Source organism: Pseudonaja textilis, chromosome 2, assembly GCF_049901715.1.
Source record: "Pseudonaja textilis isolate UNSWEBS1 chromosome 2, rPseTex1.2, whole genome shotgun sequence".
Classification (NCBI taxonomy): domain Eukaryota; kingdom Metazoa; phylum Chordata; class Lepidosauria; order Squamata; family Elapidae; genus Pseudonaja; species Pseudonaja textilis.
Window position 1 is genome coordinate 151,603,936 of NC_141991.1, and position 60,948 is coordinate 151,664,883.

At 40.3% G+C, this 60,948-nt stretch overlaps 1 protein-coding gene and 1 long non-coding RNA gene across 2 annotated transcripts; both read left to right on the forward strand.

Moving 5' to 3' along the window:
- Positions 1-28,661: 28,661 nt before the first annotated feature.
- Positions 28,662-40,027, forward strand: ACP5 (acid phosphatase 5, tartrate resistant). The gene is made up of 5 exons (XM_026716800.2): positions 28,662-28,901; positions 31,889-32,143; positions 35,185-35,312; positions 36,861-37,206; positions 38,255-40,027. The coding sequence occupies exons 2-5, from the start codon at positions 31,892-31,894 to the stop codon at positions 38,495-38,497; spliced, it is 969 nt and encodes a 322-aa protein (XP_026572585.1). The 5' UTR covers positions 28,662-28,901; positions 31,889-31,891; the 3' UTR covers positions 38,498-40,027.
- Positions 40,028-54,092: 14,065 nt separating this feature from the next.
- LOC148127176 (uncharacterized) lies at positions 54,093-60,670 on the forward strand. The gene is made up of 3 exons (XR_015742022.1): positions 54,093-54,259; positions 54,665-54,942; positions 59,044-60,670. It is a non-coding gene; the product is annotated as an uncharacterized LOC148127176 (long non-coding RNA).
- Positions 60,671-60,948: the final 278 nt, after the last annotated feature.

A 60,948-nucleotide genomic window follows, 5' to 3' on the forward strand; every position in this document is an offset into this window, starting at 1 on the left:
CCCATGCAGCTCATTTGGATGCTAGGTAAGTGCATGGAGTGGAGGCTCGGGGAGGGCAAAAAGGAACATGGAGGCTCGGGGAGGGCAAAAAGCAAGCCTCCTGGAAGCTCCGGAAGGCTGGAAACGGGCCCGTTTCCAACCTCCAGAGGGCCTCCGGGGCCTGGGGGAGGCAGTTTTTGCCCTCCCAGAGGCTCAAGAAAAGCCTCCATAGCCTGGGGAGGGCAAAATACGGGCCTCCCAGAACATCTGGAGGGCCTCTGGAGCCCAGGGAGGCCATTTTTTGGGGGGTGGGCGGGAAGAAACTAAGCAAAGCTTCTGGTGTCTTCTGGTACTAATATGGCTTCCAAAGCTGACATCCGGAGCCTGGGGAGCGCGAAAACACCCCCTCTGCTATGGTGCAGGAGGTCGACTAGGCCACGACCATGCCCACCCAGCAGCCAGGCAGAGAACTGGTTGCTGATATTGTTGAAGCCCACCCCTGCCTCAGCTGCCATGTCACAGCATCAGTCGGTTTAGGAGTGGCTGGCGGCCATTACTTTGCTCAGACCTGTGCCGCCAGTTGCCAGTAGAGGATGATGGGTTTTATTTCCTCCTGGGTGCTCTTATATTGGGGCATTCAGGAGAGCACATCGGCAAGAAAATTCTTCCCCCTGGCAAGTACCGAAGAGTGAAATTGAACCAATTAAAGTACTGAGCCCATTGTATTTGTTTGGTGGAAGTTTCCTCGGGGCTTTCTGGGCCTCCAAGTTCTTGTGGTTTGTCCACACTTTGAAGGGGATTTTGCTGCCTTCCAGACATTGCCTCCAGGTCATCAGTGCCCATCTAATGGCATAAGTCTCTTTTTCCCCATACCACCCAATATCTTTTCGTGTCAACCAGCTTTTGGGAAGTGTAGGCGCAGGGCTTAGCATTTCTTTGGAGCAGGAGAGCCTCCACCACATTTTGGAAAGCTGATCCTCTTAAATCCTTCCTCAACTGTCCTCTGACAAATTCTTGACAATAAGAACAAAGAAGCAAGAGTTATCCATTAGAGCAGAAAGACCTAGAAAAATACACCTGTCAGATAACATGAACAGACCAGAAATCATCTAGAACCAATGTGTCCAACCAGCAGCCCCCAGGCTAAATGCAGCCTGGCACAGGTAGTAATGCAGCCCACAAGATTGTAAACTTTAACATTATGAGATTTATACACATTAACTGTTTTATATATTATATGCAGCCCAAGACAATTTCTCTTCATTAAGTGCAGCCCAGGCAAGCCAAAAGGTTGGGCCGCCATGATCTAGATTCTAGAAGAATATGAAATAAGTCACAGCTACCTGTAATCACAGTGAGGCTAGCTGGCTTAAATATTGTATGTTTAATCCATATTAAATATAAATATATTTAACATTCTAAAATGCATCTAATGTTTGTCAGGTTAGTTAGTCTGCATGATATCAAGATGAGATAGACACAAAATCAACATTCACAAGAAGAAAGAACCTGGATGTTTAAAACAGTTAAAACAGAAGGAAACTGTAAGAAACTATAAGAAACTGTTCTTATAGTCCTACGGTTCCTTCTTTGTAACAGAGTTGCCCTGCCTTCGTTTCCCAAACAGGCACTTGATTCTCATGACATAACTAGATTAATGCACTCAGGAGATAATTTGTCAGTCTGGATCATTATGATAAAAACTGAAACCAATTCATGAAAAGGAGCACAGCTCAGTGGTTAGTCTTGCCCTTCATGTTCAATCCTGATAGAATTGGAAAAAAATGCTTATTTAAGATCCCATTTGGCCAAGATTCACACAATACAATAAAGCATGTTCTGCCTAATTTTGGATGTAAAAGAAACCACAATTGTCTAGATTCAATTACTACAAATCATGCTTTGCAGAGCCAAAGATTTAATTCATGCAATATGCCAAGTCAAAAATTAAAACAAACTATATAATGGCTTAACATGGTACACAAATCCAGCCAGTTAATAACACATTATGGTATTAAGGGCTATGGAATTAGATAGTCCAAGCACCTCTCAGTGCATAAGACAGCTTCCCTCTGTTTCTTAGGATGGAGAGCTAGAGGTCAGCTCTGTAAAATGGGATGCCTGCTGTGGATTGGCTGGTATTCCAAAGACTGTCCACAGCCCAGCCCTGTGCCATCAAAGATTTGTGTTTCCAGCTGTAACTGTAGTCCTGGCATCTTTCCAATCAAGCATCTGGTGTACTTCGGATATTGGCAAGTTTGCATTCAAATTTTAATGACAAGTCTTCAATTTATTGCCAGCAAACTTCTGATTTTTAATCTTTTTTAAAGGAGACAACATTTTAGCACTTGACTTGCAAATATCACATCTTCCCAGGAAATATGGGGTGTCTGAAATCTTTTTTGTTGATTGAATGGTTAGTGGTTGTAGAAAAATAGCTTTGGAATAATGGCCACTAAAGCCTGGTAAACAAATTCTGAACTAAGTTTTAAAGTAAAACAACTGTAGCCATTTCAAGATTGTTCAGACTGTCACGGGTATTGGACACATCTTGACTTGACTACTAGAGGCCACTTTAGGTGGAACTTGCTTTGCAGTCTTAGTAGGTAAAAAACGTAACACCTAGACTGCAAACATACAATGAATGGTTACCGGAACTGGCCATGGCTGGTCTAGTCTAGAGAAGGACCAGGGGAGACATGATAGCAGTGTTCCAATATTCGAGGGGCTGCCACAGAGAGGAAGGGGTCAAGCTATTTTCTAAAGCACCTGAAGGCCAGACAAGGAATAATGGATGGAAACTGATCAAGGAGAGATTCAAACTAGAAATAAGGAGAAATGACAGTGAGAGCAATCAACCAATGGAACAGCTTTGCCTTTGGAAGTTGTGGGAGCTTCATCACTGGAAGCTTTCAAGAAGAATGGAATGCCATCAGTCAGAAATGGTGTAGTATTTGCTTGTAGGGCGGGTTGGACAAGATGACCTCCTACAAGGTTCCTTCCAACTCGGTTAATCTATTGATCTGTGGAGATCCATCTGCAGAAGCAATGTATTCATTGTGACTCTTAACCACTAGAGGGAGCCAGGGTTACCTTTGCTTCTGCTCTGCTTTTTCAGCCTGTTTTCTATGTATTTTTTTTTTTATTTTCCCCCACCAGGAGGACCATGCATAGATTTTAGGCATTCTGTCAGATACAAATAGTCTACAAGTAATGACCACAACTGGGTCTTGAATTTCTGTTGCTAAGCAAGGCGGTTAAGTGAGCCATGTATGATTTAACAATCTTTTTTGCCATGCTTAAGTGATTCACAGCAGTTAAGTGAACAATGTAGTCATTAAGCAACACCAACATCCCCCATTGACTTGGCTTGTTAAAAGTCAGCTGGGAAGGTTGCAAATGGTGATCCCATGACCTCAGGACTCATTACAACCATTGTGAATACTTGCCATGTTTCAAGCACCTGATTTTTGAACTTGAAACCTTAGGCATGTTGCAATAGTTCTAAGCGTAGGGACCAGTTGAAGTAAGTTTTTTCATTGTAACTTCAAACGGTCACTAAATAAATGGTTCTCAGTGGAGAACTTCCTGTATTTAGTTTCCTGAATAGATTTTATCTATTCACTTGGACCTTAAGCATCTGCCTCTGAATACTCTTACTGGTTTTATTTACACATGTATTTGGATTGTCTGTACTTGGTTTTTCATCTGCCGATGTTTTATTACCTGCCTTCAGCACTTTGCTTTTAGAGAAACTACACTCCATTCCATAATTAACCAACAAACCTCACTTAATGAAACATGGTGTTGGAAGAATTATCCTTCTGGGTTCAGTTCCAAGTGGGGAAAAAGACACTGGAAACATGGAGGCTGTTTGGAAAGAGATTTAATAGTGGACAGAACCACCTGGCTTGGAGCGCCAAAGTGAAAAGGACAACCACATGCTTCCAGATGTTGGGTGAAGGAAAAGAAGGAAAGGGGCCAAGATGCGGAGAGTTCCTTGGTTTTATCCCCTCTGTTGGGCCCCACCTTAGTGTTTCCTGTCCGTGTATAAGAAATGTACCCCATTGGCTGTCATACTCCCTGGGTGGGGGTCTTAGCTAACTTTGTAGGCTTTGTCTGGACCACATGGCTTCACTTGAGTGCTGGCTGATGCAATCTTCCCAGGCCAGGTTAATGGCCAGGTTAATGGCCCACCCATTAATAAAAGTGTGGGGTGAGCTTCTGCTTCTGAGGGGAGTTTCTGTTTCTGAGTTTCTATTTCCCTTTTAGGGGAAATATTTTGCCTTTTTAATATTTCCTAGGATATTTCATTTTTCTAGGAGAGGGTGGGGGCTAACTTCCTACAATGGCAAATGGAAAAGCTGAGAGAAGTCCTACCAGCCCACAGTCAAACATTAAGCTACTCATATTTCCACAACTCTGTCAAATGGACCATTAATAAGCAAACTTGAGGGTCCCAAACAGTTATTTTAAAAATGTACTTTACACTACAGACTTTTATTATTTTTACAAGTTCTGGAGTGTTTGTCATGATTATCAGTCACCTTGAATAGAATATAATCTTATAAGATTTATACTATAAAACTTAAATATAAGGCTCTCAGTTGCTGAACCCTATGTGTTCCTTGACTCCCTTCCCAAAAGTGAAAAGACTGAAGGCTGACTGCAATTTTCAAAGGAGTGCATTCCAGAATTTGGGAACAATCACATGCAAAAGGGAAGAGAGCAACTTTCCTTCATTAGGTTGAAGTATATAAGGTTCTATCTGATTCACTTGCATCTGGCTGTTGCCTCACTTAGCTGTCGATGCTCCAGGACACTGCAAGGATTGCATCTCTGCAGGGACTTCAATGTATCAGGAAAAGATATCATCCTAATCTGGTCCTTGAATCTGCTGAAACCACCAGGTGGCGCTTTCCCTGCACACAAAAAAACCCTGCCATCTCTTCATCACAGACCGAGCTCCTGTTTTTAAACACAGGGTTTTCCTAAATTGCCAAATTATTGTGGTCTCATCAGCCAAGTTGATCCAGTGAGAGAGCTTTTTTGCACTGCAAATATTTCTACTTGTTGGAAGTTAAATCCTACCCCTCTCTTACAGAAATGAAATATTTTAGGATATATTAAAAAGGCAGAATATTTCCCATAAATGATGAAGTAGAAACTCAGAAAGGCAGAAACTCACCTACACACACTTTGCTAATGAGCCATTAAGGCCTGGGCCAGTCTATTCTACATAACAAAGATCTACCTCCTTCAGGCAGACTCATAATAGGAACGCAAAGCCCTTTCATTACATCATCATCCAGCAAGGCTCAACCAAGCCTGGGACTCAAGACAGCCTACAGAGTTGCCCCTGCATGGCCCCATGAGAGTCTGACAACCAATCAGAATACAAGCTCCAATTCAAATCCCAACAGAGGGCATAAAACCCAGGAACTCTCAGCATCTCTTCCCTTCTCCCCCAGGAGCTCCACGGCATGTGGTCCTGTCCACCATTAAAACTATCTTTCCAAACAGCCTCCAGATTTCCAGTGTCTTTTTCCCCACTTGGAACTGAACCCAAAAAGGATATTTCTTCCAACATACTGATCAAACAGATAATCAGAGTTGGAAAGAACCGTGTAGGTCATCTAGTTCAACCTCTCTCCCCAAAAGCAGGAGACCCTACACCATTTCTGACAAATCTCTTCTTGAAAGTCTCAAGTGAAGGCGCTCCCACAACTTCCGAGTTGGATTTCATTTTGTTAGATAGGGCCCAGTGTTTAAGTCTGTCAAGATCCATCTTGAGCCTATCATCTAGGATGTTAGCTATTCCTGCCAGCTTAGTATCATCCACAAATTTGGTAAGTTCCCCTTCTGTTCCTTCATCTAAGTCATTTATGAAGATATTGAAGAGTACCAGGCCTAAGACGGAACCTTGTGGTACGCCACTGCTTACTTCCCTCCATGTAGACATAGTACCATTAAGGTCTACTAGTTGAGTACAGATTGTCAGCCTGTTGCGAATCCATCTGATGGTGATGCTATCTATCCCACTTTTTTCTAGCTTCCCAAGAAGTAGGTTGTAGTTTACTTTGTCGAATGCCTTGCTGAAGTATATTATGCCCACAGTATTTTGCTGGTCTACTAATTTAGTCACTATATTGAAGAATGAAATAAGATTGAAAAAGCATGATCTGCTTTTAACAAACCCATGCAGACTTCTTGTTATTGCTTTACTCGTTTCTAGATGTTGTCAGATCTGGGGGGGTTTTTCCCAGTATCTTCCCAGGTATTGCTGTTAGGCTGATTGGTGTATAGTTTTCTGGGTCTGTTTTTTTTCCTTTTTTGAAGATGGGAACCACATCAGCTCTTTTCCAGTCCTCTGGTAGTTCCCTGGTGCTCCAGGATTTTTGAAAGATATGGTGCAGTGGTTCTGAGACGACCTCTGCCAGCTCCTTTAAAACTCTGGGATGTAATCCACCATGCCTCGGCGATTTGTTTTCATCAAGATCAAACAGATGTTTTCTTACTATTTTTTTTTGCTTATTTTAACTTTTATTTCTGGTCTGTCTTTTACAGTTATGTTTTTGGTGGGTTGAGCTATTGTTTCTTTTTGCATGAAGACAGATGCAAGGAATGAGTTAAGCAGTTCTGCTTTCTCTCTGTTGCCTGTTATTTCCTTGCCATCTTCTCTCTTTAGTGGACCGACTGTTTCCTTGATTTTTTTCTTGTTATTTATATGTTGGAAGAAACTTTTTTTTAAATTATCTGTGACTTTTGTTGCAAGTCTTTGTTCGTTCTGAGCCTTTGCTATCCTGACTTTGTCTTTGCAGATTCTGGCTATCTGCTGATATTCTGCCTTAGTTGTATGTCCTTCTTTCCATTTTTTGTACTTGTCCCTTTTTTCTTTCAATTTGCCAGAGAGATCTTTGTGCAGCCATGCTGGTTTCTTCTTGGATTTCTTGTTTTTCTTTCTCAGTGGTATTGTGCTGGTCTGGGCTTTTATGATCATACTTTTTAGAATTTTCAAAGATTCTTGAGTTGTTTTCCCCTTTAGGATTTTCATCCATGGAATCTTTCCCAAGTTCTCTCTGAGTTTATTGAAATCAGCTCTTTGAAAATCCAAGATTCTGGTGTCATTATGTTTTGTTGCTTGTGTTTGTGTTATGTTGAATTCTAGTACGACATGGTCACTCTCACCCAAGGTTCCTGCAGTTTCAACTCCCTCTATCACTTCTTCTCTGTTTGTAAGAATTAAGTCCAGTATGGCTGTCCCTCTAGTTTAACCCTCTACCTTTTGGGCAACAAAGTTGTCAGCTAGGTTGGTTAGGAACTTATTTGATTTTCACTTGGTGCAGAATTAGTTTTCCAATTGATATTAGGATAATTGAAGCCTCCCATTACTATTGTTGTGTGTTTCCTGCATATGTTAGTTGGCTGGCAAAAATGACATCTATATTTTCTGCTTGATTGGGTGGCCTATAATATTCACCTAAGGCCATGTCATTCTTTTTTTCTTTTATATTGACCAATATGCATTCTAGGAGGTTTTCATCTTTGGTTTCATGCATTTCTGTAGCAATATAGTGGTCCTTTACATACAGTTCAACTCCACCTCCTCTTTTATGGGGTCTGGTTTTTTTTGTTGAATAGTTTGTATCCTTTTACCAGTATGTTCCAGTCATGAGTTTCATCCCACCAAGCTTCTGTTATTCCAACTATATCATATTTACCTTCATGTATTCGTAGCTCGAGTTCACCCTGCTTGTTCCCCAGACTTTGTGCATTTGTATATAGGCACTTGAGATCTTTATGTCTGACACTGTGTTTACTGTCTACATAACCTGTGTTATGACTGCCTGCCCCTACTATCTTGCCACCCATTTGATTAATGCACATGGTATGGCACTCGCTATTAAATGCTTGGTTGTGGTTGGCATCAAGGTTGGTAATCTTACCTGCACAAACATCTATTTTGCATGCACTGGTAAACATCTATTTTGCATGCACTGGTATACCGTATCCTACTTCTGTTCCAAGAATTTTAAGCTGTTCACAGTGTTTCATTCTTACCTGAATTTTCTGGAAGCAAATACCGGGTTTGCAGTTTACTGTTTTGTTTGTTTCAACAAACATGTATATGAAGTTTAGTTTAACCATGAATGAAAGAATAGACCAGTGGTTGTATTCAGCCGGTTTGCAACGGATCGGGCGAACTGGTAGCAAGAATTTGGCATGGGTCGCTGAACCGGTAGTAAGTTCTGGCTAGCCACGCCCCCCAGCCGGTCGCCTTCCTCCCCAATGCTCGCTCAACCTGCCTACTTGCCTGACATTCACCTAAGGTATTTCCTTCTTTATTTTCCCTCCTGACAATCAGCTGTAGATAAGACCAGCTGTGCCGGGATTTCCCTTGCTGAGGCCCAGGAAGGCAAAAAATGGAGTGAGGAACTCAGCCCCCCACTCCATTTTTTGCCTTCCAGAGCCCAAGAGAAGCCTTAGGGAAGCAAAAATGTCCCCTCCCCCCCAGAGGCTAGGAAGCTCCCAAAACAGAGTTTGGAGGGGTGCTGCATGCCCCTCCCATGCTCTGTTCCTTTTCTTCCTGAGCCCCAAAGGAGCCTTAGGGCAACAAAAACGCCCCCCCCCAGATGCTCCTCTGTGGCTGAGAAGCTCCCCAAAACGGGTGGGGGCTGCAAAAAAAGCCACACCCACCCAGTCACATGGCCACGCCCACCAAGCCACACCCACAGAACCAGTATTAAAAGTTTGTGAACACCACCACTGGAATAGACATATTTTATCTTCATCTATATTTTAGGGCAACCCATGACCCAAAGATAAACTCAGCTTCATCAAATGTTTAAAATATAAATCTGCTGCTTACACTTTCATAAATGCTTCTGCTGCAGAGTTTATGCTATATCCTGCAGATTACTATATAAACGCTTCAGATTCAATTTCGAAAAGATACTTTGGAACCTACCATAAGATGAATCTAGCACCTGTCTGACACTTTTAAAAGTAGCCTGGTCTTAGCTTGCAATCAATGGCATCTTCAGTGAGCAGTGGACAATCCTGTCAAAGACACTGTTCTTTAAAGAGTCAGCCACCAGTGTCATTTGTGTCCAAAATACTTTTTTTTCTCGACTATTTTTGAAGTGCTGCACAGCCCTATAGCTTACTTTCATCAATATAGATTTAGATAAGTTTTTCTTAGTTTTCCTGTATTATTTTGTTGGAAGTTAAAACCCACCCCTCTCCTAGAAAAATGGAATATTCTAGGAAATATTAAAAAGGCAGAATATTATATTTCCCTGGATGAGAAAAGGAGAAACATGTTTTAAAGACAAAGCAGCTCCCTGCAGCTCCCTGCCCACCCACCCTCAATCTCCAGGGTCATGGGATTAAGACACAGCCCTCGGGACATGATAGGATTGGCCCTCTACCCATCTCATCACATGGCACCTGGGAAGATTACATCACCCAGCAAGATTCAACCCTGCTTGGGACTCAGCAACCTACAAAGTTACCCCTGCATGGCCCCATGGGAGTCTGACAACCAATCAGGATACTCTTCCTGTGCCCCAGGAAGTTCAAAGCCAGAGAGGGGATAAAACCCAGGGACTCTTAGCATCTCTTCCCTTTTCTTTACCCAAGAGCTCCAAGGCATGTGATCCTGTCCACCATTAAACCTTCTTTCCAAGTAACTTCCATGATTTCAGTGTCTTTTTTTCCCACTTGGAACTGAACCCAGAAGGATATTTCTTCCAACAATTTGCTTTCCTAGCAGTAGGGTACTCTGTTGCCCTCACTGGTATTTGGACATTCCCTGAAAAGGATACCTAAATCATAATTTAATTTCAGTTTCTCCCAATCCCCAATCCAATTCTTATAGAAAGACTTCCAAGATAGGATAAGAATATTGTTACTGGTCTGAAATCAGCCATCCTGATGAATACATTTAGGAAATAATTGGGGGAAATACATGGTTTCAGGCCAGGCATCTCTACAGTCCACAGCTGGTTTTAGCTAGCCTATTACAATTGACTCATAACTGAATTTAGGCAGAAATCGTGTTTAGCTATAATACTGGCTTGTTGTTTGCTTATGAACTAGAGTGTGTCAACCCACAATACTGTGCAAACCAAATAAATGTGCTGCGTTTGATTAAAAATGGATAGTCTTGGTGCAATGTACAAATCTACATTTTGGGGGGAGGGGTTGTGCCTTCAAATCAGTGTAGACTCCTGGCAATTGCCCCTGCGGTATTTATTTTGTGGGTTCATAAGCTGCCTAGCAATAGCAATAGCACTTAGACTTATATACCACTTTATAGTGCTTTACAGCCCTCTCTAAGCAGTTTACAGAGTCATCTTATTGCCCCCAACAATCTGGGTCCTCATTTTACCCACCTCGGAAGGATGGAAGGCTGAGTCAACCTTGAGCCTGGTGGGATTTGAACTACCCAATTGTAGGCAGCTGGCTGCAGAAGTAGCTTGCAGTACTACACTCTAACCACTGCGCCACAGAGGCTCCAAGTGTTCTGTGAGGTAGGGCAGAGTAGTTCAAAGTTACCGTATGAGTTCTCATGGCTGAGCCTGGATTTCCTTGGTTGTGGTCTAACTGCTTAAACTCCCTCCACTTGGGCTTCACTGTAGGAATCATTCACCCCATGGTGTAAGCTGCTCAAAGCTGGAATTCTAGCCCCATTGCTATTTTGCTGGCAAACCACCACACTATATGAAAACCAAAGAAGTATCAATAAAAATCTGGAGTCAGCAGCTGAGGTAGCTTTGTTCTGAATTCCCTTGGACTATAAACTGGCTTGAATGAAGCCCTGTCAATATTTCTCGTTCACTGCAACCAAGGAGTTTATGAGAAAAGCAGCCAAACACATCAGCATCCAAAGCAACCTCCTTAGCCAATCTTGGCGAGGGATGCTTGAATGGAGGAGAGCCTCTGCATCTAATCCTAGAGATCTAATCCATACCTTGATGTCTTTGAAACAGCCTGGCTATTATCTCTTTCTTCAAAGACATGACAGTCCAGCACACGCTCCCAGCTTTCTAAACTAGCTTTTAAATATGCCATGGCCCCCTTGCTTACCTCAGCAATTTTTAAACAATAAAGGTGTCTTTTATTGGAACACCTTTGGATGAGCATGATATGATAAAAGGAGGTAGTAATGCGGTAGCAATGCATTTACAAACCTGACCAAAATGTCTCTAGATTCTAGGTTTCTGAGTGTGCCTCAGAGAGAAAACCCTGTGAGCACATTCATTTCCTCTATCAGTTAAGTTTACATCAGAGCTCAGGTCATTAATTTTAAAGCTAGGATATTTGGTCAGATAGATTGTTCCAGTTTTCTCTGACACTCGTTTGATCCTCAAGTTATTTATCTTCCTACAATCCTGTAAACCTGCCAGTTCTATTGGAAAAGTGAGTAAATTCAGAGGATAGCAGAGCCTCCCCTAACCTAGACATTTTAGGCTCCATCAGCCATCAGGCCTAACCAAAAAGCCGAAAGTTGGAGTTCTGAAAGTTTGGGGAAACTGGAAGAGGCTGCTTTAACAATAATTGAAAAGAGCAAAAAGCTTCCATTGCAGTCTAACCTGAACTGTCATATTATTTTCAGAACCAAAGCCTAAGAAAGTGTGCTGCTCCTTAGGGCTCTTGCTCAAACTCCATCTGAAATGTTACCCTGCATCACAGAGCCAGCACTATGCTGGTATAGTTGGGCAGCCCCATTGCCAATCCTTCTACAGAAGTAACAGGGATGTTGGGGGGTGCTTTCCTTACACCCTTGTTATGAGCCAAGTGAAGGAAAGGAGTTAATAATCAGAATACAGAATAAGAGTTGAAAAGGACATTGGAGGCCTTCTAGTCCAATGCCTGCTGAAGCAGGAGTCTCTATACCATTCCAGATAAACCAGTCTCTTCTAAAAACCTCCAGTGATGTAGCACTCTGGTTTTTGAGGCAAGTCATTCCACTGGTTAATTATTCTCACCGTCAGGAAATTTCTCCTTAGTTCTTGGTTGGATCTCATCTTGATAAGAGCTTTCGAGCTTTCTTCTTTGTGACAGCCCCTCAGATATTGGAAGACTGCAATCATGTCAGCTCAAGTCATACCCAGTTCCTTCAACCATTCATCATGTGTTTTAGCCTTCAGCCCTCTAATTATCTTTGCGGTTCTTCTCTGCATTCTTTCTAGAGTCTCAATATCTTTGTTTTGTGGCTACCAAAATTGGATGCAGCATTCCAAATATGGTCTTACCAAAGCAGCATATAATGGTACTCATATGTGATCTTGATACTATTTCTCTTATGTTGCAGCCCAAGACTGCATTGGCTTTTTTTGGCAGCTGCAGCACACTGTTGGCTCATATTTAAGTTGATTGTCCAACTAGGACTCCTAGATCCCTATCACAGTTACTTCTATTAAACCAGGTAACACCTATTCTATACTTGTGCATTTGGTTTTTCCTGCTTAAGTGTAAAACCTTACTTTTCTCACCAGTGAATTGCATTTTGTTGGATGGGCCCCAGTGTTCAAGTCTGTCTAGTCTAAATCCTTCTGGATCTTGAGTCTATCTTCTAAGTGTTAGCTATTCCTGCCAATTTGGTGTCATCTGCAAATTTGAGTTCCCCTTTTATCCCCTCATATAAATCATTTATGAAGATGTTGAAGAGTATTAGGCCTAAGAATTGGTGGAGCATCAAGTGTCACCATCCTAGAGAGCCAGTCTGGGGTAGTGGTTATCACACCAGGCTAGAACCTGAGGTACCATGAGTTCTAGTCCTGCCTTACTGAGGAAGTCACTTGGGTGACTGTGAGTCGCTCTCTCTCAGCCCAAAAAAGCAGACAATAGCAAATGACTTCTGAAATCTTGCCAAGAAAACTTCGGGAACCCATTCAGGCAATCCTCAGAAGTCAACAGTGGCTCAAAGGGACAAAAAAGGGGGTGGGTGGGTAGAGAGAGCCCAGAGGAATTTTTTGTGTAAAGCAGAAAAAATAAACTTATGATGAATGGTTTTGACATTTAGATAGGATAGTGAGAGGAGAGTCATGATGTGACTTTAGATAAAAAGATAAATCTACAATTGTACTTATGAATGTTATAAAGAAGCCATTACTTGTCCATTTTCTTGCTTTTCTATTTTTTTCCTAACTTTTGACTTTCTCTTTTGTTTTTTCCTTTTTCTTTTTCCTTCTTTATTTGTATTGATTTTTTTGTATTTTACTTTGTACTGATTTTTAAAGTTTTTTTTAAAAAAAACTTTTTTTTTTCCAAAAAGAAAAAGAAAATCTGTTGTGAAATCTGATGTCCCATTGCAGTAATTCTCCTGCCTCTGTTCACTGCATTCCCAACTTCCTTCCAAGGGAATGGACGACAAGGCCAAAGAGATATTAAGCACTAATAAGCTATCCTTGGACATGTCTGAATAAGGGAGAAAATACTACTTTAACACAGGGAGTGTTAAGAATGACTCCAGCCCATTTTATTCATGGTATTCAATTAGATGAGACAAAGCAAGAAAAAACAAATATTGCCAAATCAATATATAAAAGCAAGCAGGAAACCCTTAGTGTCACTGAAGATTTGATCAAGAAAAAGGAATGTTTTGGGGCCTTCACTCAAATGCAAAGATAAATAAAAATACATGGAAAACCCTACTTTCAATGGTTTTATGGCAATCTTTCGCTGTTTGCATAGGGCTTTAGATTTAGACTAGTCTTTAAAGAATACAGCATCTTGAACAAGATCTGCATCTGCATAAGAGGCCAGAGTAAGAATTGGGCATTTGCTTCCATTTGGGAGGACTCAGTTCAACTATTATTATGTGATATCAAGTGGATAAGCAGCATATGCAGTTAATTGTTTTTCTTTCTCTTCCCACCATTTAGTAGTTGACTGAAATTGTAGCTCCCGTGTCCATTTGGAAAGGCCATTTGGATATGTTGAATCTTCACTTCTTTCATTAAAGAAAAAATGGGGTTGAAAAGCACAGCACTATATTTTGTATTTTTAGAAATTCTGGATTGTTGTAAAGCAGGACTACCATATCTAGGCTGAAAAAACTTGAAAATCATTAGGATAGGAGAGAATTAGATTTTGTGGGGGTAACTTTGTGTTGCCATTCAGTCATTTTGCAGGCTTCAAGTTACATCACTAATTGTTACTATGATGGTGGCAAAATTGAAATAGTTTTATAACTGTTTACAGTTCCATTACTATACAGCATTACAACTTTGATATCACTATACTTAGAATTCTTTACTTGATTTATAAGGAATGTGCTTCAAGTAGTGCCATCTACAGGTCCATCTCATAAATATAAAATAGAATAGAATACTTTATTGGCCAAGTGTGATTGGACACACAAGGAATTTGTCTTTGGCGCAAATCTTCTCAGTGTACATAAAGGGAAAAATACATTCATCAAGAATCATAAGATACAACACTTAGTGATAGTCATGGGTTACTAATAAGCAATCAAATCATACTAGGGAACAAATAAAATACTATAAATTGTGAAGATATAAACAACACGCTTATAGTCATGTGGGAAGAGATCGACACTAAGAAGTGTTATTATAATCCAGTAGTAGAGGAATAATAGTAATGCAGTCTTAGTAAATAAGTTGACAGTATTGTGGGAATTAGTTGTTTAGCAGAGTGATGGCATTTGGGAAAAACTGTCCTTGTGTCTAGTTTTTGTGGTGTGCAGTGCCCTATAGCGTTGTTTTGAGGGTAGAAGTTGAAACAATTATGTCCAGGATGTGAGGGGTCTGTAGATATATTCTGATAATTTAAACTGGGATTGAGAAATAGGTGGCCCTCCAGAAGTAGGAAACTACCCCAAAGTCCTAGCCAATGTTGAGGAATAGCCCTAGCAAATCATGACTTTTCAGGATTAATCAGGAAGTGAACTACCAGTGTAGGCCACTTCTTTAGCAGATGTAGCCTGAACAAAAAAAAAAACTTATTCCAATGATTCACTACTGCCAACAAGTCATAGAGTAAGCCCATAAGATTGCTAGGTATGGAAAGAGCATGTCACGGGGAGAATTTAGCACATCTCCTTGTGAAAGGAAAAATATTGTATGCAAGAGGTGGGGGGAAATGGAAGCAAAAGACGAGGTACAGAACTGAGGCCCTTCTCCTGTTTGTTTGCCTTTCATATTTAGCCTAGTGAGCAAACGGGGCTTTAGTAGCATGAAAATGGCAATGAGGAAAGGCTTACCAGCACAGCTCCTGGACACTGTTCCAGGTAGTTATTAACACTATTCCTCCTGGTACCATTCTAAAAAGTGAGCTGGGTTTTGTAATGCTGAACATGCATCTTGTTGCTTTGATTAAAGTCAGTAGGCCTTGGAGCCTTTTGGATATAAATGTATAAGTTGTATGTACAGCTCTGTGATTGGAGGGTGCGGGGATCTATATTTCCATTTTTTGAAAAACAATACTACTTTCAAGCCCAAGACTACATTGAACAGTGGGAGAGCTTTCTCCTGGCTCTCTTACCCTCTTATTTTGTGCATTTACTAAAGTTCACACAACTGTTAAAGGAGCCACTCACTTGAATGGCAGGAAGATGCTGAGCATTTGCATTCCAAATCATTTTGCATCACTGTACTATACATTCCCCTTTCAGCTAATACCACTTCAGCTCAGGTTCAAGTTGTATAACACTGATAATACTTTATCATCCTGTATATTAAAAGAGTAGTTAGTTGTCTTCTCATAGGAGAGTCATATACAGTACTTTCAGTCATAAACTCCCCTCTGGTTAGGCAGCCACCATCCGCTGCCACCGTTTCTATCAGAGTTTGCCCTCTCTTCTATATTTTCTAAGATCCTTCTATGCCCTCTGTAGTTTTGATATCAACTTTTCTTTCCACCCAGGCAGAGGACAGCAGAGCCCCAAAGTTATTTATAAGAGGGACATCCCGCCTTTTATTCAGAAGCTTTAGAGGCCATACACTGTAGTCCTTCCTCCTGTTTCTGCCCATAAAAACAACCTGTGGAGTACATTTGGCCAAAGTCACCCAGACTCTTCCTGTTTGTGGTCCAACACCTTGACTACTGCTCCACCCAAGCCAGCTTTAATAGTATTCTGAATAAGTTTCCACTAAATTGCAACAGGCCACTTTGCTTCTTTGCAATACCCAACAATTCAAGAAATTTACAGTAGACAAAAGAAGAGTTTGTCCAGCAGCCAATGACTTCCAGTTCTCTACAGGAACCAGGTGACTGAACATCTTGGAAGCATGTGGTTCTGGGCCTCCTTTGGTGTTTTCCCATTGGTTTCATGTGATTGGAACTGGGGAGTTGTCCAAATGGCACATGGGAAAAGGGCAGGAAGAACAATGTAGAAACACTCAGAAATGATGAAGACAGGGAGATGGCTGTCTTGGTCACAAACACAGACTCCTCTTTGCCCACAGAAGAGAAGTCCTGGGGAAGCCACTGTTCCTGCAGCAGCTGTTTCCTCATCAACAGCCACAGGGTGGCTATTGTCTCTCTTCTTCTCTTAAGTGGGATGGGGGGAAGAGCGCAAGTGCCAAACATAGGAGAACAAACCATCACAACAAGAGTCAGCAGTCCGTCTGCATTTTAAAAACAAAGGCCACTCTTTCGAAGTCCACATTTTGGACAGAGAGGACTGCTGGTTTGAAATAAGTGTCAAAGAGGCCATCTATGTCAAAATTACAGATTACAGGTTAACAGAGTTGGAAGGGACTTTGTGGGTCATCTAGTCCAACCGCCCACCCAAGTAGGAGACCCTACACCATTTCTGACAAATGACAGTCCAAACTCTTCTTGAAAGTTTCCAGTGATGAAGCTCCCACAACTTCCAAATGCAAGCTGTTCCTTGGTTGATTATTCTCACTGTCAGAAAATGTCTCCTTCAAGTTTGAATCTCTCCTTGATCAGTTTCCATCCAATATTCCTTCTCTGGCCTTCAAGTGCTGTAGGAAGTTAGCATCCACCCCTCTCCTAGAAAAATGAAATATTAAAATATTTCCTCTAAAAAGAGTAGAAACTCAGAAGCAGAAACTCACCTCAGAAGCAGCAGCTCACCCCCACCTTTGTTAATGGGTGGGCCATTAAGGCCTGGGCCAGAATATTTTACATAACAAAAGTCTCCAGGTAAAGCTATAGCAATTGCTCAAAAGTCCTTTCAGTGCATCATCATCCAGCAAGGCTCAACCAAGCCTGGAACTCAGGACAGCCTACAGAGTTGCCCCTCATGGCCTCATGGGAGTCTGACAACCAATTAGAAACAAGCTTCAATTCAAATCCCAACAAAGGTTATAAAACCCAGGCACTCTCAGCATATCAGCCCTTTCTTGATCTCTTCCTTCATCTTGAAGCATGTGATCATCCTGCCTTTTCACTCTGGAGCTCCAGGACATGTGGTCCTGTCCACCATTAAACCTTCCAAACAGCCTCCATGTTTCCAGTGTCTTTTTCCTCACTTGGAACTGAACCCAGAAGGATAATTATTCCAACAGTGCCTTGGAAAATAGCTTGACCCCTGCTCTCTGTGGCAGCTCCTCGAATATTGGAATACTGCTATCATGTCTCCCCTGGTCCTTCTCTTCACTAGACTAGCTATGCCCAGTTCCTGCAACCGCTCTTCATAAGTTTTAGCCTCCAGTCTCCTAAACATCTTGGTTGCTCTTCTCTGCACTTTTTCTAGAGTCTCAACATCTTTTTAATAGTGGTGTGTCCAAAACTGGATGCAGTATTCCAAGTGTGGTATTACTAAAGCTTTATAGAGTGGTATTAGTACCTCCCTTGATCTTGATTGTATCCTTCTGTTAATGCAACTTCGGATTGTATTGGCTTTTTTGGCTGCCACACACTGTTGTCTTATATTTAACTGGTTGTCCACTAAGACTCCAAGATCCCTCTCACAGTTATTGCTATTAAGCATGGTTTCATACAATCTAAATGTGTACTTTTGGTTTTTCTTGTCTAAGTGTAAGAGTTTACTTTTCCCTAAATTGAACAGCCCACTCTCAACAGAGGGGGAAGGACATGACATCATCTATCTCCAGTCTACAACGCAGTCCTTTCAACAGTTCCAAGAAATCTCCAGACCCATTTGCACTACTCAGATGACCCTGAGGACACAGATAAATCTCCAGGTGGCCTCAAGGACTCTCTAAAAAGATGCAGATGACCAGCTGTTTGCAAGGGGTATAAATCCTTCCATTCTCCACCATCCAATCAGAGCTGAAGAAGCTTCTTGGATGAGAAGTGAAACATCTTCAAAGAAAAACCAGAAAGTCCTGTTGCCTCTTGAAAAAGCACCTTTGGGACAGCCATGTGATTGAGAATCTCCATAGACATGAGATAAATAGGACCCTGGAGGCTTCTGCTTGCAAAAATTGATCAAGGCAGATCACTCCTATGCCTATTATCTTGACTTTTTTTAAAACCTCCCCTACAGATGGCCTTGGGTACCTGTTATGACTGCAAAGCTAGACAAATACAAGTGGCCCATTAATCAATTAAATGAACACCATTCAGCAATTAGTTGAAACAGAGGCAGTAGAGACAAGCTGGGGATTGGCAATGGAAACACCAATTTTATTTCTTTTTGTGACAACTCATGAATGAGCATGTTAGTCCAATACAGGAAAAGGTCTTTAGTCAATTACTTGCAAACTGATTAATCAGAAGTGTTGAAGTTTGAGGGGCTTAATAAGAGATTCTGAATGAAAAGATAAATAGTGGCACATAGGCTTTGTCGAAAGAGGCTTTGCCCATTACCATTAAATTTTCTTGTAATATATGATCATAGTGCATTCTGGGTATGTTGCTATCTAGGCTATCAAAACCTATGAATGAGCCTTGGAATGCCTCAAGTTTAAATGCTGATATATAAACAATATTCCATAAAGATGGAATACTTGAAAACAATTGGATTGCACTGAAATATCCAACCAAATGTAGTGATAAATAAAGAGTTATATCTTATCTCTGTAAAAGTTAGAAACCTGCGTTGCCTGGATGACGATCCATAATTCCCTACAGTGCTAATTCTGTATGATGTTGGATTTTGAAAACAAACAAAACCAAGAACTGAATCCAACTGCAATCGGAGGCTTTAAAATCAGACCCTTAGATATGGCTGGATTAGAGAGTATTCACCAACAAAAAGTTATATTTAGCTATGGTATTAATATTTATCACCCTCTTAGAATTCCTAATAATAATAATAACTGGTTGATCACCTTCCTCCCCTCTTACATTAAACCTCTGTATAATAAAGATTGTCAGGACAAGATGACTTGCCTTCTGTGAGAATTTGTTGCTTCCTCTATTCTCACCCTACTTTTTATTTTATTTTTATCCAATAGACCAGTTCATGGAATTTTTCATTTCCAAATATAGCTTGTCTTTATTTAGGTAGCCTGAATGTTTCTTCAGATAAATACAATAGGGTCTAGCAGCAGATGAGATTTTATTTAGAAAATCATAATAACAAAATTAAAACAGCAAATAGAATCTTTTGTTAAATTTATCTTTATGCCTCTTTCAAACTAGATGTTGAATTACAACTCGCAAAGTTTGCAAGCAATACATTTTTATTTTATCTATACATTTATTATTACTTTGCTTACCTTCCCCTACCATATTTGTTTTATACATCAAATTATATTGACATATTCCATCGAACAAAGGAGTACTAACACACATATCAAATTGCCTTTATGGCTACAAATATTTTTTTAAAAGAAAAAAGAATTAGATACATAATTCTTGCCATGTTTAAGTTTTTATTCTATGTTTTCATAATTTAAAAATCCTGTTAACCTCTTTCCAGATTTCATAATAAATTCAACTTTTTCAGGTCTTCATTATAGTACTAAGAATCGTTTTAAAATACAGTGTCAGGTTATCTCCCTCCACAATTATTGTACTGTCCCACTAATTTTAAATGATGCAAAGTAGCTTCCTTATAGTTGCATAATACATTTGCAGGGTTTCCAATGGACATTGACTGAAGAAAGATCTGAAACACATTTATTTTTTCTCTTTCTACTAAAGAATCAGATCTTTTGTCTTTGTGACCAGCATAGGAGGCGCTTACAAGAGTGGACAAATAGAGAATATGTGGCAGCACAGTTTTCTTAAGAATTAATTAAGATAGATGCCTGTCTCCAACCTTTTTTGTGTATACTAAAATGCCAACTACAGGATACTCTTACAAAACTATATTATTTAAGCCTCTTTTAGTCTTGATTTAGAATGAGAGTGGACACCCTCAGTTGCTCTGATGGATGATCTTTGCCTGGTTTTCTTAAACCTTTTAGCAGCATTCAGTATTATTGACTACAACAGTCTTTTTCAAATTTGGCAACTTTAAGATGTGTGGAATTCAATTCCAGGAAAGAGGTGAAATATAACAATGTTGGTAAACTACAGTAAATATATTTAAATATAGTACAGCAGAGGATACCTGTATACTACAAACATAATCTCCCCCTACCCCACAAAATAGTGGAGAGATGAATGGTTGGCTAGAGATACTTCAATCCCACAAGAAATAAATACAAAATACTTCATTAAAAAGGGGGATGGAAAAAAGAATGTAAAAACTCCTTTTGTTTTTGTTTTTTATGTAGTCATATGCAAAACATTGGGTGGACTTTGAGATAAAAAAATAGATCTGCTCAAAACAGAAAGCAGTTTAAAAATGGCCTCAAAAAAGGAAAAGGAAGGAAAATTTGAATTTGAATCTGACCAGAAAGTGTGAGGGATTTGCTGCCCAAAGATCCCAAGAGGCATCAAACATGTAACTGAGTTACATAAACATCAGGACAACAAAGATTTTAGCGATGCACAGAAAAAGAAATGAAAATTATTCTAATGTAGTGTGCCTAAACAGAGGTAATACTTTTCATGGAGAAAAAGTATGTGGTCGCTAAGAGTTGATGGGCACCTTGATGGCACATAATTAATCAAGCCTATTTAAATGGATGTTTTCTGCTATCTTTCCTGAAGTAGATTTCTCTCTAACTAAAGAATTCCTGGATTCTTCCTCCTGGATCCTATTGGATCCTTGGGAACCTTTGGTTCTCAACTTTTGCTGAGATTCAGAAGATAAAATCTTTTTCTATTTAACATAAAACAGGGGTCTTGATTAACTATCTATATATGTTAGAATTCTTCTGCCCTTGTGAATGATGGAGATTCAAATCAGTTGAGTGAATCTGGACACAGAATATCTGCAGTTTCTTGGCGTGTAACTGATGTTGTATCAGTTACAATTTGAAGCCAGTGGCTTTCAAATATGTATTTGTGGAAGAAAATGTCCTCTATAAATGTTATGTATTTGACATTATATATGTTTTAGTGTGAGGGAGGTATGTTTCATTTACATATATTGCATGTACAAAAGATTGCCCATTCCTGGAAGATTTCTGGTTTATCTAATTGCTTCTTTGGCAACTTGTAGGAATGATCAGTCTATGATGTTGGAACAGTACTATTGATGGTTTGAATCCAACTATTTAATTAAAAAATTATATATAGTGTCTAAAAAGGTCAAGTCCTAAAGCTCAACAAAAGCATTAACTTGATTTTTTGACAATTCAGAAATAAAATGTATCTAATTACTGGACCAAACACTCTCTGGTGGGATTGAATTCCATTTATTCTTCTAAAACCAGGACCAGGCAATTTTGTGTCGATGGACCACACTTTAAAAAAAATGTTTTAGATTCTTGAAGATGATGAGGAAAGAGTAATCTTGAACACTGGGCCCTATCTAACAAAATGAAATTCCATGTAGAGAGAAGTAAAGTCTTACATTTAGGCAAGAAAAAACAAAAGTACACATATAGACTGGGTGAAACCAGGCTTAATAGCAGTAACTGTAAGAGGGATCTTGGAGTCTTAGTGGACAACCAGCTAAATATGAGCCAGCAGTGTGTGGCAGCCAAAAAAGCCAACGCAATTCTAAATTGCATTAATGGAGGGATACAATCAAGATCAAGGGAGGTACTAATACCACTCTATAAAGCCTTAGTAAGACCACACCTAGAGTACTGCATCCAGTTTTGGTCACCATATTATAAAAAAGATGTTGAGACTCTAGAAAAAGTACAGAGAAGAGCAACCAGGATGATTAGGAGACTGGAGGCTAAAACATATGAAGAACAGTTACAGGAACTGGGCTTGGCTAGTCTAGTAAGAGAAGGACCAGGGGAGACATGATAGCAGTGTCCAATATTTGAGGGGCTGCCACAGGGAGGAAGGGGTCAGGCTATTTTCCAAAGCACCTGAAGGCCAGACAAGGAATAATGGATGGAAACTGACCAAGAAGAGATTCAACCTGGAAATAAGGAGAATTTTTTCTGACAGTGGGTACAATCAACCAAGGGAACACCTTGCCTTCAGAAGTTGTGGGAGTTGTGGGAGCTTCATCACTGGAGGCTTTCAAGAAGAGACTAGACTGCCATCTGTCAGAAATAGTGTATGGTCTCCTGCTTGGGTGTTGGATTAGATCAGGGGTCTTGTAGGTCATCATACTCAGGGGTCTCCAACCTCGGCAACTTTACGACTTGTGGACTTCAACTCCCAGAATTCTAGGAGTTGAAGTCCACAAGTCTTAAAGTTGCTAAGGTTGGAGACCCCTGGATATGATGACCTACAAGGTCCCTTCCAACTTTGTTATTCTGTTACTATTCACCAGTGTCTGCAGGGTTTGGTTAAAAAAGTACCAACCACAACAGTGCAATTGAAGCTTTGCTTTTATGGGCATCACATAAAGAATAGATGAGAGGTTGACTACACCATTGTGCCCACACTCTGTAGACCCCTCTGCCTATGTCTTTTACTGGAGGGAATCCTTGAAAAGAAGGGGACATACTTCATCCACAACGGACAAAGATACAAACAGATAGAAGAAGCACCCATGGGATCACCCCTCTCATCTGTCATCGCTAATCTATACATGGAACACTTTGAAACCAATGCTCTAAACAAATCCAAACACAAACACAAACTCTGGCTCAGTTATGTAGATGACACTTTCGTAATTTGGCCACATGGGAAAGAAAAACTGGACAACACATCTCAACAACCCACACCCCAAAATACAATTCACCATGGAAACAGAAACCAACAACCAACTTCCCTTCCTGGACGTCCTAATTTACAAAAAATCCAATGGCTCCCTAGGACACACCATCTACTGGAAAAAAACACACACCAACCTCTACCTAAATGCACAATCCCATCACCACCCTGCACAGATCAACTCTGTAGCCAAGACCTTCATCTCCAGAACCAAACGCCTAGCTGACAAAGACCACCTGAAAACAGAACTACACACCCTCACTAACATATTAATTTCCAACGGATTCCAAAGAAACACTATCACCAATCTAATCCGAAAAGAGATACCCCCCAAAAACCAAGACACAGAACAAGACAATGGTGTCACACTCCTCCCCTACATCAAAGGCACCACAGACAAAATCAGCAAAATTCTCCACAAACACAATATCAGGATGGCCTTCGGCACTGACCAAAAAATAGCCAACATCCTAAGAAACCCCAAAGACAAGTTCCAGCTAGAAAACCAAGGAGTTTATAAAATACCATGCAACAATTGCCCAGCCACATACATTGGACAAACCAACAGGAGAATAAATGCACGCACTGCAGAACACAAAAATGCAGTCAGAAGAGAAGAAAATACTTCCTCCCTCTTCCAGCACCTTAAAGCCACATGATATGAAATTAATTTCGAAGGAACCAAATTAATATCCAACACTGAACACTCCAGCAAGAGAATAATCAGGGAAGCCATCGAGATAGAGAAACACCCGCATAACATGAATAGATGGGACGATACCTCCCGCCTACCAGACATCTGGAAGCTAGCCCTCACCAACAAAGGAGTCCCAACCACAAAAACCAACACCAGACCCAAAACAACACGGGACACCACCGCCAATCCCCCTTATCAGGCCCAGGCCCAAGCCCATCCTATAAATGAAGGACACCCACCATCCAGCAGACCACGGCTGCTTCACCAGCTGTCACACCTCCGACCCCAAAATCAAACAAGCTGACACATGCCAAGAACACAGACCCAGACCCCAAACTCGAAGCCAGACTAAAACCCAGAATGCTACATCACAGCCACCCGCTCAGGATATCACATCAGAAAACTCAGGAAATTACACCACAAGAACTCAAGAAGTTGCAACATAGCAAATGACCCAGGATGTCACAGTACAAGACCAAGGAGACCACAGCAATAAGTCTCACAAGGTCATCACACAACCCATTACCCAAGCCGTTACTACACAGGAGGCTAATGGAAAAGAGATCAAAACACAAAAGACCCAGGAGATTACAACGCAGGACCCAGGATACCACAACAAAAGAACTCGCAAGCCCATCACACAACCCACTACCCAAGCCATTAAAACACGAGAGGTTAATGGGAAAAAGATCACTACAAAACAAATGACCCAGGAGATTACAGCACAAGATCCAGGATATCTCCACAACAAAACTCACAAGGCCATCACACAGCCCATTATACCAACATCAACTCCATCAACCAATCAAGAGGCAGCAGTGCAGCCAACCAGCCCAGCACACCAGCCCCCACCACCAGTATTTATAGACAGATGGCAGCTCCAATCACACATTGCTTGCACTGGCATGAAGCCGAAAGCACCAGCCTGAGGATGGCAAGTGGGACCTCGCCGAAACGTCACCAAGATACTCTTAATCTTACATGGGAAAAGACCTGAACACACCTAGACCTACATACCTGTACCCGTAAAAATCTACGAAAACAAATACATACATACATACATACATACATACATACATACATACACACACATATACACATATACATACACACACACACAATGATCTTCACAATTTATTATCACACCACTGACATAAAATTTTTGATCATTCTATAATTGTTCATCAGCTGTCTTTGCCTATTTAGCAGTTTTTTCATTCTACTGATGAAATCAATCCTGAATTATTCAAAGTAGTGCCATTTAAATTTAACAAAATTATTGTGTGTGTGTATGTTTTATTATCAAAGTTTTTTAGGAAGTGGTTGCCTTTGCCTCTTTCCTAGGATTGCAATAGACTAGAGGAACTAACCCAGAGTCATCCAGCTGGCTACTTGCCTAAGGTGGGACTGGAGCTCACAATTTCCTAATTTCTAGCCTGATGCTTTAAACCAGGGGTCGCCAACCTTTTGGACCTCAGGGACCACCAAACTCACAATTTTAGATCCCAGGGATCCCTAACTGGTTCTGTGGGCATGGCCTAATTTGTGGGTGTGGCTTGGTGGCCATGTGACTGGCTGGGCATGGCTTGTATTATATAAATATTTATATAAATATTGAATTTTTTATTAAAAAAGAGCAACTTTTACTTAAAATAAGGCAAAGCAGGCAGGCAGATTGAGTTGCTCACAGAATCAGATTCATTCAGAGATCTATCTATCTGCCATTGGCTAGCTCAGTCTGTCACATAAAATTTGCTTGCAAACTCATAAAATTTGCAAGCAAACTCACAAAATTAACTCACAACACACCATGTATGTAAATATTGAATTTTTTATTAAAAAAGAGCAACTTTTACCCAAAATCAGGCAAAGCAGGAAGGCAGATTGAGTTGCTCACAGAATCATTCAGTGATCTATCTATCTGCCATCGACTATCTGAGTCTGCCATATAAAATTTGCTTACCATGAGTCTGCACTGAATAATAGAATCTTCAGTCCTAAGGGAGGTTTGGCTGTGCTTAAAAGCAGAGCCAAAGATCTAAAGACTAGGTAGAAAGCAAGAAATCCAACCATTTCCTGCTTCCAAGCTAATCTAAATCTTCCGGCCGGCACAGCAGAACAGCTGATAGTCGGGAGGGAAGGGAAAAATAGCATTTAGCAGGCAAGTTTGCCGGGTAAGGAGTGAGTGGGTAGGGACGGTTCCCGCAGGCCATGTGGGTGGTGCAGCCTTGTGTTTCGGTGCAGCCTGGATTAATTGCTTTGGGGGGGGCGTGCTATGAGGGTGACATTTCTCTGCAGTCCACCAAAATTTTCTCGTGGACCACTGGTTGGCGACCGCTTGTCTATACCAAATGATAATGTTAAAATATTTTTTCATAAAATATTTTTTTTCCTGCTTGCATCTCAGACATGATGTTTGGTTGCTTTTACTCTGACTTGGTCTCAAGTGGACTTTATCTGTTCAATAGAATTAGAATTAGAATTAGAATTAGAAGAACTTTATTGTCATTATACAAGTACGGTGAAACTGTGGATGCACCCCAGCAACTGTTCACAATACAATAAAACCAAAGCACTTAAAAATGAAGATAAGAAAAATAGAGTACCCATGTCTCCATTTGCAATTTGAGAGTACAATATCTACGAATATACACAAAATATACATCTAACACTGACTGTAATGCTTAGCCGAGTATAATACACAAGAGATGGATTGTACTGTAATATGTTATTATATATCTGAATGGGGTATTGAGATTTCATATCTTTTCACATCTTAATGAGGTAGTTGACTTCGTGTTTATTTGCAGTTCGGATGGCCCAGGGAAAGAAACTATTTGTTAGTCTAGTGGTGTGGGATTTTATTGACCCAAAACACCGTCCAGATGGCAGCAGGTCAAAAAGACAATTGCCAGGGTGTGAGGGGTCTTCTATAATGGCCTTGATTCTGCTTTGGCAGCGGGACGTGAATAAGTCTTCCAGGGAGAGCAGAGGGCAACCAATGATCTTTTGAGCTGTGTTTATCACCCTCTGTACAGTTTTCCTGTCCTAAACTGTGGAGCCTGCATACCACATACCCAGACAATATGTCAAAGTGCTCTCCACAGAGGCTTTATAGAAAGCCAGCAATAGCTTCTTATCCAGACTGTTCTTCCTGAGAACCCGCAGGAAGTGCAGCCGCTGCTGAGTCTTCTTCACTATGGCCTTGGTGTTAGGGGACCAGGAGATATCAGCTGAAATATGGATGCCAAGGAATCTGATCGTAGGGACAGTTTCCAGTCGTTCTCCATTGATGTTGAGTGGGGCGTGGTCCTGCCCATGTTTCTTGAAGTCCATAATCAGTTCTTTGGTTTTATGGACATTCAGTGACAGATTGTTCTGTGAACACCAGATAGACAGGTTCTCTACTTCTGCCCTATATGCCGCCTCATCCTCTCCAGAGATGAGACCAATCATGGTTGTGTCAGAATACTGAGATAGAACGGACAGCTTAAAAAGAAAATGAAAGAACTTTGCACCTAATGCCAAATAGTGGAAGGTGAGCAGGTCACTTTCTGTGCATTTCATTACCTAAATTAACAAATGTGATTAGGTAGCCATCCCTGTAAAAATAATGATTTTTTTGCCTGACACATTCTTTTCATTTCACCAGAAGTATAAGAAAATGAGACCCATCAGTGCAATTCCCCCTACTCATTCATAAATTAATCCTACCGTGTTTCACAAATTGCAAAAAGGGTTGCAACAGCATGAAATCCAAATCAAGGTGCCCACTTCCAGGGTCTCTTGCCTATCAGTCCAATGTTTCTCCACCTTTTTGTTTATCCATGGCCTTCTTCTGACCTTGTTTTTCTCCAGAGATCCCCATGTCCAGGACCATGGCATGGTGTCTGGATCCAGACATGGGACAGTAACTGAAATTGATGTATTAACTCATGGGCAGGCAAGGTCCCACAGCTGTCTTTTATGGGGAGGGTTTGCCTTACCCAAGTCCAGAGGTCTCCAACTCCCTCCCTGCCCTGGGATCTTGCTAACCAGTTTTGATTTTCATCTACAGGGAGGCAACTGAGAATATGAAGCAGTGGCAACTCTTCTCTGAAATGTGCTGCATTTTTATCTTTCTATTTTATAATTGTGTTTTGATGGAAAACTTTAAGTAATCTTCAATGCATTCCAAAAGAGCACCATTTTATGTTTTCCTTTTTGATTCTGGGTATGTCACTTATCAGTAACTTATCAGTAGTTGGCTTTCGGGGCTTGAAAGAGATGTCAGTGATTCTGGTGTTTATTCCCAACTTGGTCCTGAAGATTTCTCCCATTGCACATGCAGGTTCTGTTTAGATATTGTAATTAATGGCTACCTAATCACATTTTCTTTAGATATTAAAAGTCAGCTTTGTTGTGCTTGGAAGATCAAGTAGGATTGAAGGATAGCATTCAAAGTCAGCTACCCCCTTACCTTGCTTGAGCCATCTTCCTTGTTATCTTTACTGGGAGTGTAGTTTGACCTTTATTTGCCTACTAAGTGACATAAGAGCCTTTCCAGTTTGTTTTCAAATCCAAAGATCGCCCCTATCGATACAGGACATGTGAATGCCCCAGGCTGAGGATCAGCCTCGCGGCTCGAGCGGGACGACTCCCCGGCCTCTTTTTAACTTCAGCTTGACTGAGAAAAGCCCTTGGATCGTTCCTGCACAACGGCCGGCCACCCTGTCTCCTTCCAAGGTGTCCTTAAACTGCAGAGCGTGGTCTCCAACGCCTGGGCACCTGAGAAGGGTTAAATGCCTTCGGGCGGCTGCCGCTCTTATCAGCCCCGCTCAGGTTAAAGAATGACTTTAACCCCAGCCTGCGGGGAGGGGAGGGAGGCGCGTCACATGGCGGGGGGAGGGAGGGAAGATGTGTGGTTTGTTCCTCCGCTACACTCAGCTTTTCTGCCTTGCCGTTACTCCCCTGGGCGGGAGGGGGGGTGCCGGAGGGAACTGCCCACCCCACCCCTATTTCCCGTTTCCAGCACCTGATAAAATGCTCCGCTGCCCAGGGAGTCGCTTCAGTTGTGGCCTGGGCGATAGTTCCCGGAGCGAGAGGCGCTGAGAGAACTCCTGGACTGGCGCGTTGGCCGAGAAAACTGACAGACGTAAGGAGGGCGGCTTTGCGGGCAGCGACACTCCACGTGCCGCTTGAAGTTACTTCTCTCTCTCTCTCTCCAACTTTTTTTGTTGGCTTTCTTACCTCTCTTGCCAGGACCCGCCGTTCCTTCCTTCTTCCTAGAGGGGAATCCTGCCGCCCTAGCAGGTGGCTGGAGGCAACGTTCTTTGGGTTGGATGGGTGGCTCTTAGTTGGAAAAGACCCCATGGATAATGGAATGCCAGCGTGGCTAAATAACTGAGGCAGGGAGGCATTAGGCCACACGAAGGAGGAAGCGCAAAACCAAATTGAATTTTACACCCAAATGACTTCTGAAAAACAAACGGCAACAGGCTACATACAACATATACCATCTATCAAACCAACCAAAGGGGCACTTGGCTGGGTCTCCATCTTCCCTCTCATTCAGGACCTTCCAAACGCTCTCCAGTGAATTAATGGGGTTCAATGGAAACGAATGGGGTTCCATTTGCAGTTTGCCTCCTGCCTGTAGATGAGACGTAGAGATCGTGCCCGTGCCGTTTGAACCAGTACCATTTTCTCAGATGGGTCGTCATCTTAGAATGAAAGATGGCTAAGGATAACCGATCCTTAAAATTTAAAAGGGAGCAGCACTAATCTTATTTATTCAAGATTAACTTAACTACAGTAGCAATAAAGCTTCTCATATGGATTGCTGTAGCCCTGGAATAAGAAAAACAATTCGATTATACCACCTATTCTTTAACTCTTTTGCTAATGTGAGCAGTGAGAGGAAGGTCATGTCCTGCTCTGAAAAGTCTTGGGGCTTATTTATCTGGTTTATTTAGCTGATTTGTTATTATTGCAACAATATAATATTACTGACGTTCAGTTTTGTTTGTTAGGATTGTGCTGTAGCATATTTAAAGTGATCAGCCAGAGGCAGATTTACAATTATTAATAATGAGAAATACTGCATGCAAAACAATCTGGAAGATAATAATTCAGCTGTTTCCAAGTGGGAAAATCATCCTATGTTAAGTCTTTCTAAAAATGTTATATGTTTGGACAGGGGATTACATGGGGATTTTAAAGGTCAAAGAAAAGAAAGCCACAGAAGAATTTGGAAGATAATAGGTTGATAACTAGAAAGATAGAGGTCATTTAGAATGATCTTGCCTTGCACAAGTCCTATTGAAATGCAGATGAGTTGCTCAAAAGACCAGTGCTGGATGCTGCCTCTCCAGGCAGTTCCTCTTCTTTTTCTCCCAGGAAATCTCCCAATAGCCTTAGTCCTCCCGCAAGTCCTGGGACTAGACTTTTTGAATATGTGCATTGAGAGCTGTGTTTAAAAACACATTAATGAAACATTCTGCATACAACTGATTTCTTAAAAGTTTTAAAGCAAGCAAGCAAAAATTGACAGTTGTACTAATGTGGAGTTTTAGGGTTTTTTTAATCAAATTATTTTTATTTAAAACAAGGTATATTTTCAGAACAATATCAACAATAAATACAAAATAGAAAAGTTATACAATTCTTGCTCAAATAATAAAAGATGAAGCATGCCAAGCAAAATACAATATAGGAAATATAAGATATAGAAAATATGATACAGAAAATATATGCAATAGAAGATACAAGATAAAAGAAAAAAGTAAGCATTTTTTGAAATTAATGCTAGCATTCTATATTACTATAAGTATCAAAAGAGAAAGGTTTGCATTTTTAGTATGTGAAGTTTGTCCTCACGGTAATCTTAATAAAGTTATCTTAATTATGATGGTTGCTATTTATATGTTCTGGAATTATATCTAGTAAAATATATTGTATTTTAGAAATTTTATTTTGAGTTTAATCCCTAAGATTGCCTAAGTGAGGCACTTTTCTAATATTTTTGGGGAGTTTTGCATATCTACCTGTCTCGTGGCAGGGAAATGGAATTTAATATAATTTATGCCTCAATTCACCATACCTTTTTCTATTTAATTCATGATTTTACCATTTTTACCTGAATTCAAGTTACAATTTTTCATACTGTATTAATTAATTTATTATTTGGATGTATATAGCCACATATTAAATGCATGACTCTACATGACTTACAGTAATTTTAAATTCTACCAAAAAAAAAAAAAGAATAAAAGTAGAATCCTAAACATGTTTTTAAAAAAGCATATAAAATTAACTAAAAAATGGTCATTGCCAGATAGGTAAATAGATATTGACCTCAGTGACAACTGATGTCTTTGGTCAATCAAAGTAATACTTTTGAATAAGTCCGAGTCACTGAAAAACATACAAAATGAGCAAGATGCGCTGAAATAATGTATTTATCTAAAACAGCTTACTTGTCTGATAGATCCATTGATCTTGTAGTATTCTCCATCTCTTCAGGAGTAAAGCCACTACTTCAGTGATTGCCATATGAAAGCTTATCATGACTGATAGAACAAAGAACAGTGAGTGGTTAGATGCATAAGACATTCCTAGCATCATTACTATTCTAAAAGGTACACTTTTAGGTAAAGAAATGACCACAATGTAGCAGGTGCTGAGGAGTGAATAGCACAGTGTTGGAACATAAAGCTGGAAAATGCTTTCCTCCCAGGATTATTGGAGGGGGGAAAAATCAGCCATTAGCTTGGCTTCTATGTGAATCTGGGGGGAAAGAGCAGGATGATACTGCTGTGCTTTTTAATCTCATAACGTCTGGAAAACTGCAGTGCTTTTTGGATGTTTGGATGCTTCAATATAAATGATGTCACCTTGCCATTAGAATCCCAGTCAAGTGACCTGTAGAGAGGGCAGTATTAGCTTCAGATGTCCTCCCTTGAGCTCCTAGATCTGAGGAAAGGAAAGGCATAACTAACAAATAATAAAGCTGGAGGTAGGAACCAGGACTTGGCTGGACTTTCCAGATAAGTTCTGGGATTCTTTCTCCTACCCTTTGTATGTGTGTGTCTGTAAGCATAAAAACACATAATATAGTTTCATCTTTTCTCTCATTTTCAGAGGATGAGCTTCTTGCACCTCTTGGGTGTTTTCCTGGCTGTCCTTCCAAGCCTTCATGCTGGTTCCTCCCTACGCTTCATTGCAGTTGGAGATTGGGGTGGACTTCCTAATGCACCTTTCTACACTGCTCGTGAAGTAGCCGTGGCCAAAGAGATGGGACGAACTGTTGCTTCACTGGGAGCTGATTTCATCTTATCTCTTGGAGACAACTTTTATTACAATGGGGTAACTGACATGTACGACAAGCGTTTTCAGGTGAGGAGCATGAAAACACCATCAGGGCTCTCTGAATGAAGTTCTTGTGCAATCCTTATATGCATCTAATTGGCATTCTGCAAGGTCTACCTCTTTTGAGCTAATGTCAAGCATTTGGCTACCCTTATGTAGATATTGCTTCACTATTATGTGGTGTAAAAGGATCAGGACCATAGGTTGAGTTGTAACTCAGAAAGATTTATCACTCACATTTGGTCAACTAGCTGTCAGCACTAAAATAGCAATACCACTTAGACTTATATATCACTTTATAGTGCTTTACAGCCCTCTCTAAGCAGTTTATAAAGTCAGCATATTGTCCCAACAATTTGGGTCCTCATTTTACCCACCTCCAAAGGATGGAAGGCTGAGTCAACTTGAGCCTGGTGAGATTTGAACTGCCAAATTGCAGTCAGCTGACAGTCAGCAGAAGTAGCCTGCAGTACTGCACTCTTGCCACTGCGCCACCATGGCTCTTATTGGTGCAAGATAAAATTAGAAAATGAAGCAAAATATTCAAGGAAGTCTTTGCTAACTGATTCCATAAACTATTATCTGACAATTAGGATGTCTACCCAGGCATGCCACCCTACAAATGTTCTTGTCATTACTGCTGAGTTCTCCTCATCATCAACCAGTGTTTATTTTGATTTTAATTAACCACCATAATGGCATGCAGATAATGTTCCGGCCAGCAGTGGGATCCTACCTGTTCCACTACCGATTTGGTGATCGTGCATGTGCACCTAATGCACATGCACCTAACAGCTTTCAACACACCAGCTGAGGCCTGCAGCGCCAATCAGCTGAGAGGATAAAGAAGAGAAAAAAGCAGGGACCGGTGGGAGGGCCGATCCTGTGCTTTTCTCTTCTTTCTCCTCTCAGCTGATTGTCCAGGCTTTTTTTCCCCTCCTCTCAGCTGATCGTGGGAGGCTCTTTTTACTACTGGTTCAGCCAAGCCGGGCCTAGCTGGTAGCGTACCACTACTGGTTCCAGCTCATGTTCATGCTGGCCTTTAATTCCATTGTAAATTAAAGTGAAGTTATCTACTTAGTAGGGAATAGCAACATAAAAATGACTGAAATGTTAGTTAGGCATCATGACGCCTTTCCTTCGGCAGAAACAGGGAATTGGGAAGCAGAATGAGGTGGGAGGTCCTGCTCTTAGGTTCACCTTGAAGTTCAGAATTATACATACTACCAAACTCTTATAGATATTCAATTTAAATAACATTAGTCAGTTCTGCTCAAAAAGAGGAAACAAGCATTTAATACCTCCAGATATCTTCACCAAGCAAGATATTACAAAAGGTTGCATGAGAAGGTTAGTGAGAAGGGGAATAAACAAATAAGGGGAAAATATTTACTTATTCGATTGAAGGAGCCTACATAGTCAAAATCCTAAAATCTGGGAGATGCACATTTAAATAAATTACATCTTGTTCAAACCCTTTGTGTAGAAATGATAGAGGAGGTGAAGAAATGAAAATGATTAAAAAATGAAAGATTTCAGAACCTTGGGATGATCTGTTTGTTTCCTGTATTCAGAGAACAAAACATTGCAAATGTGAGAAGAACAGAATCAAAAGAACAAGGGATTGGCTTGAACAATGAGGAAAATTCACTGCAATATACCTTGTTCTGATACAGGAAAAGGAATTGTTGATGCTTCTGTCCTGTAGCCACAAGTAACCAAATTATGTGAATTATCTCTGTATGTAGGGAAAAAAATGCTTAATCATTGCATTGAGAATGATAACAGTAGAAAAAAACTATACAGGAATACTTCAGAAATACGGTGATTTTGGTTCACAATAAAGTAAATATCACAATAAAGTGAGCTAGTCACACACATTTTTAGTTTCCCAGTGTATATAAAAGTTATGTTTAGGCTATATTGTAATCTATTAAGCATGCAATAGCATTATGTCTATGGAAACCCAATGTACATACCTTAATTTAAAAAAAAAATACTTTATTGCTAAAATGCTAATCATCATCTGTACCTTCAGCGATTCATATTTTCTTTGCTGGTGGAGGGTCTTGTAAAAAAAACACACCACACATTATTCACAGCACAACAAACTCAAGTGCAATAAAACAAGGTGTGCCTGTGCTGCTAAAGATGTATACTCATTGGGTAAACTTATTTCTTCTCCCATTGGGGAAAGGGTGACCAGGAAACCTTTTGGGATTTTCTTCCAACTACTTACAAATGTACAGCTTCTACCCTCAGAGGACAAAACCTTATTTGGGAATAGGTTTGTCTCAGGAAATAGGGCCCCTTATATAGGAGCAGTCTGGCTGTTTGAGAGGGAGGGAGAATTTGCCTTCTAGCCTCCAAGAGAGGCTTCTCCAAGGATTAGGCAGGTTTTAATCACTTGGCTGGAAGGGTGGAATTATCTCTGATATGGCATCAGATTGCAACTGAACATCCCAAAGAAGGTGGGAGGCAATCAGCCAATAACTGAAGAAAATTCCTGTTTGGGAAGAATTCCATTTGGGGCTTTTGACAAGTCCTTTCTTCCATGAGAACTGGACAGGTTCCTTGCAGGGATTTGTGGGCAACGATGCCCCTCTTAAAAAGCCAACATGCTTCCCCTTTGTTAAACCTCAGAAGAAAAAGTTTGATCCCCTGATTGCACCTAGGATCAAATGCAGAGGCTCCCTAGTTTTTCCTAAGGGGTGTGATGGAGTGGAGCTGTCAGCCTGTAAAGTTACAAAGATAATGATAAGTACCTGAGTCAAGGAACATTTTCTTTAAGCAGATGACCCCAACCTGCTACAGGTTGCAACCTCTAGTTACAACCACAGTTAAGCCCAAATTTGTAATTGCTTAGCAATAAAGTTGTTAAGTGAATTGCTGCAGTTGTTAAGGGAATCTGGCTTCCTCTGTTGACTTTGCTTGTCGGAAGCCAACTAGTGTAAAAGAAACAATTGCTAATTTTTGGAAAAATGTTAACATTTTTACCAGGAGTTGATGCTATGCAGAAAATGTATCTCCCTCTTCCCCACAGATAAATGTTTCTTGCTCCTTTGTAGGAAACCTTTGAATCAGTTTTCCAAGCACCTTCACTGCGTAAATTGCCCTGGTATGTTGTAGCTGGAAACCATGATCATTCTGGGAATGTCTCTGCCCAGATTGCCTACAGCAAAATCTCGAAGCGCTGGTGAGTCTGGGGTCTAACAAAGGATAGAAGGAAGTGCAGTTGCTGGGTGTGCAGGTGTTGGTGGGGAGAGAAACAATGTGCAAGAAGTGCTGTTGTCTTGCAGTGAATATCCTCTGCTAAAATATTCACACTAGAATCATGGAATCATAGAACTGGAAGAGGCCACTGGGGCTAATCCTGCTCAGTGCGGGCAGCCTTTTACAGCATCTTAGGCAGAGGGTTGTCTAACCTCCACTTGGGCACAATCATTGATGACAGGCGACTACTTTTCTTGGCCATTGGTTCAAACGTTGAACTGCATTTATACTATTAGAAAAAGAAAGGATTCCTCCTCAAAACAATAAATATCAATGGCCACCAGATTATGCTCTCTCTCAAAAAGAGAATGAATAATTCTTTTAAGTTATCTTTTACAAAAGGGTAGCATAAAAGCCTTTATTATCCTTGTGGTATGGGAACAGATGTTACACTGAGACTTGCATGCTTTCTTTGAGACCATATTTCCTTCTTAAACAAGAAACACCCTCCTTCCCCCACCACAACTATGCTAATTGAACACTTCCGTCCTGCCCTACCCACAAACACATTCAGCCAGTAACACTTTTCTTTGCCTCCTTCATATTTCCTTCTTCTTAAACAGAAACACATACACACAATTATGCTAATTGAACACTTCCGTCCTGCCTTACCCACAATAGTCATAACACTTCTAATTCTTTGCCTCATACATATGTGCAGCAAAGCAAGATTGCATCAAAATGGCATCATACAGATTAATGTAATAATTCAAACTTTATTTTTAGGTGCATGCCTTTGACATAAATCAGTCACAGTTTTTGCATCAAACATCCAGTACACAATTTTTAACTGGCTTCCAATGCTCTGGCTGTGAAAGTGTTCCTCTTTGCCAAGGGATATTCTGGGCATAAACTAATAGGACATCATTTATTTTATTCTTCCTGTGATTTTATATCCTGCTTTATATGTACATGTTTAGATTGTTTTTTAAAACAAAAACAAAAATTTGGCTCCTGCAGAGATTGTTAGTCATAAACCCTTTCTGACTTTTGACTGAACTTAGAGCAGAGTCTGGCCAACTTCTGTACTGTTATTAGTACAGGAGTCAGCCAACCAGGCTAATTTCCTGGGGTCCTCTTCTGCCACTTGTTTCTCCTTAACTGAAAAACAAACAATAAGTATTTAGGGAATCCCATGTTACTTTTATGGCTGAAAGTTGACCTGTATTAAACTTGTGCACCTCCCCAGGGTGGCTGGCCACAATGGTTCACTCATGTGGACAAGAAGCATTCTCCTTGCTTCTCCAAACAACATTTGTAAATAAAGTTTTGATTCAAGGATCCAAAGATGCCAGTTTGTTTAGGTATTTACTATGATATTCCAGTTGGGATGGAGATCTTTTTTTTTTTAAAGTATTCTAGGTGGTATGCCTTTTGAAGATCTTGAAGTACCTTGGAAATGCTCTTGTGAAGTAAAAGCGTATTCTCTTGCTTTCCTCTAAAACTTCTTCCTCCAACCTTTTTTATGCAGGCATTTTCCTAAATTCTACTACAAGCTGAGGTTCAAGGTGCCTGGCAGCAATGCTACGGTTGCCATCCTCATGATAGACACAGTGACCATCTGTGGTAATTCGGATGACTTCCAAAGTGAGCAACCCTTACGTCCTCAGAATGCAGGCATGGCCCGTAGCCAATTGTCTTGGCTCCGCAAACAGATGGCCAGTTCCCAGGATGACTACTTGCTGGTGGCAGGACATTACCCAGTATGGTCTGTGGGAAAGCACGGCCCCACTGAATGCTTGGTCAAGCAGCTTCAGCCACTGCTATTGAAACACAAGGCCACTGCCTACCTGTGTGGCCATGATCACAACCTGCAGGTGAGAGAAGAAATCATTATCACTTAATCTGCTGTCCTCTGTAGGAAGGGAATCTGCAACCCTCTGGATGTTTCTGATCTACAACTTCCACTACCCTGTTGACCATCTTGGCTGAGGTGGTTGTGGTTGTAGCACAGAACCTTTGGAAGGCTACTGGCTTGAGTGTGCTATTGAATACTTCCTGAAATGGGAAGCCAACTGATGAAAGAGAGAAGGTCTGAACCTAAAACCTGTCAGTCTTTATTTTTAACCTTTCTTTGATCTGCTTTCCAGTCTACAGTGGAATTTATTGCTTCTTTACAATTTCTTTCTTATAACAATCTCAAGCATAACCTTTCTGTTTTCATCATGGATTGAATGAGAGAAATCTAGGCAGTGTTCTTTTGCCTTGACTTACCTTTGTTCCTGTTGTGTTTGTACTCTATGTTGCGCCTATTCTTGCCTTCTCTCTAACCAGCTCTTTGGGTTTCTTGAAAGTTCATAAAAGCTTTTCTTGAATGAGCTTATGTGTGTTTCCTACGATTAAATGCTCTATCCTTGAATCCACTCTCTTTTGTTCACTTCACATACACTGAAAGTCCTTTTAGCACAGCCATGCATTTCATTGCCTGTGTCATCCAGCATATTTTGAACATTAAATATAGCAGTTGTTCTCCAGGCTTGGTCTGGCTGGAGCATTTGATATTTTTGCTATGATTATCGCAATGAGCTGGCCATGGTTATTCTGCAAGTCCTGGACTGAGTAGACGTCAAGCAATTAACCTGTGGAATGGCTTGCCTGCAAAAATTGTGGATGGTCCATCACTGGAGGTTTTTAAGAAGAGACTGGACAGCTATTTGTTCAGTATAGGTGTTTGGACAGGTAGTTGGACTAGGAGATCCCCAAGGTCCCTTCCAACTCTGTTATTCTGTATTCTGAATAGAAATATAATTGTTTCTCCATAGGAATGTCAATGTGCAATTACAGCATAATGGACAAAGATGCCCCCAAATGGTGTGATGTGAACCTGATCTAAATCTGTCATTTCTTCTTTCTCCAATTGAATAGTACCTACAGGACAAAGGTGGCATAGGCCATGTGCTAAGTGGAGCAGGAAACTTCATGGATGTCTCCAAGCAACACCTCCATAAAGTCCCCAATGGTTACCTACGCTTCTTCTATGGGCAGCCCTCTTCCCAAGGAGGCTTTGCCTACTTTGAGATTGATGGCAAAGAAATGCGGATCTTCTATATTGAGGCCAGGGGCAAGTCTCTTTACAAGACTTCACTACCCAGACGGAGACTCATCTAAAATTCAGACAGTGGTTTTGCTAACTTCTGTATTAACTACTGTGACTCAGGGAGAGAGGCACTGGTGGCATCTCTGGCTCACACACCCCCTCGCTTCTTTCCATTAAGTTGAGAGCTGGCAAGTGTAAGAAAGGAAATTAATGAGAGTTTGTGTTACTTTTTCTCATATTTTGAGTCATTCCTGTTGGAACCTGTAACCTTTCTCTCTTCAACATTCCAAGCATTCCCAGTGAATGTAACTTCTGAAGTCCCATGGGTTGGCTTGGGACTCCTGCCATTCCTTGACAATGGCAGATCAAGAATTGTCAATGATCCAGCTCATTTACTGTATGGACGGTGATTCTGATTCATTTCTGAACAATAGTACAGTTTAGTTTTTCAGGATTTTAGGATAGGCTAATAATAGGAGCTGTTGACTGAGCAATATCATCCAGTCATACAACTCCTACCTAGCTTAAACCCACTCTTATTCCTAGATAGTGTCACAGTCATGCTGTATGCACATTCTATTGCTAGATAACGTATTGGGGCAGGGGATTTCTGTTGGCAGTGCTTTTAGCATCTACTTGTCATGCATACATGAATAAAGGTGCCAATTATTGAGGAATAGCCAACACAGTAATAATTTCTCCAAGCTTTTCTCAACACTGTAAAGGAAAAGTGATTGGATTATGTAGTTTGTTCCAAGAGCCAGGTAAAAGCCTGACCTTGTCATGAGCATACTGTAGAAGCAATAACTGGGCCTAATGATGTCACCAACTCGAAATAAATTATTACACTACCAGTTTCAGATGAAAATAGTGGGATTCAACAAGTTGAAGAGTGGGGCAGAAATTAACTTTAACAGCTACAGTTTGAAGTGCTGGAGAAGCGATTAAGTTGGATCCAAGAATAACAAAGACTTTATTATCATTCTCTCCCACTGCCACTTTAGGATTGTACATCCATTTCTTTTCTGTCAGACCATTTTAGATTCACAATTCTGCACTCTGTAGTATGAGTTTAAGTAGTGTAGCAAGAGGTTTCCCTCCTCTTTGCATGAAAGTCCTAAAGGACATCTCTTGCATGTGTTAGATATTATATTGTTTAGTCACATTGGGCTTTGGATTTAGTGGTTCATTTACTTATCCAAGGAGTTGATGCCCCAACCTTCAGACTTAGAGAATGTCATGACATGCCTGCTAAAGGATTAGGAGACTTTTCTGTATTCTAAAGGGGTTTTCTGACTAATGATTATTTTTGCATTGCAAATACAGTGAGTGAATGAACATCATAACGCATCATTTCCTTTCTTGTGTCTTATTTGTTTTTTGTTTGATTTTGCTTGAAATGTTAGCTGCAGTTATGTATTTAAAATCATATATTTTGCCAAAAATTGGGAAATTTCAATTTCCTATGAGATTTATGATTATTTTACTACCAAAATTCAATCTTATTCTCTGTGTAGTGTTCTTAATTTGCTTTTTAAGAGAATACAATCTTCTCATTTTTTTTCTTGCAAATGATTATTCAATAAATGTCTTATGAATAATGCCTGCTTCTTTCATGCATTTAATTTCTGTAAGAAATTCTGAAAAACAGCTTGCCTATCAAGTCTGGTTACTTGGAGTTGCAAATTCCTGACTTGTTGGATAGTGGATGCTCCTCCACATTGCTTGGCAAGAACATCAGTGTCTTCCAACATTTCAGTGGTTTTACAAATCTTGATCTTTTTTTTTTTTTTTATAAATTTTTATTATTTTTTTAACATAAAAAACACAACAACAAAACATAAAAGTATCAGCTCCCCCATATTTTTGTACACACCGTAAGTCGGTTGGTCCATCGGTTTTGTGCATTCACCTCATAGTCACAATTACAGTTACTTTATATAATACTCTTATCAATACAAATTTATAAATCCTAGTATCTCTATTAAAGAAAAAAAAATTTGACTAAACTTTTATTCGGTCATGCCTTTATGAGATAACTATATTTTAAATATTTTATTCTAAAACAAATCTTATAATCATACCAATTCTATCCCAAATATGAAAAAGAAAGAAACAAAGAAAACTATTATATAAATATAGTATCAAAAACCAATAAAAGGAAAGGGAAAATAAAGTCATTATTATTCCTTATTATCTAACTTTTATATTTTAATATTTCATCATTCAACCATTGATAGAAAAGATCCCAAACTAAATAAAATTGTTTATCTTCTTGCTCTCTAATTTCAAAAGTCAATCTACTCATCTCAGCACATTCCAAAATTTTCTTTACAACTTCTTCTTGCAATGGAATTTTCTCATTTTTCCAATTTTTGCAAATACAATCCTAGCAGCAGTCAATACATTTACAATCAAATATTTCAACTCTTTACTATAAGTATCTGGTAGTATTCCCAATAGAAAAAACTCCGGTTTCAAGTCTATATGCTTCTTTGTCATTTTTTCCAGCCACATGTGGATTTTAGTCCAATATTTTCTAGCATCCTCACAAGTCCACCACATGTGATAGTATGAACCAGGTTTCTGATGACATTTCCAGCATTTTTCGGATTTGTTCTTAAACATTCTTGCTATCCTTGTCGGGGAAAATGCCACCTGTAAAACATCTTATACAAGTTTTCTTTATAGGCTGTAGACATTGTCATTTATAATTTTGCGACCATAATTTCTGCCATTTCTCTAAATCAATCCCATATCCAAAATTCCTCCCCCACGCAATCATAGTTTCTTTAACTTGTTCTTCCTCAAGCTTAATTTGCAATAAATAACCATACAATTTTTTTAATCACCTTTTCATCAGTACCCATCAAAATCTTATCCAAGTCAGTTTGCTTATCATAAAATCCCTCTGCTTTGGAATCCTCATAGTACTTTGAATGTATTTGCAAATATGAAAACCAATTCATCCGTATACCTTGTTCTTCCAATTTTTGCATCGATTTAAGTTCACCCTTTTCATCTAATAATTCCCCATAGTTAACTGTTTGTTCCTTTTTATAAATTATAGGATAAGAAAACGCTTCTATCGTCGATAACCAAACTGGAATTTTCAAATAACACTGTTTTTTATCTTCTCCCAATTCAACCACAGAGACTCCGTATATAATGCCTTCTAAAATACCCTGTGTTTTAGTTCCCTTGTACCATAAAAAAGCATGCCAGCCCAACAACAAATCATGACCTTCTAATGTCAACAATCTGGTTTTCCTTAATGTTATCCATTCTTTAACCCACGTCAAGTTTGCAGCTTGGTAGTACAACTCCCAATTAGGCAGTCCAAACCCTCCTCTAAATCTAGCATCCTGTAAAAGCTTTAACTTTATTCTTGCTTTCTTACCTTGCCATATATACTTCAAAACAATTTTATTTAAATCCTCAAAATATTCTTTTCCAAGCCTAATTGGTATTGTTTGAAACAAAAATAAGACTCTGGGTAAAATGTTCATCTTGATTGTTGAAATCCTTCCTATTAATGACAATTGTAAGTTCTCCCATTTTTTCAAGTCTTGAGCTATCTGTTGTTTAAGTTTAATATAATTATTCTCCTTCAATGTACTACATCTTGATGTCAAATATATCCCCAGATACTTAACCTTGTTTGTAACTTGAATTTTTAACAGTTCTGCCAACTCTTCCCTTTGTTTCAGCAACATATTCTTTGACAAAATCTTTGTTTTATCTCTATTTATTTTCAAACCAGCCACCTCCCCATAGACCTCTATCTTTTCCAACAGTTTCGAGGCTGTTTCTATAGGGTCTTCCAAGATAAAGACTAGGTCATCTGCAAAGGCTTGTAGTTTAAATTCTTCCTTTTTAATTTTCATTCCTTTTATAGTTTTATCTTCTCTGATATTTCTATTCAACACTTCCAAAGTCAATACAAATATCAAGGAGAAAGAGGACAACCTTGTCTTGTGCCTTTTCTTATATTAATAGGATCTGTAAATTCTCCCTCCATCATTACCTTAGCTGTTTGTTCATTATAAATTGCTTCTATTGCCTGAATAAATCTTCTAGCAAAGCCCATCTGTTCCATTAAAAGTAACATAAATCTCCAATTCACGTTATCAAATGCCTTTTGAGCGTCTAAAAATATCAAAGCCATTTGCTTTTCAGGATGTGCCTCATAGTATTCCAGGGTGTCCAGAATTACTCTCATATTGTCTCTGATTTGTCGCTTTGGCAAAAACCCATTTTGGTCTGGGTGGATAAAGTTATTCAAGTACTTTTTAAGTCTTTCTGCTAATATTGAAGCAAAAATTTTATAATCTGCATTTAGTAAAGAAATCGGTCTATAATTCTTGATTTGCAGTAGGTCCGCCTCCTCTTTTGGAATAAGTGTAATGTAAGCCTCTGACCATGTTTTAGGTATCATCTTTTTAACATAACTTCATTCATAACTTCTAACAGTGGAATACACAGTGATTCTTGAAAGATTTTATAAAATTCTACAGGAAACCCGTCTGGACCTGGTGCCTTTCCATTATTTTGTTTCTTAAGTGCTTGACTTAACTCCATCATTGTTATATTACTTTCTAGCATTTCTTCAATCTCTTTAGGTATCTTAGGTAGATTTGCATTCTGTAGGTATTGTTTAACTTTCTCCTCATCAATGTCTTCTTTCTTATACAAATGCTTATAAAAATCATAAATAATCTCTTTTTTTTCTTTGCTGCCATAACAAATTTTACCTTGGTCGTCATTAACTGCGGTATTTTCCTCGACTCTTTCTCCTTTCTCAATTTGTATGCTAGCCATCTACCTGGCTTATTTGCATCCTCAAAATAATTCTGTTTAGCATTCCTAATTTTCTGTGCCAGTTCTTCTTTCTCTATTAAATCCATTTTATGTTTAGTTATATCCAGTTTCATTTTAACATCTTTTCTGTGTGGCATTTTCTGTAATTCTTTTTCAAGCTCCCTTATATTCATCATCCAAGGCTTTAAGAGTTCGCCTTTTCCTGTTGTTCTTTTTCTTGTATAGTCTATTATCAAGCCTCTAACATAGGCCTTCATTGTGTCCCAAACATTCTGTATTGAGGTGTCTTCTTTTCTGTTCTCTTTAAAGAAGAAGGCCAATTCTTTCTCCATCCATTGTATAAATTCCTTATCCTTTAAAATAGAATTATTTAATGTCCATCTCGATCTTTTCCTTTGTCCCTTCCATTCAATTGTCAATGGGTTATGGTCAGCCCAAGTACTTGTTTCAATATTTACTTCTTGAATACTAGACATTAAATCTGTTGAGATCCAAATCATATCCAGTCTGGACCATGATAGATGCCTATTTGAATAGAACGTAAATTGCTTAGATTTATCATTTCTTTCTCTCCATATGTCTTTTAAAGTTAATTCATCTATCATTTTAAAAAGGATTTAGGAAGAGTTTTCCTGTTATGCTTTACTGTTGTTGCAATATAGTCAAGTCTATTATCCACAATTCCATTAAAGTCTCCCATCATAATTACATTAGCATAGTCAAGTTCGGCAGTCTTAGTATGTAATTTTCTATAGAATTCTTCCTGTTTATCATTCGATTGCATAAATTGCAATCAAAAGTATCTTTCTATTATTGTCCATTATTTCCACCATTAATATTCTCCCATCATCATCTGTATAAATCATTTTTGCTGGAATGGCCTCTTTAATATATAAAACCACCCCTCTTTTCTTGGATTGTGTCAAAGAGGTAAACAATTTCCTAATTTTGGTTGTAATAACAATTGTTCATGTTGCTTTTTAATATGAACTTCTTGTAAACAAATTATGTCGAACCTTAATTTCATTAATTTATGGAAAATCTTCCTTCTCTTAGCAGCTGAGTTCAGTCCATTTATATTCATTGTAATCAATTTTTTTCTTCCATAATTATGTTTTATATTTAGATTTAACCACTCTCGTGGGTCTTGCCTCACGTTGATCTTTAATATCCACTTGTCCACCTACTGCACCTTCTTCTTTTCCAACCTCCATTTGTTCCTCTTGGGATTCAATTGATGGGACCTCCTTTCCTGCTCCTCCTTCTCTGCCTCCAAAAACCTCTTGCAAAACAGTTCTGCTTTCTCAATTGAATCAATTCTATGTCTCTGTTCCTGCCACGTAAACATCAATCCTTCTGGAATCAACCACCTGTAAGACACCTCTTTTTCCAATAACCTTTTAGTCAGGAATCGGTATTCTCTTCTCATCTCTCTCACTCTTCTAGGTATTTGTTTTAAACCAAAATTTCTTTACTTTTGTATTTCAGTGGCTTCTCTCTTGCTACTTGCAATATTTGTGTCTTCAAAGATTTTTAATAAATCTAATATGAACTTCTCTGGGTAGGTTATTTCTCATCGCATATCTTGTAAAAACTCGATATATCTCATCAATTCCATCCATCATCTTCTCTTCTGTTATCTCGAGCGCCTCCGCCAGGATTCCTACCATTATCGCAACCAAATCTTGTCCTTTTTCTTCTTCTATATTTTGAAATCTAAGATAAAATTCTGATCTATCCAACTCCCACTTCAACATCTCACTTTTTTCTTGTTCAATCGCTGTTAATCTATTGTCGATATTTCCAATTTTCTCCTCTCTTTGTTTGCCTCCCTCTTCAACATTTTGGAGTCTCTCTTCATATTTTTCCATCATCTGTTCCATCCTACCTGTTCTTTGTTCAATAGTATCCATTTTTACCTTAAGATCTTGAATTCCTTGCATAATCATCTGGAAGGATACTCTTTCTTGTTCTTTTTCTTTCTCTTTATCTTGCTTTAACAATGTCTGAATTTGAACGCTGTCCAGATGGTGGGGAGGCAGAAGCAGACATAGAGGCACCCGAAGATATAAATTTCTTACTCATTTTAAGTGGTTCCAACTCTTCAAGTTTTTTCAAATTTTAATCCACAAAAAAAAAGAAAAAAATATGAAATTTTAATCCAAGGTAAAAAGGCCAACAATAAAAAAGCCAAAAGTGAGAGAAAAAAAGAAAAAAAGAAAAGAAAAAAAATTCTTCAAATTCTTCCTAACCTTAGTCCAATAAAAAAGAAAAAAAAACCATAAAAAAGTAACAGTAAAAATAAAAACCCAATAATAATAATAAACAAGACAAAGCCAAAAAGGAAGAAGGGAAGAAGAAAAAGAGAAAAACAAAAACAAAACAAAAACCAAGAAAAATAAGTTTCTTCAGATTCCACACCTTAGTCCAGCCAGAAAAAAAAAAGAAAAAGAAAAAACCTCAATTAAAAAAGGAAAAAGAAATAGTCCGCTAATGTACATTAAAAAAAAAAAAAAAAAAAGGAAAAAGAGAAAACAGGATCCAAATAGGCAAAAGAAAAAATAAAATCAGTTAAATCAAAATAAAATATATGTAGAAAAAAGAAATTCAGAGGCTTCCCTTTGCAAATAAATCAAGCTTAAAAGTCAGGACCTTGATGTTAGTGAAGGGGTTGGCAGAACTCAAAAAAAACAACAACACTGCACTCTATTTAATTATCCAAGGCTCTAATTATAACTCCCTTCTCTTTCCCACAAGCTTCAAAGCTGAGCCATGTATATCCAGAAAGACACCTGTAATAATATTCCACAAAGTGCTTTCCTCTATCTTATCAGGGGATGTCCTTGAGAAGAAGTCTATTTTTCTTTTTTTAAATATTTCCGAGCCTCTAGGTGGCAGTGTTACAAAGTATCATAGTTCTCACTTTCCCCCTCCTCTCTTAAGGGAAAGCCGTTGCAATACACAAAACAAAAACCGAAAAATCAAACAAAATCAAGAGAAGCCTCTAGCCCAGAAAAAAAAAATAAAAAGTCCAGAAGAAGAATAAAACATATAAATATATAGAAAAAGAAAACAGTCCAGTTATCCAATAAGTAACAATAGAGTCCGGAAGCAAAGAAAAGAAAAAAATGGATTCTCTCTTTGACGTTTCCCTAAAAAAACGCCGCTAAATCAATTTTGTCAAAAAACAAAACAAAAATCACACAGGTTTCTTCAGATAATTAGAGTAAACTTTCCAAATTCAAAAAATTAAATAAAAAAGAAGTTCTCACCCAACCGACAAACTCTTTCTCAAACTCTTTCCGTCTGGAGTCGCCCGGCCTCAGCAGCATGGGGCTGCCTCTCCGCCGCTGGCAAGAAGAGCTTCACCCGGGCTCTCCAGGGATTTTGCGGTATCCCCGGAATCCTCAGGATATGCTCTTCACGATGGCTGTCCCTACGGGACAGCGTAGGTCCGTTGGACCGGCCAGTGGCGGAGATATCGGCTGCCCAATCGAGGAGCTCGATTGCAGACCGTATCGCCACGGCGCAAGCTCCTCCCATCTCCAACAAATCTTGATCTTAATGTCGGCAAAGTATGACTGACGGCCATTGTTTACACAGAGTGAAGGAAGCAGGACCCAGAAATTGTTCTGCTGAATTTCAGGGGTAAACCAATAAGAAACAAATAACAAGTTTAAAAAGCAGATAATTAAGACCAGGATAAAAGCTTAAATCCAGTTAGTTGCAAGTGGAATGGCATAATAGTCTGATACAATAATTAGAAAATAAATAAACCACACAACAAGCCCAGTTTATTAAAATTCTACCGATCCTATTTTAGTAGATAGGAAAATGCCAGACAGCTGGAGTATGCTTTTTTTAGAACTTTATATTGGGTCTTTGCCTACATCTTCAGCTCTGCTTTTACCAAATAATGTATCGGCTATCAAAGGAATTGTTAGAAAAACCAACAGGAGCTATTTTAGTGTCATTAGGAATGTGCCAGGTGAATATCCATGATATTTGGGCAGTAGGAGTGGGATGTGATGTATTAAGACTTTAACCAATACAGATAAATATTTCATAGAATCATGGAAGGAACCTTAGAGGTCTTCTAGTGCAGCAGTGAGAAAATTTTGGTGGGCTGCAGAGAAATCTCACCCCCAAAGCAATTAATCCAGGCTGCGCAGAAACACAAGGCTGTGCCGCCCACATGGCCCGTGGGAACCCTTCCCGACCACTCACTCCTTACCCAGCAGACTTGCCTGCTGAATTGCTATTTTTCTGACCAACAACTGTTCTGCTGTGCCAGGAGATTTAGATTGGCTAGGAAGCAGGAAATGGTTGGATTTCTTGCTTTCTAGCTAGTCTTTAGATCTTTGGCTCTGCTTTTAAGCACAGCCGAACTTCCCTTAGGACTGAAAGTTCTATTCAGTGCAAACTCAGGGCAAGCAAATTTTATGTGACAGACTGAGCTAGCCAATGGCAGATAGATAGATCACTGAATGATTCTGTGAGCAACTCAATCTGCCTGCTTTTGGGTAAAAGTTGCTCTTTTTTATAAAAAAAATTCAATATTTATATAAATATAATATTTACATACAAGCCATGCCCAGCCAGTCACATGACCACCAAGCCACACCCACAAATTAGGCCACACCCACAGAACCAGTTAGTGGTCCCTGGGATTTAAAATTATGAGTTTGGTGGTCCCTGAGGTCCAAAAGGTTGGCGACCCCTGTTCTAGTACAACTCCCAACCCAAGGCAGGAGTCCTTATACCATTCCAAACAAATGATTGTCCAATCTTCTTGAGAACATCCAGCAATGGAGCAGCAACAACTCCAGGCAGCAAACTCTTCCATTGTTTGATTGTTCTGTCAGGAAATTCCTCCTTGGTTCCAGGTTGGATCTCCTTCTGATGAGCTTCCAACAATTGCTTCTTGTCCTGCTCTCACGTGCTTTGGAGAATAAATCGATCCTTCTTCCCTGTGCAGCCCCTCAAAATATTGGAAGGCTTTCAATGGAGATTCTCAATCATCCAGGTCATGGTTATCCCAAAGGTGCTTTTCCAAAAGACAACTAGATGGCAACTTTTGAAAGATTGCTATTATGCCACCCTGAATCTTCTTCATTAGGCTAAACATGCCTAATTCCCTTAACTATTCATCTTATCATTGCTCCTTCTGCAGGCTTCCCAGGGCATCAGCATTATTAATAAAAGCTATTGTGCTTTATCAACCTAGTTTTATTTTTAATAAGTCTTTTACAATTAAAATTAGCTGTCTTAGGAATGTGATTTTGTTCACAAATTAAAATATACTGCTCAAAAAAATAAAGGGATCACTTAAACAACACAATGTAACTCCAAGTCAATCACACTTCTGTGAAATCACTTAGGTAGCAACACTGATTGACAATAAATTTCACATGCTGTTGTGCAAATGGAATAGACAACAGGTGGAAAGCATAGGCAGTTAGCAAGACATCCCCAATAAAGGAGTGGTTCTGCAGGTGGTGACCACAGACCACTTCTCAGTTCCTATGCTTTCTGGCTGATGGTTTGGTCACTTTTGAATGCTGGCGGTGCTTTCACTCTAGTGGTAGCATGAGACAGAGTCTACAACCCACACAAGTGGCTCAGGTAGTGCAGCTCATCCAGGTTGGCACATCAATGCGAGCTGTGACAAGGTTTGCTGTGTCTGTCAGCGTAGTGTCCAGAGCATGGAGGCACTACCAGGAGACAGGCCAGTACATCAGGAGACGTGGAGGAGGCCATAGGAGGGCAACAACCCAGCATCAGGACCGCTACCTCAGCCTTTGTGCAAGGAGGGATAGGAGGAGCACTGCCAGAGCCCTGCAAAATGACCTCCAGTGGGCCACAAATGTGCATGTGGCTGCTCAAACGGTCAGAAACAGACTCCATGAGGGTGGTATGAGGGCCCAACATCCACAGGTGGGGGTTGTGCTTAAAGCTCAACACCGTCCAGGACGTTTGGCATTTGCCAGAGAACACCAAGATTGGCAAATTCGCCACTAGTGCCCTGTGCTCTTCACAGATGAAAGCAGGTTCACACTGAGCACATGTGACAGACGTGACAGGGTCTGGAGACACCATGGAGAATGTTCTGCTGCCTGCAACATCCTCCAGCATGACCAGTTTGGCAGTGGGTTGCATTTCTTTAGGGGGGCCCCATTTCTTTAGGGGGCTGCACAGCCCTCCATGTGCTCGCCAGAGGTAGCCTGACTGCCATTAGATACCGAGATGAGATCCTCAGACCCCTTGTGAGACCATATGCTGGTGCAGTTGGCCCTGGGTTCCTCCTAATGCAAGACAATGCTAAACCTCATGTGGTTGGAGTGTGTCAGCAGTTCCTGCAAGATGAAGGCATTGATGCTATGGATTGGCCCTCCCATTCCCCAGACCTGAATCCAATTGAGCACATTTGGGACATCATGTCTCGCTCCATCCACCAATATCACATTGCACCACAGACTGTCCAGGAGTTGGGGGATGCTTTAGTCCAGGTGTGGGAGGAGATCCCTCAGGAGACTATCCACCACCTCATCAGGAGCATGCCCAGGCATTGTAGGGAGGTCATACAGGCATGTGGAGACCACACACACTACTGAGCTTCATTTTGACTTGTTTTAAGGACATTACATCAAAGTTGGATCAGCCTGTAGTGTTTTTTTCCACTTTAATTTTGAGTGTAACTCCAAATCCAGACCTCCATGGGTTGCTCAATTTGGTTTCCATTGATAATTTTTGTGTGATTTTGCTGTCAGCACATTCAACTATGTAATGAACGAAGTATTTAATGAGAATGTTTCATTCATTCAGATCTAGGATGTCTAATTTTTCTGTTCCCTTTATTTTTTTGAGCAGTGTATATAATAATTCTAACACAGTAGGAGCCTTTAGTGAGTGCTTTAGTGAAAGAATAAATTCTAAAGGTTTACCAAAAAGATTGTATCACTTTGAAACCAGTTCTGGACCACCTGCCATGATGTCAGCAGTGAGTAAGAGCCAAAGTGATATATTTCTGGCAAGGCTGCAGCATATTTGAAATCACAACAAAATTTGTGGTTTTCTTAAAACCCCATAGCCTTGCTCATTGGCTGGCTTTGCTAGGAGTCTGTAGGCATCCATCTGGAAGGCAGATTATTGTTCAACTTTTTTTCAAAGAAATGTACTTGTGTATTTATTTATTTAAAATGCATATATGGCCACCTATTTTATATAATCTGTCAACAATAATGTAAAAAATAAAGAAAGCTCAACCAAATTAGAACCATTGCATACAACTGAGAAACCATAACATACTAATCACAAATAGACATTTGCTGGCATAAGGAAAGATTCTGTGACAACTGAGGCTAATAAATTATGAGAATCCTGGAGAGCGTGAATGCCTTAACCATAGAGTAAGAGATAATTTTGTAATTATTCTTGTATTTGCCAGAAAGGATATCAGAAATTTTTCCTTTCTATTTTTCTTATCTTTTCTTTTTGTGCGTTTGTCTTTTCTCTTCTTTCTCTTTTTCCCGTGCTTTTCTTTCTTTAGTTTATATTCATTTTTTGTTCATTTTTATCTTCTTTACAAAACTTTTAATAAAATTTATACCAAAAATGGACTGTGAGAATATATGGATGGATTTCCATACCTTAGGAAAAGAGTCTTTAAAGTGTGAGTGTATAAATCCAGCTAAAACTGGCTCTTTTGGAATTTGCAAGGAATTCCACAAAACAGTTACAATAAAAATTAAAAATCATCTCATAAAATTGAATATCTCAAATGTGCATCAAACATCCACACATAGTGTATCTTTGCTGAGGAGGCTTCCTATTCAACACCAATATTCTTCCTTACAGGATTAGGCCAGTAATTCCTTCTAAAAACCGGTACTCCGAACTGCTTAGAATGTTAACAGCAGGATCTAGCGAATAGGTGCGAACTGGTAGAATTCCACCCCCGATTGGACTGGAAGATTTCCAAGGTCCCTTCCAATTCTGTTATTTCCCATTAAGAAATTCAGATTCAACTTAAAATGAATGGCATTTTTCCTGCTCTTTCCACATTTGATCTTGTAACAACCTTATGGTTCTAGGCTACTAGTTTCCCTGACTAGTCATCCAAACATGTAGAATACTGTATTGCAAACAGTCACAAAGTCACTGCCAGGGTAGGCACAGCCAATCAAAAAAGCAGACCTTTATCAGAAGGCAAAACTGCTGGGATATAACTTTTCTACTCCTTTGGGAAACTTCTTTTTTTCTGGGTAGGAAAAAAAAGAATTGGATTGCAGCTACCCATCTTTTTCTGAAAATGCTTATGGGTGCCCACAGGCCTACTGGGAGATAAAAATAATACTGCATGACTGTTTGCAGCCTGTCATTTTTCAACTAATTAGAAGGGGCCTTTAAAAAATAGTGCAGGTGGGGCGGGGAGATGTCAGGCAATGCAGTGAGACTGGTGAACACCAAGGGAGCTGCCCAGGGGCACCTCCCTTGGATGCCCGGATTTAAAGTTCAAAAACAGCACTTCTGAATTCTTCCCAGAAACTAATTGGAAGTAATGGTAGACCATTTTAAAGGAAATAAAATGGTATATTTCACATTTGGATGATGGGAGACCATTTTTGTAACCGGTAAAAGGCATTGGGCTTTGCCTTTGAGAAATAGAAAGGAACATGAAAGAAGCAAATCCAGCAAAGATGAAGGGTGGGAATATAAAACCCCATTTCAGTTCCATTATGTGTGCAGATATTTGGTGCCAAGAGGGTGTTTTACTTAATATTCCCAGCAAAATACTCCAGATGGGAGCTGAATGCATGTGGAAGTTTGCAAATCGTCTCAGAAACTTTCCTTCTGAAAACCCAGATGATACAATGAGGTGCTTTCCAAAGTAGTTATAGAATATAAGCATGCACATCTCCCTAAGAAGCTACCAAATTTAAACAGCTGCTCTGCAGGAAAAAACCAACCCCACAGCTCCCTTCTAGTTGATTTGTTAACTCCATTTTGCTGCATACAATTCTCAATGTAGTTTATATGTCAAAATATACCACTGCTGCTCTAAAAAAATAATATTTCCCTATTTGGACTCGTCCATTATTTATTCCCATTCCAGTTCTGAGCTGGGTTGCTAAGTGTTTGTGGAGGGCATACCCTTGTCAGCTCTATTCTGGGGCCAATCTGCTCTTGAACAACTTGTAGGTGTCCTCTTGGCTCACTGCACCACGACCAGCCCAATTCAGCCACAGGGCTCTGTGTTTCTTTGGCCATTTCTACTATGGCTCCCAAAGGGGCTCTGTACCTTGTTTATTTATTTAACCAATTTATATATTACATCAATTTATGTCCCTGGTGACAGCACCCACCACAGATGGATTACTTGCCTCCTGCAACCATACTACTGTAGTCACTCCAGTCTTTCTGATGGGCTTGGAAATATTTCTTTTGGAGCTGTTCGGGCTGGAACAATTTCTGATGGACTCAGGAAGTCTAGAATCTCATTTCAGGGATGATCAGGATCTAGCAGATTCTTTTCCTTAGCAACTGTATTGTTCTGGAGGTCTTACATTCCATCATTCGTTGCCACAGAAAAGGATTTTCAATTATCAAATATGTACTGGCTTATTTTTTTCTGCCATAACTCATATGCTTGATGTATTAACTTGAAATAACACTGGATACATCAGAAATGTTCTTCCCCTGCAAGATAAAAATAAAGTGCACATTAAATATCTTGCTGAGAAAACTAATTCATGCTTACAACACAGTGCTAACTTCAAGTGAAATTCCTTCATCATTTTCCTATTGACCTTCCTCGTATAAGAAAATGGATATCCTGCATTTGGTTGAACAAATGACTTGGCATAAAAGTATAGAACAAAATTTTTATTACAAGGTTTGGCTCTGGTGCTATTGCTCTACTGTTTATCTTTTTAAAAATTAGACTGCTAGAAATGTAGGTAGTATATGCCTCTAGTAACCCCGGGCAATATGTGTTCAAGGTTATTTTATATTTGCCTAGTTCACTCACTTCCAAAATCTTGCCAAGAAAACTAGTCTCTCCCTCTCTCCCTCCCTCTCTCCCCATCTCCTATAATATACAATTTAGAATTATACAGCAGAAATGAATCACATAAAACATTGTCCAACATCAGATGTGATGTTTCAGCTGATTTATAATCCAACATCTGGAAGAGCTCTTTGGTCAGCAGTTCTTAGGTCCTGAATTCATGTGACTCACAATGGTAAACAAGTGGATGGATTAACCTCTCAGCCTCTCTGAATAACACCTCCTGACATCAGCACATATTGACAAGAATGAATGTCCTATGCAAAGTAAGAACAGATGTACAAAATGTCATGGGACCTTCATAACTTGCTTCTCCATGATTACAGACAGCAGTTCAAAATAGGAATCAGATGAAAAAAGAGTAGATGTTTTCTTCCCCTATTTTCTTCTCAGTGCCATTTTTAATGTTAATATATCCTTTTAAATTTGGGTATATAATGGATATCCAGTTCCCTACTCAAGCAGGAGAAACTTTACCATTTCAGATAAGTGACTGTCTAATCCAGGAGTGTCAAACTCAAGGTCCGGGGGCCGGACCTGGTCCATGGTGTACTTAGATCTGGCCCACAGGGCCACCCTAGAAACAGTGAAAGAATGGCCCATGGTGCATCTGCCAGCAAAAACAGAGCTCAGGAGGTCTGTGCGCGGCCCTCCCAGGCTCTGCTTTCAACTGTGACAGCCTCCTGCAGCCCTCTGCAACAGAAAACAGAGTTCGGGAAGGCTGCATGCACCGCCCCCCCACCCCACCCCCGAGCTCTGTTTTCGCTGGCAAAGAACTGCAGGAAGCTGTCAGAGTCAAAAACGGAGCCTGGGAAGGGCATGTGTAGCCCCCACTTCTGATCCAGAAGAAGCCCCTTTACCATCGGCGGAGAGGCAGCCATTAAGCTGCTGAAGCTGTGACAGCTCAGGAAGGAAGAGGCAGAAAGAGAAAGTGTATCGGCTGGTGAGAATCTTTTTTTGGGGGGGACTTAAGGACACTTTAAAATGAGAAGAATTCTGTAAGACTTTGGACAAAAAATGATGAAGTTGATTTAGCGGCGATTTTTTTAAAGAGAATGTCAAACTGAGGCTTGGCTTTTTACTTTTACTTTTGTTTTTATTGAACTTTTATTGTGATCTAGTAACTGTAACTAGACTGGTTTTTTCTCTTATATTTATCTAATTTTTCTTTCTTTTTTTCTTCTCCCTTTTGACTGTTAATAGTTTTTTTTAGGGAGACAACCCTTTTAAAACGATTAGAACATTTATTGTAACATTCACTGATTACCCGCAGCTGCCACAAACTAGCAAGTTCATGCACAGTGGTGGGCAACAGCTGACTCGCCTGACAGCTCCTTTTATATTGCAGCTGTCAGCCCAGCCAGCCAATGAACAGAGGCTACAACTCCCTCCAGAACTGTGGACTAGAACGAGGACCACGTCAGTACGTAACAACCCTTTCCCCCAGTTACAAGCATGCGTACTCTCGCAAGTAGGCAGGGCGTCGCCTGACTCAGCCCAACCTACATGGTTCAGTTGGAATAGCCAATGGCAAGGGGTCAGGTGTGCAACCAGCAGTCTCCTGCGGCAACGACTCATGGCATGTGGATGCAGGAAGTTCTTGTTGACTTGGAGAAACATCGAAAGGTAAGTCTTGCTTGAGTTGCGGCTCAGCAGTCGTCATCTGGGGTTTGGGATCATCGGTTTTGTTGTTTGTTGGTCGGTTGCCATCTTGTTGGTCACCATCGGGCCAGTGGTCCATAGATGCATTCCACCGACCTCGCAATTGATCCATGTGCCACCACCATATCTGGCCATCAGATAGTCTAACTCTATAGGATTTTGGGCCAGTGACAGCAATTATCTCCCAGGATACTCATAAAGGATCTGCAAAATTTCTCGCATAAATTGGGTCATATAGTTTAAAAATCCTGAACTTGCTGGAGGAATCTAAGGGACAGGAAGGGGAGAAATTTGGATGCAACCTGTCAAGGCTTGTCTGCAACTGCTGACCCATCAGGAGCTCCACCGGTTGGTGGTTAGTGGCTGAGCTTGGTGTCGCGTGTTGGATTAAAAGGTACTTGGCTAATTTTTCATGCCAATCCTCCCCTCCCATCCTTCCTAGGGTCTCTTTGGCAGACCTTATTGCTCTCTCAGCCTGGCCATTCAATGTTAAGTCGGGTGGCGGGTGCAACCAAAACATGTCGGATACCCCTCTTTGCTAAGAATATTTCAAATGTGTTGGATGTAAACTGGGGCCCATTATCAGACACCAACACATCGGGTAACCCATGAGTCACAAATAACCTGGTTAATGCCATAAGTACAGCTTCTGATGTTACCGAGTGCATAAGCATGAGCTCCACCCATTTAGAATATGAATCTACTAGAATCTATTAGAAACGTTTGGCCCTTAAAGGGGCCTGCTAAGTCGATATGCACTCTTGACCAGGGGGCTCTAGCTGATTCCCATTCAAAAGGTGTGGCCATGGGCAGTGCAGGCCTTGACAACTGACAAGCCTGGCAGGCCCCAACTGCTTCAGTAATGTCCATGTCCAAGCCAGGCCACCATACATAGCTCCTACTTATAGCTTTCATCCTGGCCACCCTGGGATGCCCTTCATGTAGATTTTCCAAAACCCGGGGCCGTAATTTACTGGGCACTACTACCCCACACCCCCATAGTAGACAGCCCATTTGGGTGGAGTGAATGCAGACGCCAAAGTCTCTTTTGGTCACCCCCTCCTCACCCAGTCCAATACTTTAGAGATTACCTCATCCTTAGAGGAGAACTGAGCTATGTCACATGCTGTAATGAGCAATTGATTGTCGTCGGTTAACAGGACTGTCGATGTAGTAGCGGGGTCTTCGACTCGTATTGGCAGGGGGAAGCGGCTCAAAATGTTGGCGTTACTAATCAATTTGCAGGCACGATAAGTTAGTGTGTAGGAATATGCTGATAAGAACAAGGACCATCGGGTCATGCGAGGCGAAAGGATGGTAGGAGTTTGCTGGTTACCTGCCAAAAGTCCTAATAATGGTTTATGATCGGTTATTATTTCAAAACAACGTCCAAACAAAAACTCGTGGAATTTTTTTAATGGCAGCAACCACAGCAAGGGCCTCTCTGTCCAACTGGCTGTAATTTCTCTCTGTGCTTGACAAAGTTCCTGAGAAATACGCGATAGGTGCCTTATGTCCATTTGGAATTTTGTGGCTAAGGACTGCCCCAATGCCAACCGGAGAAGCATCACACACCAGAATAATTGGAAACTCACAGTCAAACTGAACCAAAACACTGTCAGAGGATAGTAATGCCTTGACAGCTTTGAAAGAGGTAACTTCCTTTTGGCCCCAAACCCAAGGCATCTTAGTGTCTAGCCGTCTATGAAAGGGTTCAGCCAGGGATGCTTTGTCTAACAGGAAGGAAGTATAGAAATTTAGCAGGCCTAAGAAAGCTTGCAGCTCAGCCTTGCATGTAGGGCCTCTTTGACTGCTTTAACCTTTGATTCAATAGAATGGAATCCGGTAGCGTCAATGCGGTACCCTAAGAAATCCACCTGAGGGACAGCAAATATGCATTTGTTTTTCTTAAGTTTTAAATCGGCTTTTCGGAAACAGGACATCCCTGAGACATGAAATAAGTTTGCTTAGATTGCTTGCGGAGATAAGGATGTTGTTGAAATAGGGGATGACGCCCTCTGTGCCTTGAAGAAGGCGTTCAATAATGCTTTGAAAAATGCCTGGTGGGTGCAGTGCTTATGCCGAATCACAAATGGGTGCATTTAAAGGCTCCCCGGTGAGTGACAATAGTTTGTGCTTCGGCTGCATCATTGTCAACGGGGAGCTGCTGATATGCCTGGGCCATATCCAGCTTTGTCAAACTTCACCCTTTTCCCAAGGAGTGCAACAAGTGTTGGATAACTGGCACCGGGTATGCGTTTGGGTGTAAAGCATTGTTTAATGTGCTCCGGTAGTCAGCACACAGGCGAATAGAACCATCCTTCTTTAAAACAGGGGATTTCACATCTTGCGAAAACGACAGGCTGTAAAATTCCCTGTGAAATTAATTTATCTAACTCCGCATCTACTTTCTCTCACAAGGCAAAAGGAACTCTTTGAGGCTTAAGGCGAATGGGTGCCACTAAAGGGTTTAAACTGAAAGAGATTGGGGTGCCACTGTATTTGTCCAATTCCTCACTAAATACATCAGCAAACTCATTTAAAACATTTTCTATGTTCTGGCTTTGTAAGGAATGAATGCCAGTTACTTTCAAACCCAATGCAGAGAACCAATCTAATCCCAGAAGGCTGGGCAGGGTGTCTTCCACAATTAAAAGGGAAAGGCGACCCGTAAAGTTCTTGAATTTGTCAGAAAACCTGCCAGACCCTATGACCAGAATGCAATTACCTTGATAGTCCTTGAGTGATACCTGGCAAGCTTTCAATTGTCTCTTAGTGATAGTAGGAACCAGGCGTTTTATGGTGCCCCATGAGACAATGGAGAGGGACGATCCCATGTCCACCTCCATGGAACAAGGTTTTCCTTCTAAAAACACAGTAACATAAATTTTGTTAGAACATAGTTTGCAAGAGTGACAGGAAAACAATTCAGAAGTGTGGCAAGCCCTGGTGATAGTAAAACATTCTTCAGATTGGGTATTTACTTGCTGCCGTGCTTGGTAAGGAAAAGGTTGATTTAGGTTTCTTCCACTTTTGCAAACCCTTGCTAAATGTCCCTTGCATTGACACTTTAGACAAATAATATTTCGAAAACAGCAATTTGCCCTCAAATGTTTACCACCGCAGCTTAAACAGGACAGCTGTGGCTGTGTTGGTTTGCTGATGGAGCCCCCATTTCTTCTTGGTTGTGACTGCTGGCCCTTGAGCCTATGAATTTCTTCTTCATCAGTTGAGGCACCCTCAGGGATCACGTCTTCAGAATGGATGGATGCTTTGGTAGCTGCAGGGTTGATAGTATGTGGATTAGAACTTTGAATCTCAGAGGCAGAGAGTGTGGATTGCTCAGTGGCTATTGACTCTTCAATGGCTACTTTTAATGTGAGATTGGACCTAGCTAGGAGAAGATGTTGCAAACGAAGGTCCCGTGTGCCATAAATTAACTGGTCAAGTAATGTATCATCCAGTTCACCAAAACCGCAATGTAAAGCAGCAGTTCATAGGGCAGCCATGTAAGAACTAATGGTCTTCCCCTCAGCTTGAGCTCTCCTTCTGAAAGCCAGACATCTCACTATTCGCGATGGCTTCAGGGATTGCTCAAAACTTGTAGAGCCTCCCAAGAAACAGTCTTTACAGTCTGAGGGGCCAACAGAGCAGTTGCAGTGTCAAAAACTGTTGCGCTACAAAAACTCAAGAAATAAGCTTTTTTCCTTTGGCTGGGAATTTCTGACAAGTTAGTAGTGTCTAAGAAACAGTCAAACCTGTTAATGTAAGATTCCCAGGTTTCAGAAATTGATGGAAGCATGGAAGCTGTCATCGTGAGGCGTTTGTGAGGAGAAAAATTTCTTTGAGCAATCCACACCATTCGTTGGGAATGCGCTCTAAAGCGATCCCACCTTCGTCGCCAGTGTTATAGTGGCGGCGTCAGTAATGGGAGACAACCCTTTTAAAATGATTAGAACATTTATTGTAACATTCACTGATTACCCGCAGCTGCCACAAGCTAGCGAGTTCATGCACGGTGGTGGGCAACAGCTGACTCTCCTGACAGCTCCCTTTATCTTGCAGCTGTCAGCCTGGCCAGCCAATGAACATTGGCTACAACTCCCATCAGAACTGTGGACTAGAATGAGGACCACATCGGGACATAACATCCGTTTTTGTTGATAGAGCACTTGGGCCACCACAGGTGCCTCCAACATGACTAACCTGAAGCTGGTCATGCCCACTATGGCCACGCCTCCCCAGCACTCCCCCCAAGTCAAACGTGGCCCTCAATGCATTTCCACTGGTTAATTGCCCTCACTGTTAGGAAGTTTATCCTTAATTCCAGGTTGCTTCTCTCTTTGATTAGTTTCAAACAATTGTTTCTTGTCTTGTTTGGAGAATAATTTGACACCCTCTTCTTTGTGGCAGCCTCTCAAATACTAGAATACTGCTGTTGCCCCTAATTCTTCTTTTCTTTAGACTAGCCACACCCAAAACCTGCAGCTGTTCTTCATATGGTTTAGTCTCCAGGCCTTTGATCATCTTCCTCGCTCTTCTCTGAACTTTTGCCAAGTCTCAACATCTTTTTTGTAGTATGGTGACCAAAATTGGTTGCAGTATTCCAGATGTGGTCTTACTAGGGTTTTATAAAGGGATGTTAATACTTCACGTGATCTTGATTCTATGCCTGTTTATACAACTCAGGATTGTATTAGCATTTTTGCCTGCTGCTGAACACTTCTGGGTCTTATTCAAGTGATCATCTACTAGGACTCTAAGGTCCCTCTCACAGTTACTGTTTTTGAGCCAGGTCTCACCTAATCTGTATTTATACCTTTGATTTTTTTCTGCCTAAATATAAAATGTTGCATTTCTCCACATTAAAATTCATTTTGTTGGATAGGGCCCATTGTTCAAGTTTGTCAAGATCTTTTTGGATCCAGAGCTGGTCTTTTGGGGTATTGGCTATTCCTGCCAGTTTACTATCATCTGCAAATTTAATGAGTTCCCCTTCTATTCCCTCATCTAAATCTTTTATGAAGATGTTGAAGAGTTATGGCTTAAGACGGAGCCTTGTGATACCCCACTGCTTACTTTCCTCAATGTGGATGTAGTACCATTAAGAACTACTCGTTGAATACGGTTTGTTAGCTGGCTACAAATCCATCTGGTGGTGATGCTGTCTATCCCTCATTTTTCTAGCTTACCAAGAAGTAAATTGGAGGAGGATATAATTCACTGAAGATATACTAACTACATTTGTTTTCTTCTGTTCAATCATGTCCAATTCTTAGAGACTGCCTGAACAAATCTCTAACCCTAAAGTTTTCTTGGGAAGATTTTTCAGAAGTGGATTGCCATTGCTTCCTTTCTAGAGCTGAGACAAAGTAACTGGCCCAAAGTCATCCATCTATGTATGGGTCATAGCTGGCTCTATAGACAAAAAAGGAAATGCAAATCCTAGGTGTTTGTCTGAGCTTCCAAGTTAGGTTGAAGTTTGGACTGCTCTGGGAGTGTGCAATTCCTATTGTGTCTTAATGGCTTTCATCCTGTTTTGGCTCTTGGGTGAGGGTATTTGCTTATGAATAGAGCTATCTGAATCTTTGTCTTCTTTCAATAAGCTTTTTATCTCTTAAGTGTTGACATCTGCTGTGGGCTATTAAGAAAAGGTGGGGGTTGCTTTCTGCCTCTTAAAAACATGTTTCTCCATTTCTCCCTTTGGGAAATATATTTCTCCCTTTCTCCCTTTTTTAATATTCCTCAAAATATTTCATTCTTCTAGTAACGGGGGTGGGTGGGGGTGGGGGGGTGGCTTCCCATACATGCAAGTATGCTAAGTATGGTTTGTTGAACAATAGTTTGCAGAATATGACATAGGTAGAGTAAAATCATACATCAAAATCAAAATTTCTGCTTCCATGGTCCCATGGAAGTCTGACAATAGCCAATAAAATACATGTTCTTGCACAGGAACAGGAAGCTCAA

Excerpts from the sequence above, each read along its gene's own strand:
- ACP5 (XM_026716800.2), top strand. The coding sequence starts at position 31,892 with ATGAGCTTCTTGCACCTCTTGGGTGTTTTCCTGGCTGTCCTTCCAAGC. Across the intron at positions 35,313-36,860 it reads AGCAAAATCTCGAAGCGCTG|GCATTTTCCTAAATTCTACT; the intron begins GTGAGTCTGGGG and ends TTTTTTATGCAG. Across the intron at positions 37,207-38,254 it reads GCCATGATCACAACCTGCAG|TACCTACAGGACAAAGGTGG; the intron begins GTGAGAGAAGAA and ends CCAATTGAATAG.